General features: G+C 35.4%; 1 protein-coding gene across 1 annotated transcript; it reads right to left on the reverse strand.

Annotated features, from left to right (window-relative positions):
* Window positions 1–27,725: 27,725 nt before the first annotated feature.
* On the reverse strand, window positions 27,726–37,286 carry CENPW (centromere protein W). The gene is made up of 3 exons (XM_079148230.1): window positions 36,987–37,286; window positions 30,843–30,956; window positions 27,726–29,098 (listed from the first exon to the last, which is right to left on the reverse strand). The coding sequence occupies exons 1-3, from the start codon at window positions 37,110–37,112 to the stop codon at window positions 29,072–29,074; spliced, it is 267 nt and encodes an 88-aa protein (XP_079004356.1). The 5' UTR covers window positions 37,113–37,286; the 3' UTR covers window positions 27,726–29,071.
* Window positions 37,287–72,089: the final 34,803 nt, after the last annotated feature.

Below are 72,089 nucleotides of genomic sequence, written 5' to 3' on the forward strand. Positions count from 1 at the left end.
AAGGGTGAGGCTCCCAGGCCCAGGAGGTAGGGCCGGGCCCCTGGGAACTTTGCAGAGGAAGGCAGCCCAGCCCAGGCGGGTAGCTGTAAATTGACGGGAACCTCTAGGAGGGAACTGATCAGCGAGGACCTCCCCACCGGGTGAGTCTTCCCTGCCGGGTGAGGTTTTCCCCACAAGGGACAGTAAAACCAGAGACACAGGCCCCAAACAGGCCTTGCCTCAGCCCGCAGCCTAGTTCCCCTTTGGATGACCATTGGTCAACAAGAGGAGTCACCTCTGCCCACTAGCAGGGGAATATACCCCACCTGAAGGCCACCACTTCCTAGAGAGGCAGATTCCTTGTGGAGCACCACATTATCAACTTCCTCCAAGGACTTCAGCCTACTGAAGGCTAAGAGGGGATATATATGGAAATCTTCAGGGACCTTGTAAGTCAACAGAGGAAATCTGCAATATCTCAGCGGTCCACTGATACCTGAACCAATATGAGAAAACAAGGAAAGAAAATGCTGCAAACAAATCTAGATGTTACATCAATAAAACCCAATGACAGCATGGCAGAAGAAATGACAGAAAAGGAGTTCAGAATGTACATAATTAAAATGATCAGAGAAGCAACGATGAGATGAAGAAAGAGCAAATGCACGCACTGAATGATGAGATGTAAAGAGCAAATGCAGGCATTGAATGATCGCACCAATCGACAATTAAAAGAGCCAAATACAGGAAGCAAAAGATCATTTCAATAAAGAGTTAGAGATATTGAAAAAACGCCCAAACAGAAATCCTTGACATGAAGGAAACAATAACCACATTAAGAACTCCATAGAAGCATATCCAATAGGATAGAACACCTGGAAGGACAGAACCTCAGACATTGAAGACAAAATATTTAACCTGAAACAAAGTGAACAAACAGAGAAGATGGTACAGAAATCATGAACAGAATCTACAAGAACTATGGGATCATCATCAAAAGGCCAAATTTAAGAATTATTGGGATTGAGGAAGGCCTAGAGAAACAAGCCAAAGGAGATCGAACAATTTATTCAATGAATCAATATCAGAAATTTCCCAATCTCGAGAATGAAATAGAAAATCAAGTTCAAGAGGCTAACTAGGACTCAAATATACAAAATTACAACAGACCCCACACCAAGGCACCTATAATGAAAATACTCTAACATACAAAATAAAGACCGACTTTTAGAGGCGTGAGAGAAAAGAACCAAATGACATTCAGGGGGAAAACCAATACGGATAGCAGCAGATTTTTCAATCCAGACCCTAAAGCTAGAAGGGCCTGGAACAACATTTTTCAAGCCCTGAAAGAAAATGGATGCCACCCAGACATTATATACCCAGCAAAACTTACCTCAAATTTGACGATGAAATAAAATCCTTCCATAATAAACAAAAGCTAAACGAATTTACAAAAAGAAAGCCAGCATATCAGACATTCTCAGCAAAATATTCCATGAGGGAAAGATGAAAAACAAAGAAGCAAATCAGCAAAGGGAGGAATTATCCTAAAGGAATTGTCAAATAAAGGAGGAGCCAAGTTGTGTCAAACAAATAAATAAATACAAAATTTAAAAAATGAACCAATGACCGGGAAACCAAATCATATCTCTATAATACCCTGAATGTTAATGGCTGAATTCATCAATCAAAAGACATAGAGTAGCAGATTGGATTAAAAAGAAAGATCCAACAATATGTTTGCCTGCAAGAGACTCACCTCATATGAAAAAGATACCCATAGACTAAAGGTGAAAGGATGGGGAAAAACATACCATGCACATGGACTCAGCAAAAAAGCTGGAGTATCCATCTTCATTTCCGATAATGTGGACTTCAAGCCAAAGTTAGTCAAAAGGGATAAAGAAGGTCATTTCATACTGCTTAAGGGAAGCATAAATCAGCAAGACATAACATAGTAAATATCTATGCCCCAAACAGTGGCTCATCCATGTATGTCAAACAAATCCTTCTCAATTCAGAAACCAAATAGACGATAACACAATAATACTAGGTGATTTTAACACGCCTCTCTCACCACTGGACAGATCTTTCCAGAACAATAATTGAAAAAAGAAACCATAGATCTCAATACACAATCAATAATTTAGACTTAACAGACATTTATAGAATATAACCATCCATCCAAGAGGTGAATACCACTTTCTTCTCAGCAGCACATGGATCCTTCTCTAAAATAGACCATATATTATGCCACAAAGCTAATGTAGCAAATACAAGAAGATAGAGACACTACCATGTATTCTATCAGATCATAATGGATTGAAGTTAGAAACAAATGAAAGAGTAAACACAGAAACTATTCCACATCTGGAGATTAAATAATATGCTATTATATGAAGAATGGATAACAGAAGATATTAGGAAGGAAATACAAAATTCTTAGAGGTAAATGAGAACAAAGAAACATCATATCAAAATCTCTGGGACACTATGAAAGCAGTACTTAGAGGGAAATTTATTCATTGGAGTGCATTTAATAAAAGAAGTAAAACTCAAAAAATAAACAACCTAACACTACAAGCTCAAAGCCCTAGAAAAAAGAAGAACACACCAGCACCAAAAGTAGTAGAAGACAGGAAATAGTTAAACTCAGAGCTGAAATCAATGAAATGAAAAAAAGAAACAATACAAAAAATTGACAAAAATAAATAGTTGGTCTTTCGAAAAAATAAACAAAATTGATAAACCTTTAGCCACACTAAACAAAGAGAAGACGAGAGAAAACCCAATCACTAAAATTCGGAATGAACAAGGAAATATCACAACAGGACACGATTGAAATACAAAACATAATTAGAAGCTATTTTGAAAATCTATACTCCAACAAAACAGAAAACCCTCGAAGACATCAACAGGGTTTTCTAGAGACATATGAATTGCCTAAAGTGAAGGAGGAGGACATACACAATTTAAATAGACCAATTTCAAGTACTGAAATAGAAGAGTCATTCAAAAGCCTACCAACAAAGAAAAGTCGGGGACCAGATGGGTTCTCAGCCGAGTTCTACAAACCTTTAAAGAAGAGCTCATTCCAATACTTCTCAAAGTATTCCATGAAATAGAATAAGAGGGAACCCTCCCAACTCATTCTATGAGCCAATATCACCCTGATACCTAAACCAGACAGAGACTCATCAAGGAAAGAAAATTTCAGACCAATATCCTTAATGAACATTGACGCAAAAATTCTCAACAAAATTTTAGCAAATCGCATACAAAACCATATTAAAAAGATAGTGCACCATGATCAATTGGGTTCATCCCAGGGAATGCAAGGTTGGTTCAACATCAGGAAATCAATAAATGTCATTCACCATATCAATAGACTTAAAGTCAGAATCACATGATTATTTCAATAGATGCAGAAAAAGCATTTGATAAAATACAGCACCACTTCATGCTCAAAACACTAGAAAAAATAGGGATAGTGGGAACATTCCTTAACATTGTAAAGGCCATTTATGCTAAGCCCGTGGCTAATATCCTTCTAAATGGTGAAAAACTGAAAGAGCATTCCCCCTAAAACTGGAAAAAGGCAGATGCCCTCTTTCCCCACTTCTATTCAACATTGTTCTTGAGTCTCCAGCCAGAGCAATTAGACAAACCAAAGAAATTAAAGGGATACGAATTGGAAAAGAAGAACTCAACTATCCCTGTTCACTGATGACATGATTTATATTTAGAGGAACCTGGGAATTCCACCAGAAAACTCTTAGAACTCATAAGTGAATTCAGTAAAGTAAGCAGGTTACAAGCATCAATGCTCATTAAATCCAACCGCATTTTTATACATAAGATGATGAATCTTCAGAAAGAGAAATTAGGAAAACTACCCCTTCTCAATAGCCTCAAAAAAAGCTAAAATACTTGGGATCAATCTCACAAAGAGGTGAAAGACCTCTGCAATGAGAATTATACAACACTAAAGAAAGAAATTAAAGAAAACCTTAGATGGAAAGATGTTCCATGTTCTTGGATAGAAAGAATTAATATTGTCAAATGGCCATACTACCCTAAAGTGCTATACAATTCAATGCAATTCCAATTAAAATCCCAATGACGTAACCTTACAGAAATAGAGCAAGCAATTATGAAATTCATCTGGAAGTATAAGAAACCGAGAATAGCTAAAGCAATCCTTAGCAGGAATAGTGAAGCAGGGGGTATTGCCAATACCAGATCTTCAACTCTACTACAAAGCAATAGTAACAAAAACAGCATGGTATTGGTACCAAAATAGAAAGGTAGATCAATGGTACAGAATAGAGGACACGGACACAAACCCAAATAAATACAATTTTCTCATACTAGACAAAGGGGCCAAAATATGCAATGGAGAAAAGATAGCCTACTTCAACAAATGGTGCTGGGAGAATTGGAAATCCATATTGCAACAGAATGAACTAAACCCGTATCTCTCACCATGCACGAAACTAAACTCAAAATGGATTAAGGACCTCGGAATCAGACCAGCAGACCCTGCAGATTATAGAAGAAAAAGTAGGTCCAGATCTTCAACATGTCGGCTTAGGACCAGACTTCCTAACAGGACTCCCATAGCACAAGAAATAAAAGCAAGAATCAATAACTGGGATAGATTCAAACTAAAAGCTTTCTCTCAGCAAAGGAATTACTATCAGCAATGGGAAGAAAGAGCCTACAGAGTGGGAGAATATCTTTGCCAATCATTACTTCAGATAGAAACACTAATCTCCAGAATCTATAAGAACTCAAAAAACTCTACTCCAAGAATTCAAATAATCCAGTCGACAAATGGGCTAAGGAAATGAATAGACACTTCACAGAAGATCTACAAGCAATCAACAAACATATGGAAAAATGTTCAACATCTCATGGAATAAGAGAAATGCAAATCAAAACCACCCTAAGATTCCATCTCACCCCAATTAGAATGGCGATTATCAAGAATACGAGCAACAATAGGTTGTTGGCCAGGATGTGGGGAAAAAGGTACACTCATACATTGCTGGTGGGACTGCAAATTAGTGCAGCCACTCTGGAAAGCAGTGTGGAGATTCCTTAGAAAACTTGGAATGGACCCTCCATTTGACCCAGCTATCCCACTCCTTGGCCTATACCCAAAGGACTTAAAAACAGCCACATCAATGTTCATAGCTGCTCAATTCACAATAGCCAGACTGTGGAACCAACCTAGATGCCCTTCAATTGATGAGTGGATAAAGAAGCTGTGGTTATATATATACAATGGAATATTACTCAGCCATAAAGAATGATAAAATTATGGCATTTGCAGGCAAATGGATGAAATTGGAGAATATCATGCTAAGTGAGATAAGCCAATCTCAAAAAGCCAAAGGAAGAATGATGGGGGGAGGGAAGGGTTAGTGTTAGGGTTAGAGTTAGGGTTAGGGAGGGGGGCATGTATGGAGGAAGGAAGGTCTGTATAGAGGGAAAAGAGGGGTGGGAGGGGTGGGGGGAAGGGAAAACATAACAATGAATCAAACAACATTACTCTATGTAAATTTATGATTACACATATGGTATGCCTTTACGCCATGTACAGAGAAACAACATGTATCCCATTTGTTTACAATAAAATAAAATTTTTAAAAAAGTGCAGAATGCCATTTTTAATTATGTTGCTTTCCTATGCTACTTTTTTTATAAACAACCATAGTACTTATCCTTATCGAGAGGGCTATAATCACTATAACCATACTATGAATTCTTCTAGTATCAAAGTCATATCTTATTTGTCTTTGTGCTCCTAGTATCTAGCTGGAAGAAACTGACTAGAAAATAAAAGAAAAAAAGAATGTTGCAGGGCACACCTGTAATCCCAGTAGCTTGGGAGGCTGAGGCAAAAGCGCGGTGCTAAGAACTCAGTGAGACCCTGTCACTAAATAAAATACAAAATAGGACGGTGGATGTGGCTCAGTGATTGAGTGACCCTGAGATCAAGCCCTGGTACCACAACCACCACCACCCCAGAAACAGAGTGTTAAGTGAAAGACGTCTCTTCAAAAACAAAAGGAAAACTCAGTCAATTTGGAAATTATTTCTCTAGTGTACACTGACGATTTCATCTCTTTAAAGAAATAAGCCCTAATCTGTCCCTATTTGTAAAATGAACCCATTTAAGTGGCAGAATACAGAGTATACAGAAAAAATTATAATAATTAATCCAAAAAGCAGTGGAAATTGACTAATGGAACTTATGACCCTGGTGTAATCAAATAGTTCTCACATGTTTAATAGGGCATTTTGCTGACAGCTCCGCCACTCTTAGTTTGGGGAGAGGATGGGACATAGAAGCCTGTTGACAACAAATTTCCCTCACAGATTTCTTTCCATTGATATTCATGGGAGTTTGTTTTATAACTAAGAGAGAAGTGAAAGAGACTGATTAAGGAAGATGACATTTGTTTTCCACCTGACCATGTCAACTGAATTTGAGTTCTTGAATGGTACAAGGCTAAACAAACATTAATTGGACTTAATGTAGATCATGTGCATATTTAAAAAAAAAAAAAAACAATTTGTACCAAACAGTTCAAAATGATAAATAATTCCCTCCAATTCTGAATCTCATTTCCAGGAAGAGTCACTTTTACCTTTAATAAAATTTTGTATTTCAAAAGAATGCATTTATGCTATTTATAAATTGTAGGCATTATCAACTGAATTCTGGTTATAAAAAAGTTTAGCTTACTTACAGAACTCTAATCTCTTCTACTCTTTCCCAAAATGAATAAGCAATATTTAGTCCTTTAGTAAATTTTAAGTAAGATACTTCATTTATTTTTTTTTGTATCAACTAAAAGATACTACCTCTTACATTCCAGCATTATAATATGTTATCTCCCCTAAATTACTACTCACCTCTCCTTTTCCTGCACCTCCAAATATCAGTCATACAGACTTGTCAAGCTTGGAAACATTTTTTAAGGTTAATTAAATCTTGCATGGCCTGTAATATGATTCTAAAAGTTCAAAATAAAAAGTTTTATTATATCATTATCACTATGTGAATATTATGCACTACAGAAGCAATAGTATAATATGATTTTTATTTCTTTTCTTGTGTATCATTTCTACTTTTCATGGCACCCCCAACAGCCATTTTCTTACACTATCATCTCTCCTTTACTTATCATTTTCCAAATGCTCAATTCAGTTTATTATTTTGCTTTCTCCTGGGCTATATTTATAATCCCAGTGGTATCTATAAAATATAGTTTAAAAATATCCAGATATGGTAGTGTACCTCAATTTCAGTGGCTCAGAAGGCTGAGGCAAGTTCAAAGTCAGCCTCAGCAACTTAGCAAGGCCCTAAGCAACTTGGCAAGACCCTGTCCCAAAATAAAATATTTTTAAAAAGGGGGGGCTGGAGATATGATAGCTCAGTGGCTAAGTACCCCAAGATTCAATCCCCAGTATCAAAAAAATACATAAAGAAATAATAAATATTCACAAACATTGGCCTGAATAAACAAATGTACATATAGAATGATACATTCTGTTTGAAAGTTTGTAAAAAAATAAAAATACATGAAAATATACACATTATAATGTGATTTCCTATAAATTAAAAATTGCATATAATGTATATATCATAGGGGTTGAATTTTATTTTATTTGTGAAAAGCAATACATTTAAAAATATCATATATTTTGGAGTCATGCCTCCTGGGATCAAGTCCCAATTCACCTCTTACTCCAGATCTCTGTGTATAAGTTTCCTTATTTGTGAAATGGAGGTATAAATAACATTTATTTCAAAAGGCTGCTGTGAAAATAAATTTAAACAATGAATATACAGAAGGCACTTAGAATGTACCTGGAAGTATTAAGTGCTATTTTGATTTTCTAAATGATCTGTAATTAATATATATTATGCTTATGGTCAGAAACAAAAACTTTAAAACCTGTAAAAGCAATCATATTAGTTGTGGTAAATGGAGAATGAATATCATAATCATAATTATACTAAAAATACTATCAATTTTAAAATCTTTATCTAAATCCTTAAATAATGTCAAATAATCAGATTTTTTTTCTTTTAGATAAGCAAGATCCCAGGACAGGATAGAATACACAGAAGCATTAACCTGTTTTGAGGGTGGGCACCTCCATGAATATCCTGAGTGGGGTCAAGAGAGAAGCAGGAAGCCAGGTAGTGGGTACAATGGTTCCTGGAGTTGAGAAAGGATGGAGCAAGAAGGTGGAGGAGCATGTACTAAGTTGTATCAAATGCAGCAGCTTGAGAGAACACCAAATAGAAAACTTGGCCAGCTGCCCAGACATCATCAATAAAAAGGACAAATCAAAAGAAAAGACCCTCAAACAAAGAATGCAACAGAGCTTGAGACAAAAGAAAAGATTAGAAATAAAGGGAATGGGGTACAAAGATGGATGCAGTTTCTGCACCAATAATAACTCGTTGACAACTCTAACAGTTGGTAACCATCAAAAAACTAAAGTCAGCTTTTGAAATAGTTTTGTTTAAATCATTTCAATTTTGTAACAATTTGAGTAAAATAAATGTTGGAAACATTGTAAAGTTTATTTTCTATTAACCAGCCATCCGGGTGAACCCTAATATTTGGGAGTCCTAGAACAAGAATACAAATGAAGGCATACTATATTCTATATATTTAAATGTTAACAAATAGAGGCAGGCTGGGGATATAGCTCAGTTGGTAGAGCGTTTGCCTTGCAGGCATAAGGCCCTGGGTTCAATCCCCAGCACTGCAAAAAAAAAAAAAAAAAAAAAAAAAAAAAAAAAAAAAAAACAAATAGAGGCAATTTTCAAGTGAAATAAATTCTATTTTTCTAGTTTGACAAATACAATTTCACAACAGAAACATAAAATGTGTAAAGCTGTGCTTTTCTATATATGACTGAATCAAAATATCAGACAATTAAATTTAATAAGTATTATACTGCTATAATGGTCAGCAAAATCACATATTAAATTGCTTATCAAGATTTGCAGTCTGCTATTAAAAAGCAATTTAAGAATTTAAAATAAAATATAATCATAAATACATATCAACTATGAATATATTTTTAAAACACTTTTTAAAATATAGTACTGGTTATTGTATCCAGGGACCTTCTACCACCAAGCTACATCATCAGTCCTTTATTTCTTAAGACAGGGTCTCACTAAATTGCAGAAGCTGGCCTTGAATTTACAATCCTTCTGCCACAGCCTCCTTAGTTTCTGAGATTATAGGCATGTGCCACCATGCCAGGCTTCAAAAACATTTTCTTATAATATATTCAGAATTAATCCTTGGAAATTAAGGGCAAGAAACAAATTATAATTCATATAATTTTTTACTGTAATTTAAACAGCACTCAATTTTTTATTTTATTTTTTGAAAATTTAATGGCTATATTAACTATTTTAATAAAAAATAAAATAATCAGAACTTCTAACATTCAGCATCCATCTAATTATCAACTAATATCATGTTTTAGGTATATTTCATGCATACCTACACACGTAAAAATTGAAATGAAATATGAATCCTAAATATCCCAAAATATTCTTCAGGTTCTGCATGCACATATTATAAATGCTATGATAACTTATGAGTACTTTCAGAATCAGAAATTAGAATAAGTTAAAAAAGTTAGGCAATCTAACAAATGAAACTTAACCATTTTACTGCACTCATGCTAAGAAATATTTAACAAATTAATTTTATTACCCAAAGACTTCTCCCACTGGAATGTTTCCCACAACTTAAACAGTATCATTTCTAAAGAATGACAACAAAATTCACAATTCTCCATATTCAGATAGTGCTGCTGTGTTTCAAGAACACAGGGCCAAAAAAAAAGTGTAAAAGTATTACCCTGTGGCCTGACCTCATCATGTTAGTCTAACAGTGGACGTTCAAGGTGTTTTAAGGTAAATGGTTGAACTATCAGTGTTAGAAATTAGATCATGAATAACAGAGATGCCCACATAACTAGATGTCTTAAGATGTGTGAGATTCAAAACTAAGGCCCCTATTTCCTAGTAAAAATGGTACTGCCAGCAAAAGAAGTGACTCAGATGCATTCTGGTTATAATGATCTAACAAGATTCTTACTGAAGACAAGCCAGAGTGATATCCAGGGAATGGTGAAAGATAAAAAAAACAGATTAGATAATACAATGTGATAAGTGTCAAGAAGCGAAGAGTTCTAGCCCAACTCACTTAGCAGAATTTTTTGCTAAAATTGAATTTTACAACCAAGTGCAAAGATGGACCTTGGAGATGATTCAGGAGCCTGGCTGAAGTTTGCTCAAGTAGAGAATCTTTGTCACAAATAACAACTCTTAAAGTTTCCTTTATTATTATTTTAAGACAAAATAAATAAGCAAAGTTAAATCAAAAGTTTTAAATTAAATTCAGCAAGCACTGAACTGCAAATTCCATGATGCAGGTATTATATCTCTGAAAGTCACCACTATATTCCTTGAATTTGTGGTGTACAACAGGATCTAATAACTATTTATGGAATAAATTAATGAATGAAATATTTTTATTGTGTCTATATGCATTATGTGATGACCTAGAAGTAAGACAGTGTGTGCTCCCCACCCATGGCCTCAGGATACCTGACACAAGATTCTCAAGCCAGAGTAGAAGTTAGCAACCTCTTCATAAGTTCTTTCCATGACTACCTGGGTCAGGTCAACCTGAAGCAGAGGAAGACCCTTCTGACCTGATCAGCATTAGAGAAAACAGCGGAGCCACTGCTAATCACTAAGCTCATAGGTGGGCTTCAGGGTTAACTCAGAATCAGATCTTTGGTCTCATTACTTTCTCCTAAATTCATAATATCAACAAAAGAAGAAATTATTTCCTGAGATTATGGAAACTTCATTGTGAGTTTCATGCACTTGGGTTCCTTGCCAACAGAAACTCCTATCTACATAGTATATGTTCCTCACAGAAAGGATGTGGTACAAGGCTGATGTTCCACCTCTGCTGTTGAATAGATTTATTCACATAACTGATTTGTTTTTAAACATTAACTTTTTAAACTTTTTAAATCTCAATAAATAAGAATTAACCTTTTTGTAACTGCCCTAAAAATGCCAGATACTGAAATGCCAATTGTTTATCTGCAAAAAGAAAGAAACAGAAAAAAATGTTAACTAAGGCATAGCAATATAACAGAAAATTGAAAGTTTATTTCTTCTACATGTAATACAAGGTTAAATTCTTTACTTCTCCATATACATGCATTTTCATTTACAAGGAAATGCTTCTATTTTATTCAGACTTATTTTCACATGAACTTTCTCCATAACGAATATGAGGTAAATTATCTTTTTTTCTAAAGAGTGCTGCCATAGGAATCGGGAGTAATATTTTCAAATTGTCATATAAATATGTCTGACATTCTTTGGATCTCATTGTGAGCACACAGTTCTTTTCTTCCTTCTCTGGACTTTGGGTTCATACCTTCGAAGTAAGGTTAATTGCATTCCCTGTTTTATATATCCAATGTGCTCTAGGCAATACATCACAGCAAGAATGAGTCCTGAAGCAGTATGATAAAATATCTCACCCTCATACCTTTACCTTATTCAGGGATGAAGTGTTTCATTGTGGGGCAGCACACTGTGTTTTGATTTGTTGCTATCTACAATGGCAGAAATGAAGTTAATACTAGAAAGAAACTCAAGGGACATTTTAACTTTAATAACCCTTACATGTGGGGTTAGAGCCAAGTATAAAACTACGAAAATGGGTTGCTGTGCCATGGTTTTATGGTTGTATACAACAATTATCTGGGAATTGCATCCATACTGTAAAACTCCACAAGTGATCAATCATGCTTTTTCAGCAGAAAAATAGCAAATGAATATACATAACTGCATCTATTCATGTATTCACTGGGAGCCAATTGACAGACATTTGAGTTGCAAAAAGCACAAGATAATCAGAAATATCAACTATTGTCTCTGCATACTCTCTCCTACTTTAATTCTACCAGGTCAATAATTAGATTTTTTTTTTTTTTTTTTTCTCGTGGTGCTGGGGATTGAACCCAGGGCCTTATACTTGCAAGGCAAGCACTCTACCAACTGAGCTATCTCCCCAGCCCAATAATTAGGTATTTTGATTGAAAAGCTAAGCTTTTATTTTCTTTAAACCAAAGGATAAGATAATTTGTAGCACTCAGACCCCGAGGACACTGGTAGTCAAGCTGTAGCTAATTTGAATTTTTAAGGATGGAAGAACATCCCCTGGTAATTTTATACCATTTCCCCTTTTGAAGGTGTTCTTAAACAAACATTTACCTTGTCATCATGTGTAACTTGGGCAATATGTTCTGAGCATTATGGGGTTATGTGCTCCACACTGTGAGTTATTCACAAAATTTCCCTCTAGTTGTTGTGCAAAGCAAGTACTGTGAAGGTTCTCCAAGGTTCTGGTTGACTTGAATTTGGAATAAGTCTTTTGTTGTTATTTGCTCTTTGACAGAGGGACTGGAAATTGTCTGGACTTTGGAACAGACTTTGTGATGTTTGGACAGTGCTCTCAAAGTAAGTGGTGTGTTAGCATGTGGTTTACTTATGCAAAACAAGTCAAAACATGGGTTAAAGTACATTTCTTTAAAAGTTTGAGTGTTTTTGAGAAAAGTCCTTAACAGCTCAATGCAGTACAACAGATTCGCTCTAGATAAAGCATCTAGCAAGATACTTAACTATGGCCTTGTGCAATCTGAATTTAGCAATGTTGCAAAAAATGGCTTCTTCCCTTCCCACACATATATATGGTATAATTTATTTCAGAACCACATCTTGAAAATTAATTAGTGATACCACCTGCCTACTACTACATTTTGCCAAGGTCTAAAATTAAGTTTTTGATCAGCAGTAACACAAATCCAACTCAATTCTATAGTGACTAACTCAACTTTTTATTTTATAATAGGATGTTGGGGAGTAGATAAGCTGCTAAAAAATTAGAGGATGCACATTTTCATAAAAGAAAACACACTTTTCCCTACATTATATTCCTGTAGCCATCTCTACAATTCTAGTTGGAGAACAGCAGTATAAACTTGATGCCTTTCAAAATAGGAGTCTGTGTCAAAGGGTCTTCTCCCCAGTACACATCCCCCAACTCTCCCTATACCACTAGGGGAAAGATACTGCATTATTTTATCCTAGCTCTCCCACTAAGTCCCAGAATCTAAAAATAAAATAAAATAAAATAAAATGTAATGATTTGATATGCTGCTGAGTTGCTTCACCTACAAAAATCGAATATTACCCTTACCTAAATATGTATATACATAGGCTGAACTGTGTACATAGGATAAATTTATTATATGCTGGCTGTCAAGTGTGAAATGCCATCTTAAACATGCTGGAGTACCAGGCTGACCCCAACAGCACAAGACACTTTGCATGCTCATCTCTTTTATCAACCAAAGGCACATTATTCATCATGCAGAACAGTTTTCTGTTACCAAATTCTATGATTAAGGGAAAGTATTGTGACCTTTGGTTTGTCCCTAGGGAAAATTTAAGTATTGTAATAATACAGCTAAAAAAATGATTTGTGTGACAAACTTAGCCACAGAAATCCTTACAAAAGTGTATTTCTAAGAAATACCCAGTTCCAGTTCCAGGACTTCAGTTGTAGCACTTGCCTGATTCGCCTCTCCTGGTTGTCCCTTACTCCTCACTGCCAACTCTATCATTGTTACTAGGGGATTTAGTTGACTCCTGAGTTGTACCTCTGAACATTAATGACTAGAATAACAAAAAAGGCTACTGCAACTAATGTAGCAATGTAAATTTTTTATTAGGCGTGTCTCCTTAACAGTACAAGACTAGAGGCAGTTGGAATACTAAGTCAGGAACATGTCTATCTTATGATGCTCATTCCAGTACAGGAGGATGTTAGGCTATCTGCCAAATTTTTCATCCAGGTCTCAAGCATCAATCTGAGATATGAAAGCTACCAGGAAAGCATAATTTTTTCAGCTATCCACACAGGGATAGAAGACTATCAGCTTGTGTGGACCAGAAAATTCTTATTCTGTAGCACCAAGTTTATATTTTCATTCATTCATTAACCTATTAATTCACTCTCAGCACCAAGCAAGACCCTAAACACAGTCAAATAAAAATTGGCTCATTGGTGGAACCCAGTAAATATCAGTTGAATGAATGAGGGTTATAAAAACTTTCACATGAAATTATAGAATTAATAGTTGAAGAATTGGGGGAGCGAAGAAGACTTGGGAAGCAACTGGGAATGCTTACAGATAACTAGGAGTATCTTCTAAGAATGAAATTTTTATTCATTTAGGGCACAAAAATGCCAGTGCATAGATTAGCAGGAACTTCCAGCCTAATAAAGAACTTTCAATGTTAGAACAGTTATACTTCATTGAATTTCCTCATATCAAGTTATTCATATAGCAAGTAATCAACAAAGTTGCTAGCAGAATAAATGAAATTATTTATTATTATATACCTGTACTGATTATTACTCAAATTTGAAAGTGGAGGAAGTTGTAATGGTTTGCTCTGTTCAGATCTCACTCTAAAGATTTTATTTTACACAACACTTATCCATCATAAGGTCAAGACTTGCTCACAGGAAATATGTATTTAACTCTTTAAGCTGTCAGGTCTCACCTCTGCTCATGTGCATGATCTCAGTTGCCAAGAACCTGCATTCTACGAAGCTTAATTATCTAGGAAGCAAGTCAAGTCATGTCTATGCCTATCTTTTCTTATTTTTCTGGTATTGAAACAAGCTGCATTGATTCAGCAATGTTCAACTACGAGAAAAAAAAAAATCCCAAATCTGATGAGAGCCAACAGAAAATTCTCCCAAATCAATTTTATAATCTTATTTCTAAGTCCATTATGGTACAATTTTACAGAGATACTGACTTCGCTATTGTTAGAGATCATGCTGATTTAGCATTGCATCAGCCTTTAGAAATATCTACTTTCTATCCACTTTCAGTTCTCCGTTCTACATTATTTGAAAGTAGCAGTACAAGCTCTGACAACTATTAGAGTCAAAATTTCATCATTACAATTGTTATGCCAATGACATTACCCTCCTACCTATACATTTTTGCATGTTATTCTTACAGAGAATCTGATAACTCCTTACCCCCTCCCCATTCCTGCTATCTACTCTACTTAGTCACTGTGACTCAGAAAATAACCCTTGATTTTTTTCGAAGACTACTTCTGTCACCTACATTCAGAGAATTCTCTATTCTTGGAATTCTCAAAGCAATTAAGGCCTGATTAGGAGTTCAGTGTGGTAGCTATTCTCCAAAGAGGGCCTCCAAAAATGCCTCCACTGCCATCTGCTGTTCTCCACATCAGGATGTGTAGCTTATTGCCCACCCACCCTCCTTGAATCAAGGTTGATCTTGTGCCTGCTTTGATCAATAGAATGTGGTAAAAGTGGATATTCTAGGATTTTGGACCCCAGGGCTTAAGAGCAATAAAAACCTTGACTTCCTCATTTTTTTAAAAATACCTTTATTTATTTTTAGTGGTGCTGAGGATCAAACCCAGTGCCTCACACATGCTAAGCAAGCACTTTACCACTAAGTCCCGACTTTCTCATATTTAGAGAGCTAAATCTTAGTTGAAGAAATCCGGCATGCCCCACTGGTAAGAGTCTGCATGAAGGAGTTCTGAACCATGATATGTCACTAGTAAAGTTGAGGCCACATGGAGGAGTCATGAGGTCTCATATAAGTGAAGTTATATTAGAATCTCAGACAAGTTATCATCTGACTGCAATGGCATGAGAGATTTCAAAGTGAAGCCGGCAGAAGAACTGCCCAGTGAAGCCCTAGCCAACCCAAAGAATCATGAGAAATTGCTACTGCCATAAGTCATTCAATTTAAGGTTAGTTCATTATGCAGCAATATAAAAACAAAATACGCAATTATATTAGAAACATATATTTATATAGTTGGAATGGCTTAAAATATCACTAAACTATCCTGTCTTACTTTCTCTATTATATTTTTAAATTATAAACTCCTTGAGGGTAAGAAATTTTTTATTTTTATGCCTTTCACTTTTAAGCACATAAGCACAGGGGACTATTTTAGTCGCTTTTCACCACTGTAACTAAAAGAACCAACCAGAACAATTGTAGAGGAGGAAAGGCTTATTAAGGGGCTTATGGTTTCAGAGGTCTCAGAGAATAAGTGGCTGGCTCCATTCCTCAGGGCTCAAGATGAGGCAGGACATCATTGAGGAAAAGGGTGGCAAAGGGAAGCAGCTCATATGATAAGGCAGCAGAAAGACTCCACTCTCCAGATACAAAACATGTAGCCTATAGCCACGCCCCCAATGAACCACTCCGCCAGCCACACCTCACCTGCCTTCAATTATCATTCAGCTAGTCCCATCAGGGATTAATTCACTGATTAGGTTAAGGCTGTAACCCAACCATTTCTCCTCCAAACCTTCTTGCATTGTCTCGCTTGTGAGCTTTTAAGGGATACCTCCATATCCAAACCATAACACATGCTAAAAGTATTCAGTTGTAAATATATATATATATTTATTTATTTATTTATTTTGTCCGTAGACTAAATACTTTACAGGCCCATCAAATTTCTTTTGGCTCTCAGAAGCTTTAGAATAAGGTCAATTTTTAAAAATTATTTATTTTTTTATATTTACAGACTGCATTTTGATTCATTGTACACAAATGGGGTACATCATTTTGTTTCTATGGTTATACATGATGTAGATTCATACCATTCATGTAATCACACATGTACATAGGGTAATGATGTCTGTCTCATTCCACCATTTTTCATACCTGCCTCCCTCTCATTTCCTTCTACATAATCTAAAGTTCCTCCATTCTTCTCTCCCTCCCCACTCCCCACACTCCCATTATATATCATTATCCAATCATCAGGGAAAACATTTGGCCTTTGGTTTTTTGAGATTGGCTTATAGAATAAGGCCAATTTTTAAAAATAATTTCCTTATATATGAAAAATCTTCAAGAACTACATTAAAAAGATTTCAGAATCTGAAACATTATTTTGATATCATTTTATCTTTTATCTTTATTATCTCTTATACATGAAAAAGCAGTTTCATAGTTATTCAACCGTAATAAAATGATAAGGAAATATAATTACTTTGAGGTCTCTCTTAGAAAGTCAACTAGAAAAATGACTTATCTGCACCTAGAAACAAAGTAACATTTAAAGACTAACATTTTATTTCATTATTCAACAGCACAGAATCTATATATTATTGGTCTATCCCAAAGCATTTTAGAAGACTTATGTGAGTAACAATAAAATGACTGCATTTCCAGAAAGAATGCTTAGCAACCTTATTACTGTTTCTTTCTGTACTTCAGTGATTCCATCTTTTGGCTAAACATGTTTAATTATTCTGCCTCAGCAGAGGCTTATTCAATAGATATTTCAAATAACTACACACCTTCAGGGTCTCATTATTAAAACTTTTAGGAATATGTCACAAATTCAAGGATCTCATTGGCTAAATCTTTGCTCTACAATTTTGCACCTGTATCACATACCATTTCTGGAACAAAATATACTAGGTATACCTGATATTCCTTCTGGCAACTTCTATTTCCCATTACAGAATTGTAAATATTATGGTCATTCAATTTGAGCAGTTACCTTCACCTCAGAGTACATGTTATTTTCATTCTACTTTGGTACTTAGCATATAGGGGTAACTAAGTAGATGTGCCCAATAAAATTAAGTATATAACATACATTTAAAAATTCAGAAACTATTCATAAGATGGCACTCATAAAGGTATTATTAGATCTCTAAAGGACCTACACAAGTGATTCATTAACAATTTAAGATTCACTGAACATCTGGTATGGTGGAACAGGCCTATTATCCCAGCAACTCAGGAGGCTGAGGCAGGAGGATCACAAGTTAGAGGCCAACCTCAGCAACTTGGCAAGATCCTGCCTCAAAATAAAACATTAAAAGGACTAAGGATGTAGTTCAGTGGTAAAGTATCAATCCCCTTTATATAAAAAAAAAATTCACCAGACCAAAAGTGTACATATTACTGGTTGTATATGTAAATGCTATATAACAATTTTTAAAATAGAAACTTTAATGGTTTAACTTACAATGAAAATTTGAGTACATTTCCTAAGATACATGAAAAAATGTAGCCTTGAAAATTGCCATTATTTTATTAACCAAACTTTTATGCAGAGGAGATAATTAAAGATAGGGGCTCTACTTATATTATGAGCAAGGTAATTTTTAAAAGATAACTACTGACTAAAATTTTATAAAATAAAATAATATTTTCAAGGTCTTTTCTAACTCAAACAATACAAATCAAATATAACTAGTTATATATGTTAGAGGCCAATGTTTTTTCCTGCATAATATAATGGAAATTATACAATCAATACTAACTTTAAATTTTGAATTATTTTTAGTAATTTCATTTTACAACTACAAAGCCTTAAAATTTAATGCCAATAGGGATAAAAACGAATGTCTTTTCATCTAAACCTTGCCAGTCTTAATTCTCAAATCTTAGAGATAAATTTTTATTTAAAAGCCCACTAAGAACAAACTGCTTAGTCAGATATCTGAACTTCATAATTAAGGAGTTTCATCATCCACAAAATGTGGGAGGAAAACTTATACCGTCATGAAACATCACAATGTTCATTTTCATTTAATGCTTACAGTTACAGAGAGAGAATAAAAGAGATGCTTCTCTTGCTTAACTAGTTACTGAAATTCTTAAACCAAAACTTTAGAATACCCACTTTGTTATAAACACATACATTTTAACACATTAAAACATCATTTTTCTTTACATTATGATATCATAATTATAATTTAATTTCAACTCACAAAATTCCTAAAAATCTATAATTAGGTCACAATTCATTCTAATGATTTCTAACCCCTAACTTTACAATATTCAACGTGATCTGAGTTCATCATGCCAATAGTCTAAAAACTTGAGAATTACCCACTATTTAACATCACCTAGATCTCAAGACTCACCAGGACTACTGTCTCCATCTTGTTTGTTTACATGAAAATTGGCTGGTAATTTTGAGCTATTAATTATGAGCTTCTCTTTGAATCTTAGTTTTCTTATTTGTGACTAAGCACATAATTGTTAATAATATATTTCTCACAGGATCAAATAACCTCAACCATGATACATATAGAGTGTTTTCTGAGATTATTACTCCAGCATGATCGCCTAGTGTTAATCATCTTTTCATCACGATGACAAAATACCTGAGAATAAACTTAAAAGGAAGAAAGTTTTATTTTGGTTCATGGTTTCATCCCAGGGTCACTAGGCCCTATTGCTTTGGGCCTGTGGTAGTATACTACCTCATGGCAGGAGCAAATATTAGAAGCCAGGAAGAAGAGTGGCCAGGGTCTTAACATCCCTTCAAGGTCATGCCCCCAATGACCTAACTTCCTTCTACTAGACCCCTGCCCCTAAATTTTCCACCCTCCCCCAACAGCTCCACAGGTGGAGAACAAGCCTCCAAAAACGTAGGCCTCTGGGAGACATTCAAGATCCAAACTGTAGCAGTCAGGAATTAATTTGCTTTACAGAGTCCACACTATTCCAGTAATTCTTCATAGTTCCCAATCCTGGTCAGGCAGATAAAAAAGAGAACAAGTAAAGAGACATAATTTCTTTCATTCATTTTCTCTGTACACATAATAAAATGGATAGTTTTATTTAATCATTCATAATAGGGCCATTTTACATGAGAAAAATAACTTTGATAGGAAACCATTACACTTAGAATGCATGGGAGGGTGGACACAACATGGAGTCATACACTGTCACATTAAGAATTCTGAAAGTTCAGCTCAGAGAAGGAAGAGAAAGAGGTACTAATCAAGGAGAAAAAAAATGGTAGTGACAGTTTTCTGGACAGAGTGGGAGAAGAAGAAATTTTTAGCAAATTTCATAAATAGAAAACTTTAGGAAAAGGGACATATCTGAAGAAAAATCTTAGAAGCTTTCTATGTAAAATGTAATGTAGAAAATCATAAACCAGAACTTTAGGAGAACCTAGAAGTACTACCTACATTCTTCTTCAAAACATTTGTACACAGATTTCTGTTCCTTTGAATATGACACAGAAGACTAGGTCAAAATAGGTTTGCATCATATCTATTCAACAAGTAAGTAACTGAGTGTTCCATTAATGAAGGCACAATAGTATGTTTGGCAGGGCACCATCCAGAATTCTGGACTTCAGGTCTAGTACTAGATGCTCTTAGAGTGCTATCACCCTAGATTTAGTTTGGATTTTGTTTGGATCTTGAATATCCCTCAAAGGTCCACCCTACCACTAAATCTAGAGAGTATTTTCAATATGCCTGTCAAACTCTTGGAGTTAAGAAGCAATGGAGTGAGAACAAAACAACTGTGTGCTATTATGATTCCTGGAACAGAACCCTAAAGGAGAAAAGACATTGTTAAGCAGAATTTGAGATGGTTTTGGTGCTGAGAATACAAAGAAAACAAATCCTATGTAACCTCATTATCTGTATACTAAAATCAGAAAGTTCAAGAAACTCTCTAAGAAAGTTACAAATTGGACATCAGGTTTTGTTTTGTTTTGTTTATAGCCAACTTATTTATTTATTTGGTACTGGAAATTAAATCAAGGGGCATTTAACCACTGAGCCACATCCCCAGTTCTTTCTATTAGTCCTTTCTAGTTTTTTTTTTTTTTTTTTAGAGACAAGGTCTCACTAAGTTTCTTACAGCCTTGCTAAGTTGCTGAGACTTGCCTTGAACTTGTGATCTTCCTGACTCAGCCTCCCACGTTGCTGGGATTACAGATGTGTGCCATCACACTTGCCCAGCCAACTAATTTTTGACAAGGGAACCAAAAGCCCACAATGCAGAAAGACTAGGTTTTTTTTGTTGTTTTTTGTTTGTTTGTTTGTTTGTTTTAATAAATAGTGCTAAGAAAACTGGGCATCCATATGCACAGAATGCAATTAGACCCCTATCACTTGATAGTTATAAATATTATCTCAAAACAGGTTATAGATATCAGTATAAGGCCTGAAATATCTATATCTATCTATCTATCTATATATATATATATATATATATATATATCTTCAAGAAACATAGGAAACAAAAACAAAAATTGACAAATGGGATAACAAACTAAAAAACTTCCTCAGAGCAAAATAATCAGCATAGCTAAGAGGAAAATGTAGAAAATGAGAGTAAATATTTTCAAACTCTAAATCTAAAAAGGGGTTGATAGTCAAAATTTAAGGAACTCAACTCAGTATTAGGAAAACGGTCTAATTTAAAAATATGCTAGATGTGAATAGACATATCTCAAAAGAAGACATATAACTCACAAACATGAAAAAATGCTCAATATCAATAACCTCAAGAAATGAATATCACAACCACAATAGTGTGCCTCCTCACCCCAGTTAGAATGGCTATTACCAAAGAGACAAAAAATAAATGCTGACAAGGATATGAAGAAAGAATTCACAAAGAACTGTCTGTGGGAAATGTAAATTAGTACAGACATTATGGAAAACATATGCAGCTTCCTGAAAAACTAAAAGGAGAATACCATGAAATCTAGCAACCCTGATACTCACAAAAGTAATGAAGTACCCATGATAAAGAGATACCTTCCTGGACATCAGTTTTAATCTAATCAGCATAGATACAGGAAATTTTACAAATATGAGTTCCTTTTGGATGAAGAGGTCAATGGGGGACATCCTTGAATGACTTCAATTTGCTCTGCTCCATCCCTGAGATGAAATTCTGTTAAGGGCCTATCTGCCGCAATTGGCATTGCACTGGACAAGTTCAGAATTAATGGTATATGCTAATTACTAACAGAAAGATGAGAAAATTTTAGAAAATATCATACAGATAGAACATAACTGCGTCATGGTCAGGGCATATCACTAAAATTGACCAAAAATCTCAAAAGACTAGATTTAAGTCTTCAAATGGATTGTGGACTCAAGTACCTAGAAAAGTGCTGTATTGAGTGAATTAAAGAATATATTTTCATCTAAAGGGAGAATTTTCTATTTAGATCCAATTCATTGTGGAGGTATTATGGAAGTCAGAAATTTGCATTTGAAAGTTAATTTTAAAATGCTCTCAACTAATTATAAAATGAAAATGTTATGTAGGCTAAATAAACTTTTATCTTCAGGTCAAACATAGTGCCTGGGCTGCCAGTTTATGATCCAACCCATGATAGATAGCCAGTAGATGAAATCCTTTCACAAATCGGAACAGAAAACACTTCCTAAGCTTATCTACTTGTGGTCCTGAACTCATTATACAAATCAGATTCTCTTCACTTGGCAGTATACAGTCTCTCTCTGGGCAGTGCTGCAGTTCACCAAAACAGAGATCTTGGTGGTTGTGAGTCCACAAAGAATTCTCAAACTGAGACTTAACAAACCTAGGTCATCTTTCTCTCAAAATACATTTCTATGTTACCTAGAAATATATATTTAAGATAAAATTTAAGTATACAAGCCAAAACTGTTCCAAAAACTCCACACAAGAAATATCTTTGAAAAAACTTCTATCTTCCAGCAGTTTGTCTCTGAATCTTCAATGAAAAATCTTGTTTTCAGTACGTTAATTTTTATAGGAAGTGATAGATCATGAGGGAAAATTAGAAGAGAGGAAGACACAGGAAAAAGAATTAAATGTAACAGATTTTAAAAGGTTTATCACAAAATGGCTTCTCTCCTCCAAATACAAATTTTAAAACACTAGGAACTCAGAAGTGTTTTAATCACTTGTGGTTCATGAACTTGGGATAATATGAGTTAGGGTTCTGACCCAAATAATAGAACATACTTTATGTTAGCTTTCTCAAAAGCCATTGTCTTTATTTTTTGAAGAGTTAGTTAATTTTATATAGAAAGTAAATGAAACCACTTTTTTGCTTGAGTGTAATTTGTGGCAGAATCAAAACATTCAGTATGCAGCAACATTCTTTCCTTTGGATTATATTTCTCCTCTCTAGAAGGTCATGAACACATACAGGTACATTACTACTGGGCATGTGTAACTGGATGAAGATGCTTCCTCTTCATCAAGCTCTGTCAGTTCAAACTCTAGTGGTTATTCTGGAAATTAAATGTAATTAATGCTATACAAAGGTTTCATTTCAGCCAAGACAATGGTAAACCACTGAAGGTTTTTCAATTGGGCATGATATGATTAGGTTTCATTCAAGAAAGATGACAGCATTGTAGACTTTGGACTATATAAAGGTAGGGTAGGGATGTAGTCATAAAGATTGCATAAGATACGGCAATAACCCAGGTGAGAGAAACATATATTCCCATCAACAATGAATAAGGGTTTCCTTTTCTTCACATCCTCACCATACTTCCACCTTTCTGATAATTATTCTAACGTGTAATATCTCATTTTCATTGTTTCTGAATTTTCCTGTGAGGATGGACACATTTTCATATACCTATTTGTCACATATATCTTCTTTGGAGACCTAATAAAATCCTTTACCCATTTTTTAATGGGGTTATTTTGGGGGTTATTTTAATGGGGTTATTATTGGGTTTGTGAGCTTATTTTTGTAGATACCAACTTCTGATATGTTTTGCAAGCGTTTTTTCCCCAATTTGTAGGATGCCTCTTCACTGTTTCCTTTGTTGTGCAGAAATTTTTGTTTGATGAAATTTTGTGTATTCTTGCTTCTGTTATCTATGCTTTTGGTGTCATATTCAGACCAAGGTCAAGAGTTTTCCTATAGGAGTTTTATAATTTCAAGTCTTTCTTTAAGTGTTTAATCCATTTTGAATTGATTACAGTATGAAATAAGTGTCCAATTTCATTCTTCTGTATTTGGGTAATTTTCCCAGCACAATTTATTGAAGAGACTACCCTTTCTTGGCTGCCTTGGCACAATTGTGGTATAACAATTTTCATGCAAAAATTGTTTTTATTACTGTAGTATTGCAATATATTTTTATGGCAGCACATGTAATACCTACAGTTTTGTTATTCTTACTCAAAATTGCTTTGAATATTTGGAATCTTTCTGTCCTCCATGTAAACTTTAGTATTATTTTCTCCTAAAAAGAATGCCATTGGAATTTTGATTATCATTGAATCTGTATATTGAGTAACCTGACATCCTAACACTATTCTAATCCATGAACATGTCTTTCCATTTATCCGTTTGTGAATTTCCTTCATCAATGTTATAGTCACATACAAGCCTTTCACTTCTTAGTTCAGATTTATTTGCTTTTTGGCTTTTGCTGTTGCTTGCTATTATAAATGGTACTGTTTCCTTAATTTCATCTTGAGTTATTTCATTGTATACAGAAACATGACTGATTTTCATATGATCATTAAGCCTTAAAGAATTCAGGTTTTGAGTATAGAAAATATCCTGCAATATGATCAAGTCAATTGAAAACAAAGATTTTACTGCTTCCTTTCAGACTTGGGTACTTTTTCTTTCTCTTATCCAATTGCTCCATAAGCTTTCCAATGCTATGCTGAAGTGTTAAGGGTAGATTGCTTTCTCCGGATTTTAGAGGCAATGCTTCCAGTTATCCCCATTAATATATTCACCTAGAGCATTCATATATGGTCTTCACTGTCTTAAGATACATTTCTTCCATACCTGTTTGGTGAAGTTTTATTTAAATAGATGTTAAACTTTATCGAATGCCTTTTCTGCATCCCAGATGATCAGGTGGCTCTTTCATTCAATAATGTGTTGTATTACTTGCATATGTTCACCATCTTAACATCACAAACCCAAATCCAAATCCATCTTGGTACTGGCATATGATCCTTTACTGTGCTGTTTGCTAGTATTTTATTACTTTTATATCTATGTTCATCAGGGGTATTGACCTGAATACAGTAGTGTTTGTGTCTGGTTTTTGGTATTAAAGTAGGTTGGTCTTGCAGAATGAGTTCCCTCTTCTAAGAAGTTGAACAAAGATTTGTATTATTTTGAAATTTTGGTAGAATTCACCCTTGAAGATATTCGGTGCTGCTTTTCTTATTAGATTTCCGATGACTAATTTTTGTTACTCATCATTGGTGTGATCAGATTTTCTACTTCATGATTCAGTCTCGATAGGTTGTAGGTTTCTAGGAATTTATCCACTCTTCTAGTTATCCAGTAATTGGCATATAATTGTTCAAAATAGTCCCTTATGATCCTTTTTACTTCTGAGGAATCAGTTGTAATGTCTCTTCTTCCATTCTAATTACTTTATTCCCTTTGCCTATTTGTTGATTTCTCTTTTATAAAGTTTTTTAAAACATAGTTGTTCAAGAGTGTGGTCAAGTTTCCAAATATTTGTTAATTTCCCAGTGTTGCTGATGTTTTTAGTTTCATTCCAATGTGGTTAGAAGATTCTTGGAATGATTTAAATCTCCTTAGATTTGTTGACTTGTTCTGTGGTATGTGGTCCATACTGGAAAATGATCCATTAGCATCTGAGAATTTGTATTCTACTGTTGGACAGAAATTTCTGTATATGTCTGTTAGAACCATGTGGTCTCTAATCTTGTTCATTTATTAATTTTTGTCTGGATGTCATATCCCTTGCTTTAACTAAAATATTTAAGTCCCAAACTAGTATTGTATTGCTGTTAATTTCTGTCACATCTGTCAATATCAGTTTTAAGTTCTCTAATGTTAAGTTCACTGGCCCTTTTATAATACTCTTTTATATCAACTTCTATAGTGGCTTGAGTTTTAACAGTTTAAACTGTATTTTTTCTATTTTTTCTATTTCTGCTTTCTTTTGGTTATCACTTGTGTATTTTTTCCATCCATTTACTTTCAATCTATGTGTCTTTAAAGAGAGTATCTTGTAGTCAATAAATCACCAATTTATTTAATCCTGTCTATGCTAATTAATTGAATTTAATCGATTTACATTTGATATAATTATAGTCAGCCCTCTGTATCCACAGGTTCTGCATCTGTGAATTCAACCAGATTGAACATGTTTTTTCTAAATTGCACATGTACTCAACATGTGAATTTTTTTTCTTAACATTAATCCCTATACAATCCAGCACAGTTATTTACACAACATTTGATATATTAGGTATTATAACTGCAAAAAGGTGTGTGCATTGACTAGAGCACTGGGACAGAGGCACGCTTGCTATAGCAGTGGCACTGGTATCAGAGATACAGGCTTTCAAAAAATGATCTCAGAGCTAGGGTTCTGAGTACAAGCATGCAGGAAGCAACCACAGGTTGAATGGATGTACCTATGACTGTGAGGAGACAGGAGGGCAGCAGGTCAGGGCCTTGGGTGGCACACCAATAGCTCTTCCTAGGGGGCTGAGGGCAGAGTTGCACAGCAGTGTGTACTGTGGGCAACTCCAGCAGCTGGGGTCAGCATTGTCAAAGACTGCAAAGTCCTTGGTGGTAAAAGTGGCAGATGTTCACTGTAGTGACAAGGGCTGCCAGGTCCTCCTGCTATTCTTTCCCTTGTAGAGAGAGGTCATGTATAAGGGATTCTTCTTGGTGATAAGTTATGCTGGGCTAGTGGATGGTAGGACACAAATAAGATCTTCTATACTATTTTAGCCATCCTTTTTTATGCTATGAAGTTGCTGCAAGTTCTTCACTATACAATGAAGTTCTCCCAAAGATATTTTCAACAATATTGTTTGTTATTTTTTATTCTGTGGGGGACAGATAAGCACTGAGACCTCCTAGTCCACCATCTTCCCAATGTCACTTTCTGGGAAATTATGTTGTAAGTACATCTCAAGAGTAGCAATTTCCTAACAGGATGTCTTAGAACTTTCATTTTGGTCCCAATGCATACTACACAATTATAATTAGGTAATTCCAAACAGCAAAATGAAATGTTTTTATTTAATATACCATCATTAAATAAAACTGCTTTATTCAACTTTTTTGTCATTGTGACCAAAATACTGGACAAAAAACATTAAGAGGAGGAAAAGTTTATTTGGGGTTCATGGTTTCAGAGATCTCAGTCCATAGACAGCTGACTCCAGTGCTCTGAGCCCAGGTGAGGCAGCACATCATGGGGGAAGAGATCATGTGGAAAAAAGCTACTCAGCTCATGGTAGGGTCAGCAAGCAGAGAAACAGGGAGAAGGGGCCCCAGCAAGAACAACCCTTTCAGGGTACAACCCTCACCTCGTCCACCCACAACCTACCTATCTTCAGTTAACAGTTCAATGAAACTAGGATGGACAGATCAGATTACAGCCCTCATAATTTAATCATCTGACCTCTGCATATTCCTGCATTAACAGGAGCTTTGGAGGGCGGGAGGAGAAACATCTCATCTAGATGATAATAAAAACTAATGGAGAACCAACATTATGTTGAGGACTTTTCAAAATATTTCAAAACTCTAAGGAAACCAGAACACAAGTGTTAAGCACTCTGACACACTGATCTCAGACTTCCAGCAATGAGAATGAGAAGTAAATATGTAGTTTATAAGCCACTCACTCTGTATACTTTGTTATAGCAGCCCAAACTAAAACTAGTATAAGCCATTACAAAACTGCAAATTAAAACTATAACTAAAATTTAAAAATTAACAACAGCAAATGTTTATGAGAACACAAACACTGTTAATAGAAATATAAAATGATACAGCTATTCTAAATAGTTTGGTGATTTATTTTTTTAAAAGTCAAACATATATTTACCATTGGACTTAGCAATCAAACTCCCTGGCACTGGCATTTATCAAAGAGAAATGAAAACTGATATATGTATAAAAACCTATACAATTGTTCATAATAATTTTATTTTCAATAGTCCCAAACTGGAAAAAAGACAAAATACCCTTCAATCCTTCAATAAATGAATGGTTACACAAATTGTGATACATTCACACCATGAAATATCACTTAGGCACACAAAGGAAATAACAAAATATGCAACAACTTGAATGAATCACTATACTAAGTTAAAAAAAAAAATCTCCAAAGGTCATCTCTTATGTGAAAATGACAAAACTGCAGAGATGAGAACAGTTACTACTTGCCAGGAGTTAGATATGTTGCCAGGGTATAAGACATGGTGGGTCAGGTGTAATTATAAAAGAACAGCATCAGGAAGATTTTGTGGTAATGAAATAGTTCTGTATATTGACTGTGACAGTAGTTATAGGAATCTACACATGATAAAATGGCATGGAATTACATACACACTACTTGAAACAAATTCCTGGTTGTGATATATTATACTACAATTATATAAGACATAACCATTGGGAAAACTGGGTATAGAGTACATGGGTCCTCCTCGTACTGTCTTTGCAGCTTGACGCTGCAATCTATAACGATCTCAAAAAGTAAAACACTCTTGGGTGATAAGCAATAAACTTCTAAATCCACACAAATTTGAAGAAAATAACTCAATTTGATCCAGCATTTCTATTTTTTGGTTTGGAGATATTTAAAAAAAACTTGAGTGATGTTTATAATCCTTCAGATAATTATATTGTCACTACTGACATAACAAAAAAGGAGATTGTACAGCTTTGTGAAAGCATTGAAAAAAAAAAAAAAAAACACTTAAAATGCACCTAGATTTGACCACATATTACCTTCTGTAGGAATTGAATTTGTTACACAGTTAAATCTAAATATATAAACTTAATTCAATGAAGTGCATCTCTTCAAGCTACTTAACATAGTAAGATTTTGTGGTTGATATTTAAAACATTTATAATAACAAAACAAGTAAAAAGAACTAGAGTTCACTTAAAATAGATTTAAAAAAAAAATAGTCCTTTGTATTTGAGATATTTCAATGCCAGCAAAAAAATATACGAATAAAGACATTCCTTATCTAGTCGATATTTTAATAATCAGTACAAATTCATACATAAAAAGTGCTTTTATGACTTGTCACCACCTAAAATGGCACATCATATAATTTTCAAGAACACGTTCCTTAACTTCTAACCTCTGCTCTTCTTTAGAATTACCTGTGGAAGAGAAAAATGAAGATTCATATTACACCTACAGAAAACACAATTCCTCAGAGCCTTCTGGAAACAATATACAAGTCTTTTTTTCATTTTTAAAAGCCAATTTGGAAGGTAATTAGAGAATCATTTTGCTTTATGATAACAGTCTACTTCTTTTAATGAATGTGAATCAGGCCTAGATTCTCAAAACCTGGTCTTATGGTTACCTCTGGTTGTTACTCTCTTCAATCATCTTGCAAAAGGATGCAGATTAATGGTCTCAAACCTGAAATTTTTAGACAATTTGCTGATAGAAGGAGTTAGAGAATGCTCCAAACCTCAAAAAGCCTATTACAAATCAAGTATTTCACAACTATAAAGTAATAAAAATCTACTGCAACATAAAATTTATCACATTTGGGCTAGAATTATATCAACTGGAGACTAAGACTGACCATCTTTTATTGAACAGTTTATTAAGTAGACAATTTTCAAAACATTTCACCTGTGGCAGAAATAAGACAAAACAAGATCTGTACTGGTCTCCCAAGTTCTTTCAAAAAAAAAGAACTTGGATACTATTTTTGCTAAGTAAACATATGTAGTTTATTAATAAAAACAAACCTAAATTTAAAAATGTACATCTTCAAGAACTGAGTTCTTGGTTTCCTTTTAGGGAAAAAAAAAAAAAAATTATTTTGACTTTTAATAGTGGAATGTTGGTAACAGCAATAGAACATAAAAGCCCCTAAAAACTGATGGGTCATGCACACTCCTAGGCTTTCACAGAGGCCTCAAACAGGTCTACAATGTAGGCCAGCATTCCTTTGTTCTACACTAATAGGAATAGCACAAAAGAAAGTATTGTGTACTCTTATGAATTTACAAAATACTAAATATACTACGAACTTAAATAAATTTACAAAATGCTCAGTTGAGCAGAGTTCAGCAAGTTTCCTATTCCGTATATTTCTTATAACCTTTCATGGCTTTATATAACTATAGTTATATAAAAAGTTGGCATTTGTGGGAAATTGGTAAAGGGTACATAAACTGTTTTTGCACCTTCTTAGTGTATAATTACTTCAAAATAAAAATCTTTTAAAAGTCAACAAAAAGGTAGTTTGTCAAAACTAAGTCTCTCTTTTACACCATCCCATCAACTATAGTTGCCAGTTTCTGCAGATTCTTATAGAAAAAGCTCTACATATAAACAACACCGTGACTAATAAAAGAAGTTAGGTTATTAACACTTTTCTAAGCACAGAAGCTTATGAGGTAGGGCATCTATGAACATCTTTTGGAAAGAAGGTTCTAAGGAACATAACTGGAAAACTCCGTGCTAGGCATCATATTCTTACATTATATAGTTTATATAGTTATACCAATAAAATGCAACCTTCTCTGATTATAAGATTTAATTTGTAAATCAACCAAATCTCAAAACAAAACTAGAAAATAATTCAGGTAACTTAAAATAATCACAAAGAAAGTTGACAAATTACAAGGTTATAAAGATTACCAAACATTCATTTTTTACCATATAGTGATAAAACAGTGGCCATTAATCTTGCCATCAGAGGCCCATAATATACAAATTGTGTGTGTGTGTGTGTATACGCATATGGGAAACCAATCAACATGGAAAGTCAAACAACTCAAATCAACAAAGCTGAATAAGGTACCTTAATCAGGCAGAGGTAATGACCCAGGTGGTATTTTTAAAGTTAATTCTTGCTCAAGAAAAGAAATTAGATTTTACCTTTGCAGCAGCCAGCACATGATCCTTGTTAATGACTCCACATTTATTCTCAAAGGCATTTGTTCTGGACTCTTCTGCTAATCGATGAACAAACAGTAAACAGTTCAAATGAACCTTTAAAAGAAAATCCAAATCAATTTTTAAGCTCAAACACTGATATTCTGAAATAATGACTTTTAAAAATGGAATCTTCTCTAAAAGGTTTCATTTGTAAGTCATTCATATCTCAAAACAAAGTTAGAAATTTGTACATGCCAAGGTCAAGTTACTATCTGTGAATTATCATAAAATAATCATATCTACAATTAATTATCTTTAAACCTCATTTTTAAAAACTACTTGATAATATAAACAGTATAAAATTCAAAAGCCTAAAGGACTCTAATTGTATAAGATATTAGTATTGTAGAAAGGTGGGTAAAGGATACATAGGAACTCTACCATTTTTGCACCTTCTTGTCAGTCTGTAATTATTTCAAAATAACAATATAAAATAAACAAAAAAACTATAAAAGGATAGACTGTCAAAAATAAGTCATTCTCTCAAGTCATCCCCAACCAACCAGAGTAACCAATTTCTTACATATTCTTACCGAAATAAGATTTACATATAAGCAAAACACATGTCATCAGAGAATATATGTCATTTTCTTATATATGTCCTATATATATTAATGCTTATATTAGAAATGATATAACCTCACTATTTGAATATGCTCCTTAACATTTTACAATTTTACTCTAAATTGATAACTAAACGAAAAAAGTGCTACTAAATCTATATGCACAAACCTTGAAAACAGGTAAAATACACATAGCTCAAGCAAGAGAATAAAGGGTGAACTGAAGTCCTATCTCAATCCTCCCTCTAGGATCATATGTAATGTTCCTTTATATTATTGTTCACATCTTTCCCATTCTTAGCTTCAGCTAGGTGCCTGAGGACATGAGCAACTTAGATCCAGTTAGTATATTTTTAATTTTTTTAATAGTTCTTTTTAGTCATACATGACAGAATTGATTTTGATATAATTATACAAACATGGAATATATATTATTCTAATTAGAATCCCAGTCTTGTGAATGTATATGATGTTGAGATTCTCTGTGGTATATCCATATATGTACATAGAAAAGTTATGGCAGATTCATTCCTTGTCTTTCCTATTCCTATTCCTCCTCCCTTCCCTTCATTCAACCTTTGTCTGACACTGAACTTCTATTCTCCCCCAACCCCAACCCTTGTGGGTTAGCTTCCAAATATCAGCAAAAACATTTTGACATTTGAGTTTTAGGGATTGGCTGATTTCATTTAGCATGATAGTGTCCAGATTCATCTATTTACTGGCAAATGTCATAAAGTCATTCTTTACAGCTGAGTAATATTCCATTGTGCATATATGCCACAATTTCTTTTTCCATTATCTGTTGTTGGGCATCTAGCTTGGCTACTGTGAATTATGCTGCTATAAACATTGATGTGGTTGTGTCACTGTAGTGTTCTGATATTAAGTTCTTTGGATATGTGCTGAGGAGTGGGATCACTGGGTCAAATGATGGTTCCATTGCTAGTTTTTTGAGGAATTTCCATACTGCTTTCCAGAGTGGTTGTACTAATTTGTAGTCTAGATAGTACCTTCAACATATAATTGATATTGTTATTTACATCATAATACACAATCTCTGCAGTTAGAACAATTCATGTACAATACTCAGTGTTCATTATCTTGTATACTGCACACAAATGCTTCCTCAAAATTCACTAAATGTTAATTAGGTAATGTTTCAAATGCTTTATATTATGCAGATCTCTGAATTGTTATGTAGGTGTTTAAGAGTATTCTAGTGATAGATGAAGAAAAGAGGAGTTTGGAAATTTAAATTTAATAAAATGAAGAACCTATGGAAGATAATATTCTTTCTGTACTTAACACACTGTCTTCTTGATTTTCAAAGTACCCTGAGGCAAAACACTCCAATTCCAACTCTTACCATTTTACCATGACACTTAAATTTTTTAAACTTCCAATAATATTCCATTTTCCTTAATAGCAAAAATACTCCATAGGGCTTAGGATATAGCTCAGTTGTACAGCATGTGCACAGTATGTTTAAAGCCATGCATTCAATCTTTAAAAAACAAAAAACTCCCTAATACAGCACAATTTCATCTGTTAATCTTATTTTCCATGTTTAAAGATAAATAGCTTCCAGATGCCTCAGGATAAATTCTACATCCCTTAACACTCTACTCAACTTGGTCTTTCCAGTTTCATCTCTGATTTTTCTCAGCTCCCAGTTTTACACTAAGTCTTCCAAAATTCAGAATTCCATTGTATCTTTATCTCTAGAAATTCTTCTGTTGTATATTTCCCTGAAAGCCCAACTTCCATAATATGGACGGTTATACAAATCAATAACTGCATCCTTAACTTCCTATCACCACACACACCATATTATGCATAGATTTCTCACCTAAATGTCTTCTCCTTTTTCTTTTTTTTTTTTTTGGCAGTGCTAGGGATTGAACCCAGGGCCTTGTGCTTGCAAGGCAAGCACTCTACCAACTGAGCTATATCCCCAGCCCTTAACTGTCTTCTCTAACATACTATAAGTGCAAGGACTACTCCTGTCCTTATCAATATTATTTCCCAAGTGACCTTCAGTTCATTGCCCAATACAAAGTAAGTAGCAAAGGTAAAAGTAGCAAATTGTTATTACTCAACCAAAAGATCCCTCCACATCTCCCCAACTAAGACAAAAAGAAAAAAGAAAGGAAAAAAAAACAAAAACAAAAACCCTTAAGGAAAAAATTTTTAAGAAAAACCAAAACCCCAACTAAAAACTAAACCACATTGAGAATCAGATCATGCTACCATCCTTGATGGAATGTACTTTCCTCTTCCTCTTCGTGTCCATGAGCTAAACAAACCAGCATTCTTTTGTAGATATCGCAAAAAAAAAAAAAAAAAAAAAATTAAAGCAACCTATATCCATGAAATAAAAGTAATTTATGTAATTGATTAATAGCTATTAAAATGTTGAGTTAATAAAAGTTAATTTAGCAGGGCTTAATTTTAAAAATGGTCAGAAAAAAATAGTTTCATGGCATTTAGCTAGGTACTCAAATTTTAAAAAGACAAATTTTTACATCATTAATTTACTTTGGAAAAAAAATCAGCTTGCTGAAAAGGTAAATCAAAAGACAACTTACAAAAAATTCTCCAGTTCTTTACATTCTCAATTGACCAAAAGCCTCGGTCAGCCTGACTTCCTCCTCCCCTTATCGTAGTACTTTTCAATTTTATACAAGCCATAAGTCCCCAAATATTTGCATGGCATTCTTCTATGATAAATCTAAAAACTAACTGAACCATTAGAAAACTGAACAATTCATTTAAATTCATCAGATGTTAAATCTTTTACCAACACAAATCTTGGAGATAAACAAACACATAATACACACAAAATAACAAAAAGCCAGTGCAGAAAAACTGTAACAAAAAGAAATTTTGAGTAAAGTACTAAAATTTACATCAATACACATGTAGGTACTGTGCATTTCCCATACTATTAGTGCACTTGGCATGTTCAAGGCACTGTACTAAATGCTAGGAATACAAAAAGTTCTCAATTTGAGTTCCCAGATTAGTGGGTAAATCAAACCCATGAAAAAATTAGTGAAATGAATGACAGTAAATAATAAAAAGGAAGCTAAAACTGATCCCCTTTAAGGAGATTAAGATGGCATCACTGAAAATGTAGCATTTGAATTAATTTGAAAGAATTATAGTTTGCCAAGTGGAGTAGAGGGAAGACATCTTCAGGCAGATGTGTAAAATAAATAAATAAATATGTGTAAAAAGTCCCTAAAAGTAGAATAGTTTTGTGTTAAAAAAAAAATAAAGAAAGCAGAGAAGATATGGTTCTTTTCTCTCAAGACTGCATATTACACTAGGAGCCAACAACAACATATGAAATTTCTAAAGAACAGTGTTAAGCATCCCAATAGCTAAATTATACAACCTATACTCTGAATTGCTGCTCATATTCAGAAATGGGATCAAAACAGACTGCTTTAATTGTGTAAAATTTCATAGCTAATGTGGGACACCTGCTGGGTAAGATTATGAAGTGTCAATGGTGAGCAGAGACACATAAGCTAAGAAAGCAAGTTAATGCATGCCATATACAACACAGTGAAGGAGAACTGTTTAATGAAAGCCACAGAAAACATGCATACCACCTGGGAATAGCTAGTGGCCACAAGAATTTCCTTTTCCCACCACTGCACAGGCTTGGAATTTCCATTCCCCTTTCTCTTCCACACCACCTAAGTCCCACCCCATCATAGAGCCCATCTGTCCATGGATCACTCTGTGGCAGAAAGGGGTGGACATTGAGAAATTTCTCCAAACCATCTGCACCAGCTGGTAGGCTCCTGAATATCCTTGATGAGGTACATTTCCCTCCCTACCATTTAGAAGTCCCCATAAAAATCCAGAATAAACCACCTAAAATTGTATTGAAGGTCAATTTCATCTTAATTCAGCTCATTGGTACCATCTCTACTAACACCAAAGGGTAAGGGTAGAACACAACAGTATATATTGCCTTTTCCTATAGAATATAAAAAAGAAACAAAAAAAGAGGGTGCAAGATATTAGAAGCAGTACTTTTCTGGGGGGGGGGGGGGTGTTATGGTTTGGATGTGAGGTGTCCCCCAAAAGCTCACATGTGAGATAATGTAAGAAGGTTTAGAGGAGAAATGATCAGGTTATGAAAGCCTTAACGGAATCAGTGAACTAATCTCCTGATAGGATTAACTGTGTGGAGACTGTAGATGGGCTGGGTGTGGTTAGAGGAGGCAAGTCATTGGGGGCCTGCCTTTGGAATATATATTTTGCATCTGGAAACTGAAGTCTCTCTGTGCTTCCAGATCATCATGTGAGCTGCTTCCCTACCCCACACACTTCTGCCAGGATGTTCAGTCTCACCTAGAGCACGGTGGAATGGAGCCAACTTTTTCTCCCCTAAAATTGTTCTAGTCAAGACTTTTAGTCACAGCAGCAAAAAAGCTGATTAAAACAGGGAGACATGTTGCCTTTTGGCTTTGGAGACCAAACTAGGGGAAAATGGAGACAATGTTACAGTAGTTTAGAAAAAAAGAGAAAGAGACAATCTTCAAAAAGGCAACAGATGGGAAGCCAGTGGAGAACTTTGGGAGGCTAGAGAGAAGAGAGAGTTTAAAAAAAAAAAAGAAAAAAGTAGTTTAAAAACTGATGGAATTGTGCACACTGAAGGCTATCTATGCAGTATGCCCTTGTTATCCAGAAGTCTTTACCTTGATCTCCTGGACACTGAATGTCTACTTATGATGGCTCCTTTACTCAACAAGCTCTTTTTTCAAGCCACAGGAAGTGCCTCCTATGGGACACGTGGGGAGTGTTCATTCTGCTAGAGGAACACGTGTTCCAGGTATTCAACACAGAAACTTTACTTCAAGACAGAAACATTATTATACAGTGTTTTGTTTGGGAGTACTTATTAGGAAAATATCATGCTTCAGGTAATATGGGCTGGCTTAAAAACTGAACCAACAAGCATTCTATTAATTGTCTAGAAAAATGAACTCAGGAGCCCTTTGGATCAGAGTTCTTTAGTAAGCAGCCTAATGTAGAGGAAACAGGGCAGTGAGTTTGATTAACAACGTTAAAAAAAAGGAGGGAGCGAGGAGGCAGGGAAGTGGGAAGGAGCTTAAAAATGCTTCTCAAAATAATTACACGAAAATGACCCAGTCTGAATTCCAAAAGACATTTTTTAAAAGGGCGTCTCTTTCATACTCTTCTCAAGCACACAAACCACAACGCCAGATTGTACCTAAACATCGACAAACGATAGTTTTCTCCTTGAGCTGATGTTCCTGACAGGGTTCCTTTAAAAAGTTCCAGACATCCATATTCCGGAGAGTCCCGGTACAACCAAGCGTCAGGAGTAAGACCGGACATGCAGGCAGGGGCACTGCTGCCTCGTCACTGCTGGAAACGCCTGAAACATGGGCCTGGAGCGAGCAAACAATGGCTGAGGCCATTTTCCCTTACTGGCCCCTGCCCCACTCCCAGCTGAGAAAGAATGGAATCTCACCAGTAAATCTGCACACGTCTCCAGACGAAGATGAGGCTTTTGTCGCTTGAAGACGCGCTTCAGAAAGGCTCGGGGAGCCTTCCGCTTGATCTGCTTCCTCTGGGAGACTGTGGTCGAGAGCGCCATTCTCCCCCTCAGGCACCAGCCGCCTCAGCTTCCGAGGTCCTCTGGAGGACCACTCAAGCTCACCAGCACTGGGGCAGTGAGAACTCCAACGCTCTAACGCTGCCTCGCTCCCGGAGCCTGCGTTCCTCTGTTTGAATCAGCCGCCAACTGATCGCCCCGGCGCTCGACAGTGACGTCAGCTGCGCGCGCTCCTCTGCCGGAAGCGCCAGCGGTAAGTGGGAAACGCCCACGGGGGCGGGTCCCGGGTGTTCTGTGAAATCAGTAAAGGGCGGAGCTTGCTCGAATCCAGTTGTGTTTCCTAAGGGCTCCTCTTGGGTTCCCTGGAAATGATGGGAAATTAGGAAGAGGTAAATTAGTATGCCAGGCAGCTACCCTTGTTCTCTAAATTCTTCCTCTAAAACTAATCCTAGTACCAATGAACTAAAAAGTAAATGAACAGAAAAAAGCGATGTTTTTATCAGGATTCCTTAAAGAACAAATTCCTTCCTGGCAAGGCCTGATCTTCTAAAATTAACAGCTAATAATTATCACTTTTACATAATTTTGTTTGATCTGACCGTATCTCTTTTCATGTTTCCAGCTTTTTTTTTTTTTAAACAAATGCTGCTCCCTTTCATTTTAAGAACCCTCCCTACTGAGGCTTGCAGTAATTTTCAGGTGTAGTTTAAATGCTAATTTATTTCTTCTCCAAGAATCTAAAATCTTCAGCTTCTGAATTACCATAAAAGTAATTCTCAAGGTTAAAACTACATCAGAATTACCTAGAGGGCTTGTTAAAACACTGCATGGTCCCCCAAGTCCAGATTTTCAGGTTCATTACATGTGAATGCACTCAGTTATTTGTATTTCTTACAACTATTCAGGAGGTGTTGATACTGCTGGTCTGAGGTCCACAGTTTGAGAACCAACATGATTGTAATGACCTCTAACACTACTGCTATAATAATTATCATGTTCCAAATATCCACACAAGCTGATCCTTCCACTGTCTGGTCTCCCTTTTCTAGGACCTCCTCTCTACTTATGATCTTTTCTAACCCTCTATAAGCAACTCATGCCTGTGGTCATACACTAATGCTTGTTATTACCAAATACTTTGTCCTTCTATATTCTCAATGCAATTATCTTATTCTTCAACCCCATCTCCTACCTTTAGAGCTTTCTTCAGACTCCCAACCATAATTCTTAGATACCTTTCATTGTCCTCTTTTCGGTTCTTCCCATACCTCTGTCCCTGTAATGCCCCAGTCCCACTTTATGCCTTCTCTTTCCTCCTGCAGTCTCTTGTGTGTCATTATGCTCCCTTTCATTTCTCCAGAACTCTCTTCATTCACCCATTTTCTCATACTCCCCTGACAAATCTCAACTCTGCCTAAGTTAAATTCTCAGTCCATTCTAAGCATGCTTTGTGACTAATAATGACTTAAGAAGACCACATACACACTCCTGTGTCCTGTTTCAATTTAAATTCATGTCCACTAGTGTGGGCTCTAAGTAATGCTGCAATCCTTTGATATTTCTAAGGCATTTTGTTCACCCATCATCTTTAATAAGTGTCATGCATTTTCTCCTCAAACTTCTGTATACTTCTACCCTATCCCCGTTCTCAGTTGAGAGCATTGCTTCACTAAAAAATTCAAAAAACCATGGGGGTTTTTCCACCGGGCAATCTAAGATGGCGGACTAGAGGGGGACTGCATCTCCAGTCGCTCCAGAACCCAAGATTTAAGAAGGGGAGGCATTGAAAGACTTGGACTAAAATACAACCACGGGATGAGTCTCCCCCATCCGGTGAAGTTCGGCCCGGGTGGCAGGCCCGGATTCAGGTGGCTTATTACAGTAGGGCAGGACAGCTAGAGTCTCCCCCAGGCAGCCCAGCACACTCCAGCGGTGGGCTCCTCCCACAGGGCCAGATTCTCCAGCTTCCCAGCGCAGTGAGAGTCTTTCCCCCCAGTGAGAGCCTTTCTGCACAGAACCAGCTCCAAGTCCCTGAAACAGCACTCGACCAGCTCCAGCCCACCCCCAGGTTGCTTCAGAGACCAGGACAGGGCAGCCAGGGACTTCCTCAAGCAGCCCGGGTCCCTCCAGGGCTCCCTCCGGCGGGAAGCACCTTTTAACCAAGTTAAAAACTCCATAGAAAGCATAACCAATAGGATAGAACACCTGGAAGACAGAACATCAGATATTGAAGACAAAATACTTAATCTTGAAAACAAAGTTGACCAAACAGAAAAGATGGTAAGAAATCATGAACAGAATCTACAAGAATTATGGGATATCATGAAAAGGCCAAATTTAAGAATTATTGGGATTGAGGAAGGCTTACAGAAACAAACCAAAGGAAAGAACAATCTATTCAATGAAATAATATCAGAAATTTTCCCAAATCTGAAGAATGAAATGGAAAACCAAGTACAAGAGGCTTATAGGACCCCAAATATACGAAATTACAACAGACCCACACCAAGGCACATTATTATGAAAATAACTAACATACAAAATAAAGACAGAATTTTAAAGGCCGCGAGAGAAAATCAAATTACATTCAGGGGGGAACCAATAAGAATATCAACAGATTTTTCAATCCAGACCCTAAAAGCTAGAAGGGCCTGGAACAACATTTACCAAGCCCTGAAAGAAAATGGATGCCAACCAAGAATCTTATACCCAGCAAAACTTACTTTCAGATTTGACAATGAGATAAGATCCTTCCATGATAAACAAAAGCTAAAAGAATTCACAAAAAGAAAGCTGGCATTACAGAACATTCTCAGCAAAATATTCCATGAGGAAGAGATGAAAAACAACGATGCAAATCAGCAACAGGAGGAACTACCCTAAAGGAATAGCCAATAAAGGAGAAACCAAATCATGTCAAAAAACAAAAATGAGGGCTAGGGAGATAGCTCAGCTGGTAAAGTGCTTGCCTTGCAAGCACTAGGCCCTGAGTTTGATCCCCAGTACCACAAAAAAAAAAAAAAAAAAAAGAGTCAAATGACTGGGAATACAAATCATATCACAATAATAACCCTGAATATTAATGGCCTGAACTCATCAATCAAAAGACATAGACTAGCAGATTGGTTTAAAAAGAAAAATCCAACAATATGCTGCCTGCAAGAGATTCATCTCATAGAAAGAGATACCCATAGACTAAAGGTGAAACGATGGGAAAAAACCATACCGTGCACACGGACACAGCAAAAAAGCTGGAGTATCCATCCTCATTTCAGATAATATGGACATCAAGCCAAAACTAGTCAGAAGGGATAAAGAGGGACATTACATACTGCTTAAGGGAAGCAGAAATCAGCAAGACATAACAATCATAAATATCTATGCCAACATTGGCTCATCCATGTACGTCAAACAAATCCTTCTCAATTCCAGATATCAAATAGACCACAACACAATAATACTAGGCGATTTTAACACACCTCTCTCACCGCTGGATAGATCATCCAAACAAAAATTGAATAAAGAAACCATAGATCTCAATAACACAATCAACAATTTAGACTTAACCGACATATATAGAATATACCATCCAACAAAGAACGAATACACTCTCTTCTCAGCAGCACATGGATCCTTCTCTAAAATAGACCATGTTTTATGCCACAAAGCTACTGTCAACAAATACAAGAAGATAGAGATACTACCTTGTACTCTATCACATCATAATGGATTGAAATTAGAAATAAATGACAGAATAAAAACCAGAAACTTCTCCAATACCTGGAGATTAAATAATACACTATTATATGATGAATGGATAACAGAAGACATCAGGAGGGAAATAATAAAATTCTTAGAAGTAAACGAGAACAAAGACACATCATATCAAAATCTCTGGGACACTAGGAAAGCAGTACTTAGAGGAAGATTTATTTCATGGGGCGCAGTCAACAAAAGAAGTAGAAATCAACGAATAAGCGACTTAACACTACAGCTCAAAGCCCTAGAAAAAGTAGAGTAGACCAACACCAAAAGTAGTAGAAGACAGGAAATAGTTAAAATCAGAGCTGAAATCAAGGAAATTGAAACAAAAGAAATAATCAGAAAAATTAACAAAATAAATAGTTGGTTCTTTGAAAAAATAAACAAAATTGATGAACCCTTAGCCACACTAACAAAGAGAAAGAGGGAGAAAACTCAAATTACTAAAATTCGGAATGAACAAGGAAATATCACAACAGACATGATTGAAATACAAAACATAATTAGAAGCTATTATGAAAATCTATACTCCAACAAAACAGAAAACCTTGAAGACATCAACAAGTTTCTAGAGATATATGAATTACCTAAACTGAATGAGGAGGACATACACAACTTAAATAAATCAATTTTAAGCAATGAAATAGAAGAGGTCATCAAAAGCCTACCAACAAAGAAAAGTCCGGGACCAGATGGGTTCTCAGCCGAGTTCTACAAAACCTTTAAAGAAGAGCTCCTTCCAATACTCCTCAAAGTATTCCATGAAATAGAAGAGGGGGGAACCCTCCCAAACTCATTCTATGAAGCCAATATCACCCTGATACCAAAACCAGGCAGAGACACATCGAGGAAAGAAAATGTCAGAACAATATGCTTAATGAACATCGACGCAAAAATTCTCAACAAAATTTTAGCAAGTCGCATACAAAAATATATTAAAAAGATAGTGCACCACGATCAAGTGGGTTTTATCCCAGGGATGCAAGGTTGGTTCAACATTCGGAAATCAATAAATGTCATTCACCATATCAACAGACTAAAAGTTAAGAATCACATGATTATTTCAATAGATGCAGAAAAAGCATTTGATAAAATACAGCACCCCTTCATGCTCAAAACACTAGAAAAAATCGGGGTAGTGGGAACATTCCTTAACATTGTAAAGGCCATCTATGCTAAGCCCATGGCCAATATCATTCTGAATGGTGAAAAACTGAAAGCATTCCCCCTAAAAACTGGAACAAGGCAGGGATGCCCTCTGCCCTCTTTCACCATTTCTATTCAACATTGTTCTTGAGACTCTAGCCAGAGCAATTAGACAAACCAAAGAAACTAAAGGGATACGAATTGGAAAAGAAGAACTCAAACTATCCCTGTTCACTGATGAAATGATTATATATTTAGAGGAACCTGCAAATTCCACCAGAAAACTCTTAGAACTCATAAGTGAATTCAGTAAAGTAGCAGGTTACAAGATCAATACTCATAAATCCAATGCATTTTTATACATAAGTGATGAATCTTCAGAAAGAGAAGTTAGGAAAACTACCCCATTCACAATAGCATCGAAAAAAATAAAATATTTGGGAATCAATCTCACGAAAGAGGTGAAAGACTTCTACAATGAGAACTACAGAACACTAAAGAAAGAAATTAAAGAAAACCTTTGAAGATGGAAAGATCTCCCATGTTCTTGGATAGGCAGAATTAATATTGTCAAAATGGCCATACTACCTAAAGTGCTATACAGATTCAACGCAATTCCAATTAAAATCCCAATGACGTACCTTACAGAAATAGAGCAAGCAATTATGAAATTCATCTGGAAGAATAAGAAACCCAGAATAGCTAAAGCAATCCTCAGTAGAAAGAGCAAAGCAGGGAGTATCGCAATACCAGATCTTCAACTCTATTACAAAGCAATAGTAACAAATACGGCATGGTATTGGTACCAAAATAGACAGGTAGATCAATGGTACAGAATAGAGGACACGGACACAAACCCAAATAAATACAATTTTCTCATACTAGACAAAGGTGCCAAAAATATGCAATGGAGAAAAGATAGCCTCTTCAATAAATGGTGCTGGGAAAACTGGAAAACCATATGCAACAGAATGAAATTAAACCCCTATCTCTCACCCTGCACAAAACTCAACTCACAATGGATCAAGGACCTCGGACTCAGACCAGAGACCCTGCATTGTATAGAAGAAAAAGTAGGTCCAAACCTTCAACTTGTTGGCTTAGGAGCAGACTTCCTCAACAGGACTCCCATAGCACAAGAAATAAAAGCAAGAATCAACAACTGGGATAGATTCCAACTAAAAAGCTTTCTCTCAGCAAAGGAAACTATCAGTAATATGAAGAGAGAGCCTACAGAGTGGGAGAATATCTTTCCCACTCATACTTCAGATAGAGCGCTAATATCCAGAATCTATAAAGAACTCAAAAAACTCTACACCAAGAATACAAATAATCCAATCAACAAATGGGCTAAGGAAATGAACAGACACTTCACAGAAGATGTACAAGCAATCAACAAACATATGAAAAAATGTTCAACATCTCTAGTAATAAGAGAAATGCAAATCAAAACTACCCCAAGATTTCATCTCACCCCAATTGAATGGCGATTATCAAGAACACAAGCAACAATAGGTGTTGGCGAGGATGTGGGGAAAAAGGTACACTCATACATTGCTGGTGGGGTTGCAAATTAGTGCAGCCACTCTGGAAAGCAGTATGGAGATTCCTCAGAAAGCTTGAAATGGAACCACCATTTGACCCAGCTCTCCCACTCCTTGGCCTATACCCAAAGGACTTAAAATCAGCATACTGCAGAGATACAGCCACATCAATGTTCATAGCTGCTCAATTCACCATAGCCAGACTGTGGAACCAACTTAGATGCCCTTCAGTTGATGAATGGATAAAGAAACTGTGGCATATATATACAATGGAATATTACTCTGCCATGAGGAATGATTAAATTATGACATTTGCAGGCAAATGGATGAAATTGGAGAATATCATGCTAAGTGAGATAAGCCAATCTCAAAAAACTGAAGGATGAATGATCTCGCTGATAAGCGGATGAGGACATATAATAGGGGGTAGGAGGGGTTAGCGTTAGGGTTAAGGTTAGGTTTAGGGTTAGGGATAAGGAGGGTGGTAAGAATGGAGGAAGGAAGGACTGTATAGAGGGAAAAGAGGGGTGGGATGGGTGGGGGGAAGGGAAAAATAACAGAATGAATCAAACAACATTGCCCTATGTAAATTTATGATTTTTAATTAAAAAAAATAAAATAAAAAACCATGGGGAATTCTACATGCTTTTATACCTAATCTCCATTTGTTCCTATGTATGAAATGCAACCCATTCCCCTTGTGCCCTAGATTCCAGTCTTCTCCCTTTTTAAAGGATATTTCCCTAGCGCTTTTCCCCTCTTTTCTGCTTCATGAGTTGTCCTTCTTTGATATACATGCTATATCTTCAGGCTTTTGAAAACTCTCAGTTGACTCTATGTTCAGCTATTAGTTTTTCACAGAAAAACTAGAAACAGTTTCTTAAATTTGATATCAGCAATTACATTTTCCCATTCTCTTTTTAAGCCAATGAAATCAGAGCCTTTTACATCTCTCCACCAAAATTGGTTTGATTAAAACGACTAATAATATAAAATATATATAAAATCCAGTGGTCAGTGTGTTTGTCAGCTTTTTGTCACTGTGACAAAAATACCTGAAAAGACAACTTAGAGGAAGTAAAGTTTATTTGGGGGCTCATGGTTTTATAGGTTTAATTCATGGTTGACCAACTGCATTGTTCTGGGGCTAAGGTGAAGGAGAATGTCATGGTGGAAACAGGTGGAACCAAGGAAACAGAGAGAGAATGGAAGGGGCCACAGGGAAGATGAACCCTTCCAACCCCCCAGCAACTCACATCCTCCAGCCATGCCCCAGCTGCCACAGTTCCCACCATTAGTCCATTCTCACTTGGAAGGAGTGATTAGCTTCTTTCACCTCTGCATATTTTTGAATTAACACAGGAGCTTTTGGGGGACACCTGATATCCAAACCATAATAGTCAGTTCCAAGACTAGACTTCAATTTATTTGACCAACCAGGGGTACTCATTGGGTTTTATGATTCTTTCCTTCAAGAAAATATTTTCTTTAATTGGATGTGATTCTCTTTGTGTTTTCTTCCTATCTGATAGTCAGTAGATCTCATTTTCTGGTTCCTTCTTGTCTCTTGAACTCTTAATCTTTGAGTACCCCTTGACTCAGTCTTCACATTTGTACTCTATCTGCTTTTATTCTCTAGGTGATCTCCTCCAGTATGGCTCTAAGATCAAAATTTACATCTTCTGATGATTTTTTCTCCTAAATTTCAGACATGCATACTCAATTCTTTACTGGACTAGAACTCTAAACATCATCTTAAATGTAATATGACCAAAATCAGCCCCTGATCTTCCCCTGAACATCAAAATTGTCCCTTCCACTATCATTTCTATTAGAACTGATGATTACTTCTATCCTTGTAATTACTCAAGTCAAAAATCTTGGAATCGGCTTGGACTCCCCCCTTCTCACTCCCCACATTCAATCTTTCAGCGAATATGTCAGCTCTACTTGATACTATCTGCTCATATCTCACTATGTCCACTACCACTGTTGGCCAAGCCACCATAGTCTCTCACTTGATGCTTAGATTATTGCAACCCATCCTCCTAACCGAGTCTCAGCCTCTTCCTATTTATCTTCAACAAAAGAGCCATATTTAGCTCAGATTGTATCACTCTTTACCTCAAACCTCTCTCGTGACTTTCTATCCATCTCAAAAAAAAAAAAAAAGAAGTGCCTACAATGACCAATGTGAACCAAGAAATCATAAACCATGTGAAAATAAAAGCATAGACAATTTTTATTTGGATTGCAAATCAGGAGTCACAGGTTCAATTAGAAACCTAACAAGTTTTCTTTATGTCAAGGGGAAGGAGGAGATTTTTAAAGGGAAAAATTAAAATAATGAGGTAAAGAGAAATAATTTGTTCTGAACAATTTTCCATTGGCTGTTGCAGTTACACAAATTGTTTTGAACAAATTTAGATTGGTGCTGAGGATCTGTATAGGAATTAAGCTGTAAATGAATGTTTACCAGGAAGTGATCAATAAGCAATAATTCTCTTGAAACAGACAGCAATTCAGCTGAAGTGCCAGGACTGGAAATTGTTGGGGTCTTGAAGGGATGTTCTTTCCCAACAGCATTCTTCACATGAAAATTAAAAATTGAAGGACTTGTGTCTCTGAAGAAAGTGTTCCCAAATTTGATTTCTGAGGCTCACAGAGAAGTTCTGCTCTTTCTCCTGACTACGTTTCAGTCATCTTAATTTTTATTTCCACACTAGACCTTACCCACCCCCTCAAGTTCACATACATACAATGATTTCTCTGACCTTGTTTGTTAGATGGAAATTGATCATGATATAAATATTTATAACATAGAATCTGCCAAATGCTACAAATCAGGCATTTTCATTGTTTTACTGAAAGCAAATCACCAACATAAACTGCACATAACCCTGTTGACCTGAATTTCCTGACCTTTCTGTGTTTTATTTTTCACCATCTAGTATTTGCTTCTGCATATGAAAAGTTCTTATTGCCATTTTATTTATAACAAAAAGAATTGGAGATAAATAATGTTAATTAAGAGGGTAATAGAAGTAGCAATTTTCATGAGTATTCATTTTCTATTGCTAATGTTACTAAATTACTAATGCTAAATTACTGCAAATGTAATGTCTCAAACCAAAGCAAACTTATTATTCTGTTCTGAAAGTCATGAGTCCTAAAGTCATGGCAACAGCAGGCTGCATTCCTTCTGGAGGCTCTAGGGGAGAATTCGTTTTCTTGCTTTTTTTCCACAACCTCTAGAAGCCACCTGCATTCTTTGGCTCATGGTTTCTTCCTCCATCTTCAAAGAATCTTACTCTAATTTGTTTCCATCATTAATTCTCCTTTTTTGACTCTGACCATCTTGCCTTCCCTTCTAGGAATCCATGTTATTTATTGCATTGGGCCCCCTCTGGATAATCCAAGATAATCTTCCCATCTCAAGATCCTTAGCTTAATAACATCTGCAAAGTCATTTTTTAAATGTAAGGTAGCATTTTCAGATACTGAGGATTAGGACATAGATATTATGGGGAGACATTTTTCTGTCTACCATATGCTCTATTCCTGGACTTCACTGTAGAACAGTGTTATATATGAAAATTTCTTTAATGATGAATATCTTCTTTGCCCAATATAGTTGCAATATGGGGTTTCTCTTCAATAAAGAAGGGTGAACATTTGAAATATGACTTGTGTAACTAACAGTATTAATTTTATTTAATATAGTTCATGCACATGTACATTAAATACTCACACAGAGCTAGTGGCTGCCATATTTGACCATATGATCAGAGCAAACGAATAGGTGATCCTAACAAGTAATTTTCTCCCAAAAGTTCCGAGGCAGTTAGGAGACAGAGAACATAATTCAAAGAATATTTTCAATTTATCTGCATTTTTCATGCCTTTTACAGTGAAAATACACATGGATTTTTTAAATTTTTATTTACTTAAAAGAATATTTAATAGAGCATGAAAGTAATGATTTTACTTATTTCTATAATAAAAACAGACATTATTAAATTTGGTGTCTTTAAAAAAACTATGAAATTGGTAGAGCTGGAATTAATGCTGCAATTTCTATTCTACACAAAATGAAGTCGTCAGAGTGAAAATTCTAATGCATTAAACCAGATGTTCGGATTTACAAATATGTTGTACAGTAGTTAAGTATAGAGAGGCATCAAAATTCTGCTGAATTGTTTTTCTTAAAAACCTACACTTTTTATAGACTTCAACCCTCATTTATTGAAGAGTTACAGAGTAAAACATTGGAATATTGCATCACAATCTAAATTTTCAAAATGTTTTCATTTTATCATTTTTAACTAATTTAAGGTTTATGGTTCAAAGGGTCAAAAATCACAAAGTAACTATTGGAACTATAGCCCTTTCAGCCAAAATTGAAAGTGACTTAAGAACCTAACAGTCCTTAACTCCAAAGAAGAGAAAGGAGTCTGGATAGGTAGGGAAGGATCTGAATGGAAGCAGCCATGATTCTAGAGGAATAAATACTTCTCTTTCTTTATCCAATCCAGTTCTTCCCCTAATATAAATTTCGCCCTGATTTGCAAAGGGAGTGGCCCCTTTGATTGTGCTATTTACTGTGTAAATGTAAAAATTAAATCTGTTCAAGGAAAAGTATTGAAAGATTTCTTTTTCTCCTCTCACACTATTCTAAGAAGTTGGTGCTCATGAGAAACTATTTTAAGTTTACATTAAGCAATCAGTTCTTTAAAGTTTACATTAAGCTGTCAGACTTTATGCTTTTATTTCATGTCTGGCAAAATATTTTTAATAGTGCTGCTTTTATTTTTCAGAATCTACCCTAAAAGATTATCCTAAATACAAAATATTTTGTGTACAGATTTTAAAATAATTAAATATTTGAAAAAATATGTCTACTGTATAAATTTTGTGCATACATTAAATATTATTATGATCTAATTAAAATGATGTTTGAGTTAATACCCTAGTAAGAAATCCATATTAATGCCAAGGGAGAGAAAAATACCTTGTATACAAATAAATGTCATCTTAAGGATATGATTACCCATAATGCATGTACATGCATGCAGACATACAAGACTCAAAGGAAATGTATTAAAGTACGAAAATAATTTTTAGATAATGGAAATACATATAATTTTTAAAATTATCTTCATAGGTATTTATATCTTCTGTGATAAATATACTCTCAAGATGGTGAGACATTTCATAGTTTGGCTAATTGATGTTGTATATAGTTTACAATGTTTACTGAATACATTTAATTATAATATTTCTCTAAGAAAATTATTCACATTGAGAAATGAAAATATTATTAACACTTTCTGGTATTTGATACAATCGATATATAATGGGTTTTGCTTTTCCTAAGTTGTAGTAATAATGCTCACACATGGAATATGTTACCAGGTAATGTAGTTCTATGAACTAACATTTTTAATCATTTTAAATAAAATGAATGACTTGGAAGATTGTTTCTGACTTTTTAAAAAATATTTATTAGCCAAAATATCCCAAAAAGGGTTAATAATAATTAATACAATTTGGGTTGACTCATATTTTCCAGAGTTTTTGATTCACATTTTATTAGAGACTTAAAAATTATGTTGCTTATAACAATGGTTTTAATAAATGTATCAATCTGCCAGATGCAATATAGTTGCCAAATTTTTTCACAAGTTTATAATATCTCTACTATGGTTTCATTCCTCATTTGTGAGATAGAGAATTTTACAAAATTTTGGAACCTGTACTGCTTCCGTTTTCAGCAGTCCATTTGTAAAGACAAATTACTCCAGAAGCATAGGAAAATTTTACCTTACTTGTGTGGCCTCGTAGTTAATATTCATAATTCAAATTCTTTACTTCAGTTCTTCTTACCACCTTCCCCTCCCTAACTATTCCATTTTTTATAGTAAATATGAAGTGGTTACAGGGATACAAATCTGTTTTCTAGCATTGATGAAAGATACTGGCTTTGAAACAAATTGTCATTAAGAATGCCAAACTTGGGACTTTTTGAAGCATTTTTTTTTATCAAAAGTGTAGGTTTTAAAGACAGCACAATGTATTTTGACATATCATACATACACGGAATATAAATTCTCATTCTTGTGGTTGTACATGATGTGGAGTTACACTGGTCATATATTCATATATGAACATAGGAAAGTCATGTCCAATTCATTCTACCATCTTTCCCATTCCCATTCCCCTTTATTCTCCCCATACCCCCACCGTCCAATCCAGTGAACCTCCACTTCTCACCCCCACAACCCCATACATCCGCATCTGCATATCAGAAAGCGCATTTGGCCTTCGTTTTTTTTTTTTTTTTTTTTTTTTTTTTTTTTTTTTTATTGTAAACAAATGGGATACATGTTGTTTCTCTGTTTGTACATGGCGTAAAGGCATACCATTTGTGTAATCATAAATTTACATAGAGCAATGTTGTTTGATTCATTGTGTTATTTTTTTCCCTTCCCCCCACCCCTCCCACCCCTCTTTACCCTCTATACAGTAGTTCCTTCCTCTATACTTGCCCCCCTCCCTAACCCTAACTCTAACCCTTCCCTCCCCCCCATTATGTGTCAACCTCCACTTATTAGCGATATCATTCGTCCTTTGGCTTTTTGAGATTGGCTTATCTCACTTAGCATGATATTCTCCAATTTCATCCATTTGCCTGCAAATGTCATAATTTTATCATTCTTTATGGCTGAGTAATATTCCATAGTATATATATACCACAGTTTCTTTATCCACTCATCAATTGAAGGGCATCTAGGTTGGTTCCACAGTCTGGCTATTGTGAATTGAGCAGCTATGAACATTGATGTGGCTGTATTTCTGTAGTATGCAGATTTTAAGTCCTTTGGGTATAGGCCAAGGAGTGGGATAGCTGGGTCAAATGGTGGTTCCATTCCAAGTTTTCTAAGGAATCTCCACACTGCTTTCCATAGCGGCTGCACTAATTTGCAGCCCCACCAGCAGTGTATGAGTGTACCTTTCTCCCCACATCCTCGCCAACACCTGTTGTTGCTCGTATTCTTGATAATCGCCATTCTAATTGGGGTGAGATGGAACCTTAGGGTGGTTTTGATTTGCATTTCTCTTATTACTAGAGATGTTGAACATTTTTCCATATGTTTGTTGATTGCTTGTAGATCTTCTTCTGTGAAGTGTCTATTCATTTCCTTAGCCCATTTATTGACTGGACTGTTTGAATTCTTGGAGTAGAGTTTTTTGAGTTCTTTATAGATTCTGGAGATTAGTGCTCTATCTGAAGTATGATTGGCAAAGATATTCTCCCACTCTGTAGGCTCTTTCTTCGCATTGCTGATAGTTTCCTTTGCTGAGAGAAAGCTTTTTAGTTTGAATCTATCCCAGTGGTTGATTCTAGCTTTTATTTCTTGTGCTATGGGAGTCCTGTTAAGGAAGTCTGGTCCTAGACCAACAAGATGAAGATTTGGACCTACTTTTTCTTCTATAATCTGCAGGGTCTCTGGTCTGATTCCGAGGTCCTTAATCCATTTTGAGTTTAGTTTCGTGCATGGTGAGAGATATGGGTTTAGTTTCATTCTGTTGCATATGGATTTCCAATTCTCCCAGCACCATTTGTTGAAGAGGCTATCTTTTCTCCATTGCATATTTTTGGCCCCTTTGTCTAGTATGAGAAAATTGTATTTATTTGGGTTTGTGTCCGTGTCCTCTATTCTGTACCATTGATCTACCTTTCTATTTTGGTACCAATACCATGCCGTTTTTGTTACTATTGCTTTGTAGTAGAGTTGAAGATCTGGTATTGCAATACCCCCTGTTTCACTCTTCCTGCTAAGGATTGCTTTAGCTATTCTGGGTTTCTTATTCTTCCAGATGAATTTCATAATTGCCTGCTCTATTTCTGTAAGGTACGTCATTGGGATTTTAATTGGAATTGCATTGAATTTGTATAGCACTTTAGGTAGTATGGCCATTTTGACAATATTAATTCTTCCTATCCAAGAACATGGAAGATCTTTCCATCTTCTAAGGTGTTCTTTAATTTCTTTCTTTAGTGTTGTATAGTTCTCATTGTAGAGGTCTTTCACCTCTTTTGTGAGATTGATTCCCAAGTATTTTATTTTTTTCGAGGCTATTGTGAATGGGGTAGTTTTCCTAATTTCTCTTTCTGAAGATTCATCACTTATGTATAAAAATGCGTTGGATTTATGGGCATTGATCTTGTAACCTGCTACTTTACTGAAATCACTTATGAGTTCTAAGAGTTTTCTGGTGGAATTTCCAGGTTCCTCTAAATATATAATCATGTCATCAGTGAACAGGGATAGTTTGAGTTCTTCTTTTCCAATTCGTATCCCTTTAATTTCTTTGGTTTGTCTAATTGCTCTGGCCAGAGTCTCAAGAACGATGTTGAATAGAAGTGGTGAAAGAGGGCATCCCTGCCTTGTTCCAGTTTTTAGGGGGAATGCTTTCAGCTTTTCACCATTTAGAATGATATTAGCCATGGGCTTAGCATAAATGGCCTTTACAATATTAAGGAATGTTCCCACTATCCCTATTTGTTCTAGTGTTTTGAGCATGAAGGGGTGCTGTATTTTATCAAATGCTTTTTCTGCGTCTATTGAAATAATCATGTGATTCTTGACTTTAAGTCTATTAATATGGTGAATTACGTTTATTGATTTCCTGATGTTGAACCAACCTTGCATCCCTGGGATGAAACCCACTTGATCATGGTGCACTATCTTTTTAATATGTTTTTGTATGCGATTTGCTAAAATTTTGTTGAGAATTTTTGCGTCGATGTTCATTAAGGATATTGGTCTGAAATTTTCTTTCCTTGATGAGTCTCTGTCTGGTTTAGGTATCAGTGTGATATTGGCTTCATAGAATGAGTTTGGGAGGGTTCCCTCCTCTTCTATTTTATGGAATACTTTGAGAAGTATTGGAATGAGCTCTTCCTTAAAGGTTTTGTAGAACTCGGCTGAGAACCCATCTGGTCCCGGTCTTTTCTTTGTTGGTAGGCTTTTGATGACTTCTTCTATTTCAGTACTTGAAATTGGTCTATTTAAATTGTTTATGTCCTCCTCATTCAGTTTAGGCAATTCATATGTCTCTAGAAACCTGTTGATGTCTTCGAAATTTTCTATTTTGTTGGAGTATAGATTTTCAAAATAGCTTCTAATTATGTTTTGTATTTCCATCCTGTCTGTAGTGATATTTCCTTGTTCATTCCGAATTTTAGTGATTTGGGTTTTCTCTCGTCTTCTCTTTGTTAGTGTGGCTAAAGGTTTATCAATTTTGTTTATTTTTTCGAAGAACCAACTATTTATTTTGTCAATTTTTTGTATTGTTTCTTTTGTTTCAATTTCATTGATTTCAGCTCTGAGTTTAACAATTTCCTGTCTTCTACTACTTTTGGTGCTGTTCTGTTCTTCTTTTTCTAAGGCTTTGAGCTGTAGTGTTAGGTTGTTTATTTGTTGAGTTTTACTTCTTTTATTAAATGCGCTCCATGAAATAAATTTCCCTCTAAGTACTGCTTTCATAGTGTCCCAGAGGTTTTGATATGATGTTTCTTTGTTCTCATTTACCTCTAAGAATTTTTTAATTTCCTTCTTAATATCTTCTGTTATCCATTCATCATATAATAGCATATTGTTTAACCTCCAGATGTTGGAATAGTTTCTGTGTTTTACTCTTTCATTTGTTTCTAACTTCAATCCATTATGATCTGATAGAATACATGGTAGTGTCTCTATCTTCTTGTATTTGCTAACATTAGCTTTGTGGCATAATATATGGTCTATTTTAGAGAAGGATCCATGTGCTGCTGAGAAGAAAGTGTATTCACTCTTGGTTGGATGGAATATTCTATAAATGTCCGTTAAGTCTAAATTATTGATTGTGTTGTTGAGATCTATGGTTTCTTTGCTCAATTTTTGTCTGGAAGATCTGTCCAGTGGTGAGAGCGGCGTGTTAAAATCACCTAGTATTATTGTGTTGTGGTCTATTTGGTTTCTGAAATTGAGAAGGATTTGTTTGACATACATAGATGAGCCACTGTTTGGGGCATAGATGTTTATGATTGTTATATCTTGCTGATTTATGCTTCCCTTAAGCAGTATGAAATAACCTTCTTTATCCCTTCTGACTAACTTTGGCTTGAAGTCCACATTATCGGAAATGAGGATGGATACTCCAGCTTTTTTGCTGAGTCCATGTGCATGGTATGTTTTTCCCCATCCTTTCACCTTTAATCTATGGGTATCTTTTTCTATGAGGTGAGTCTCTTGCAGGCAACATATTGTTGGATCTTTCTTTTTAATCCAGTCTGCCAGTCTATGTCTTTTGATTGATGAATTCAGGCCATTAACGTTCAGGGTTATTATAGAGAAATGATTTGGTTTCCCGGTCATTTGGTTCATTTTTAAAATTTTGTTTATTTATTTGTTTGACACAACTTGTTTCCTCCTTTATTTGACAATTCCTTTAGGATAATTCCTCCCTTTGCTGATTTGCTTCTTTGTTTTTCATCTCTTCCTCATGGAATATTTTGTTGAGAATGTTCTGTAATGCTGGCTTTCTTTTTGTAAATTCTTTTAGCTTTTGTTTATCATGGAAGGATTTTATTTCATCGTCAAATTTGAAGGTAAGTTTTGCTGGGTATAAGATTCTTGGTTGGCATCCATTTTCTTTCAGGGCTTGAAAAATGTTGTTCCAGGACCTTCTAGCTTTTAGGGTCTGGATTGAAAAATCTGCTGATATGCGTATTGGTTTCCCCCTGAATGTAATTTGGTTCTTTTCTCTCACAGCCTTTAAAATTCTGTCTTTATTTTGTATGTTAGGTATTTTCATTATAATGTGCCTTGGTGTGGGTCTGTTGTAATTTTGTGTATTTGGAGTCCTGTAAGCCTCTTGAACTTGATTTTCCATTTCATTCTTCAGATTTGGGAAATTTTCTGATATTATTTCATTGAATAGGTTGTTCATTCCTTTGGCTTGTTTCTCTAGGCCTTCCTCAATCCCAATAATTCTTAAATTTGGCCTTTTCATGATATCCCATAGTTCTTGTAGATTCTGTTCATGATTTCTTACCATCTTCTCTGTTTGTTCAGCTTTGTTTTCAAGGTTAAATATTTTGTCTTCAATGTCTGAGGTTCTGTCTTCCAGGTGTTCTATCCTATTGGATATGCTTTCTATGGAGTTCTTAATTTGGTTTATTGTTTCCTTCATGTCAAGGATTTCTGTTTGGTTTTTTTTCAATATCTCTAACTCTTTATTGAAATGATCTTTTGCTTCCTGTATTTGCTCTTTTAACTGTCGATTGGTGCGATCAATCAATGCTTGCATTTGCTCTTTCATCTCATCATTCAATGCTTGCATTTGCTCTTTCATCTCCTCGTTTGCTTCTCTGATCATTTTAATTATGTACATTCTGAACTCCTTTTCTGTCATTTCTTCTGCCATGCTGTCATTGGGTTTTATTGATGTAACATCTAGATTTGTTTGCAGCATTTTCTTTCCTTGTTTTCTCATGTTGTTCAGATATCAGTGGACCGCTGAGATATTGCAGATTTCCTCTGTTGATTTACAATGACCCTGAAGATTTCTATATATATCCCCTCTTAGCCTTCAGTAGGCTGAAGTCTTGGAGGAGGTTGATAATGCGGTGCTCCACAAGGAAGCTGCCTCTCTAGGAGTGGTGGCCTTCAGGTGGGGTATATTCCCTGCTAGTGGGCAGAGGTGCCTCCACTTGTTGACCAATGGTCATCCAAAGGGGACCTAGGCTGTGGGCTGAGGCAAGGCCTGTTTGGGCCTGAGCCTCTGGTTTTACCGTCCTTGTGGGAAACCTCACCCAGCAGGGAAGACTCACCCGGTGGGGAGGTCTCGCTGGTCAGTTTCCTCCTAGAGGTTCCCCTCAATTTACATCTACTGCCTGGGCTGGGCTGCCTTCCTCTGCAAAGTTTCCAGGGGCCCGGCCCTACCTCCTGGGCCTGGGAGCCTCACCCTTCGCAGATGAATCTCCTTAGGCTGCCCCTCCTCAGAGAATTTGCCCATAGGCCTGGAACCTTCGCTCCGCCCTAAGCCTGTCTCTGTGCGGCTCTTCCACCCAGAAGCCTCCTAGATCCTGGGACCCTGTTCTGCACCTAATCTCCTGGCTGCGTGGCCCTTCCTCTGAGCAGCCACCTGTGGCCCCGAACAATCGCTCTGAGTCCCAGAGACCCGCCACAGGCCTCTTCCTCCAGACAGCTGCCCAGTATGCCGGTGCGGTCACTAGGAGTCCAAGAAACTCACTTCGTGCCTCCTCCTCCCACCAACCACCCGTAGCCCGGGGCAATCAATCACTCCGAGTCGAAGTGACCCTGCCCGTTCCTCCTCCTTCTCCAGATAACCCCCCGGGTGTTCAGGAGCAGTCCCTCTGAGTGGCTCTGAATCCACGTGACCCGCTGCACGGGTCCTCTGGGCCACCGCCCGGAGCTCTGGTGTGGTCCCTCAAGACCAAGCGTCCCACCACGCTTCTCCTCCAGGCAGCCCCCCTGTGTTCAGGAGCTGTCACTTTAAGACCAAATAACTCACCACTCGCCTTCTCCTCTGAGCAGCCGCCTGGAGCGCTAATGCAGTCACTGCGAGTCCAAAGGACCCGCGGCGCTCCTTCTCCTCCTTCTCCTACTCCTCCGGGCAGGCCCCGGGGTTCAGAAGTGGTCAGGGTCCAAACAGCTCGCCACGCAGCCCCTTCTCTGGCAACCGCCTGTAGTTCCCGTATAGTCGCCCGAATCCAAGCGGCTGCTCCTCTTCCTCCTCGTCCTCAGGGCAGGCCCCGGGGTTCAGAAGCGTTGTTCTGATTCCAAACAGCTCGCCGCGCGGCTTCTCCTCTGGCAACCGCCTGCAGCTCTGGCGCAGTCTCTCCGAATCCAAGTGGCCACGCTCCTCTCCTCCTCCTCAGGGCAGGCCCCTGAGTCCACACAGTTCTCCCCGCCTCTCCTCCCCCGGGCAGCCGCCGGAGCCCCAGTGGCTGTTCCGAGTCCCAGCGCTGTGCCGACCGGCCTCCTCTATGGCGCTCCAGCGGGGGGAGGGGCGTCTCGCCGGCAGTTCTACTTCACAAAGTTTCCTGCGTTCCGGGACCCCCGTCCCATCCGGGATGCCCCCCCAGGGGGTGAGAGTCACCCGGCTACTTTGAGTTGGTCCCAAGCGTCTCAATATCTCCTCTCTTGAATCCTGAGTTCTGGAGCAACACGTAATGCAGCCACCCTCTAGGCCGCCATCTTGAAAACCTGGCCTTCGTTTTTTTGAGATTGGCTTATTTCACGTAACATGATAGCTTGAGTTGCATCCATTTACGAACAAATGCTATAATTTCATTCTTCTTTATGGCTGAGTAATATTCCATTATGTATATGTACCACATTTTCTTTATCCATTCATCTGTCAAAGGGCACCTAGATTGGTTCCGTAGCTTAGATATTGTGAACTGAGATGCCATGAACATTAATGTGGCCACATCACTATAATATGCTGATTTTAAGTCCTTTGGGTATATGCCAAAGAGTGGAATAGCTTGGTCAAACGGTGGTTCCATTTCAAGTTTCTGAAATCTCCTTATTGCTTTCCAAAGTGCTTGCACCAAATTGCCCAGCAATGTATGAATGATTGTACCTTTTACCCACAGCCTCTCAACATTAATTGTTACTTGTATTCTTGATAATTGCCATTCTGAATGGAATGAAATGAGATATCACTGTAGTTTTAATTTGCATTTCTCTCATTGCTAGAGATGTTGAACATTTTTTCATATATTTGTTGACCATTCATATTTTAAAAGATGACTTTGAAATAGGATATGGTAATTCAAAAGAAGTAGATATTATTAAGAAGTATTAAGTAGAAATAAAAATTTAAAACATGGTAAAAACTATACTGTTGGTAATTTTCTATAAAATCATATTACCCATTTGTATAGTTTAAGAACATTGCTACTAAAATATTACTTTGAATAGGATAAGGCAAAAGAATAATAAAATATTACAATTTAAATTTTTTACTCTGTTGGTGATAAGACCATAAAAAACATGCTGAAATATTTAAATATGAAATAAAATAACCAAAATTTTAGTGACTCTAGGAAACTTTCAAACTGATGCTACTTTCCATTGACAAACTATTAAGAATTCCATAAGAAAACTGATTAACATCAATTGGTTAATAATCAAGAAAAGAAGAAACCAATCATTTCTTGCCCAGTGAAAAATTTTCTCTTCTATTCCTATAATGCCCACAATATTGTTTCAGGAAGGGGGAACAAGAATTTTTAAGCAAATGGGGAAAACTCCTAAATAAGTTATTATTCAGCAACTTTGATTAGGAAATAAGAGGAGAGGAAAACTAGGATGTAGTTGAGTAAGAAGTTCATCTCCCTTCTCCTTTGGTCAGGCACAAAGATAAGAAGAGAGAAACTTTGAATTGAGAGTTTGTAGTTTTAGTTATTTCTCTAAAGTGAACTGAACTGATGATATAATTACTAGACCTGAGTTTTTGTCAGTATATTAGAGGTATTATTAGTTTATTACTCCAGAGAGACCATAAAATTCTGAGATTGACATCAAAGAAGAAAAAAGAAAAAAGAAAGCTAATTCGTGCTTACAAAGCATCTTTTGACTTATTCAGTAAACTCAGGCTGTTATAAAAATTATTATTAAATAACTGGATATATTGTGTGTTTACCACATACCAGGAATTGCTCCAAATGGTAAACTCATGGCAGGAGTGTGCATCCATGCACAGCACACACACACATAACACATGCACATCTGCATGCATATGCATATAATTATAGCAGTAAGTACTATTACTCTCAGAATTTTTACAGGGAAGGAAGAAAAAGCCAGAAGTAACTTTCTAGAAATCACACATTAAGTATATAGCGAAGATGAGATTTATCACAAAAACCAGGACATAATAAAATGTTCAGTTGAATCAATGTAGTCTTTCCACAGAGTTCCATGTACTCACTTATAATAATGATTTTACTACACAGACAGAAATTTATAAAATATATTGCTTAATATGGTAAATTTAAAACTTGTGTTAATAACAAAATTTAGAGGAAATGGCTAGAAGAAAAATTACAATATGTAAATAAAAAATACTAAATTTAAGGGCAATTTTCTAATTTCCTGTTTATTTAATGTAGTAATGTTATTTATTTCTCAGTTGAAAAATAAGTTCATAATAAAATGGAGAAAAAATCCAGTTATGAATGTTTTAATCAAGCTTAGTCAAATGACGTATTTAAAAATTCATCTAAGTGTTTAATATTGAGAGACTAGTAATTGCAATAATAAAATTGTCTTATTCCTTACTGAGAACTACTTTTTGAAAAATGCTTGATCTTTTGCAAACACATCTCTGATCCAGTAAGCACAAAGAAGGAGGTAGAAATGAAGCACATGCCTCCTTTCTGTAAGGTTAATAGGTAGAAATTACATGCACCACATCATTTCTGTTCCTTTGGCTATAGCTCAACGTGTAAAGCAAAGTAGAAAATGATGTTAATATTCTAGGCTATCATGTACCTACCAAAAACATCAAGAAAAGTGCCACAGGAGACATTATGGAAGTCATCCTGGAATTCAGTATGAGTAGAGATTTTGTTGGAGTCAGAGTATAGTCCAGTCACTTATTGTCTGTGACTCCTGGGCAAGTGCCTTCAATCTGTGAACATAAGTTATATGATAGTAAAAGAGAGAAATACCTAATACTTCAATTATAGGTTATATTTCCTATACATTAGTTATGCAGAATATAAACCTCCTTCCTATTTTGGTAGCAAATAATCATTGTGTATTATAAAACTACCATGCTGTATATGAAACAGACATTTGTCTACTTATGTCAAATACTCCCATTGCGATTTGCTAAATGATGTTCTCTAAAATATTTTCCAACTAAAAATTAACATCAAATTTTATAATTAATTTTATAATCACAATCATACACCCAAATGTGAAGACATTTTTTAAAAGAAGAAAATCTTGCATTTGACTCACAGCCAATGATAATAACCTTGAATTATCCTCCCAAATTCTAGCTGCTAGTAGGCTCCCCACCCATATGCCTCTCTCCATAAACTTACAGTGCAAGAGTAGAGAAAATATAGAGAGACTAACCATTAGTATCAAGCACAAGAGAAATAACAGACATTTGAGACAGATTTACAAGAATGTAATAAAGAAAATAAATAATTGAATATAGAATACAAAATATTTTGTTTTTAAAATAAGAAAGTTTAAACTGTTAGTGCAAAAAAATGAAACCAGTCATATTTTTAAAAATTCAAGTGAAGCATCAATAAATTTAAAAAGTATTTGAAAGTAATTAATTAAACAAGACAGTAAAACACACAGAGTAGAGAAAATAAATTATAAATTGAAGAAATTATAAAGTGATGTAAAGTGTGAAAGAGACCTTAAAATATGGAAATAAATAATAGGACTTTAATGAGGAGAAAAGAAGTAGAATGAGAGAAAAAAAAATCAAATGGTTATGGATAGAATTTTCCAGAATTAAATTCTCACTTTCAAGAAGCAAAGTAAATATGAAAAAAAACTAAATATAGAAAACATGTTATGTAAAACATTATAAAAACTGCCAAATATTATTGACAAAGGAAAGACTATAAAAGAATCTAGAAAAAAATAAACTTAGAACATAATTCTCTAAGGTAACAAAAGAAGCCAAAAGACAATGGAATAAAACTTAAACTGCCAAAAATCTAATAATACTCAAACTATTATAACCAAACTATCATTCAGAAGTGATGGCAACATGGAACACATTTTCAGATAAACAATATCCTTCTCAGAATGTCTAAAGGAGGCCCCCCTACACGGAGGTCAGATGCCTCACTGAACCTGCTCCCCCACACCGAGGTCAGACCCAGTGCTGAGCCCACCCGCACCCCCCACACAGAGGTCAGGGCTGCAGCTGAGCCTGTCTGCCTGCCCCCTACTGCTGAGGGACACTGCACTTGCCCCTGTGCTGACTCAGGGCACCCTTGCTGAGGCTCCCCAGCTTCTTTGGAGTCTGGTGCAGGAATTTTGAATTATTCCTGAGGGCATGGTCATCATCATTGGAAGGGCGGCTCCCTTCCTGAGACCTACAGGACACTGGAGGCCCTTTGATAGGTACCTCTATTTACTCACTTACATCCTATACCCTTCCCCATTCTCTTGTTCACAACTAGAAAGACTGTTAATAGTAATTGAACTGATCCTGTTTATTTTAAAAATGTTAAAGTCTTTATAAGGGTTATCTGGTTCAGGGCTACATTTTCTTTGTATTGAGTGCTACTTATATTGATCTCCCCTTCAAAGAAGAGGTAGTGGAAAACTTCAGAGTTATAATAAGGATGCAGGGGGGGAACTTCAGTATCTCTGATCTTCACTGCTAGAGGGGAATATATAGAAACAATATGAAAAAACAGGGGAAGAAGGTGTCCCTAACAAGCCAAGATGCTATTGTGATAGACTCCAGTGACAGCATGGCAGTAGAAATGACAGAAAAAGAGTTTAGAATCTGCATACTTAAAATGGTTCCTGAAGCAAAAGACAAGATAAGAGTGCAAATTCAGGCAATGCATGACCATTCCAGTAGACAGTTAAAAGAGCAAATGCAAGAAGCAAAAGATCACTTCAATAAAGAGATAGAGATTCTGAAAAAAAAAAAAAAAAAAAAAAACAGAAATACTTGAAATGAAAGAAACAATAAACCAAATTTAAAAACTCAATAGAAAGCATCATCAACAGACTAGACTTCGTGGAAGACAGAATCTCACAAAATGAAGACAAAATATTTAATCTTGAAAATAAAGTTGAACAAACTGAGAAGATGTTAAGAAGTCATGAACGGAACCACCAAGAATTATGGGATATCATGTAAAGACCGAATTTAAGAATTATTGGGATTGAGGAAGGCACAGAGATACAAACCAAAGGAATGAACAACCTGCTCAACGAAATAATATCTGAAAATTTCCCAAACCTGAAAAATGAAATGGAAAATCAAATACAAGAGGCTTACAGAACACCAGGTGCAAAAAACGACAACAGATTCACACCAAGAAACATTCAAATGAAAATACCTCACATACAAAATAAAGATAGGATTTTAAAACTGCGAGAGAAAAGCATCAGATTACATATAAGGGAAACCAATATGGATATCAGCAGATTTCTCAGCCCAGAAACTAAAAGCAAGAAGGGCCTGGAACAATATATTTCAAGCTCTGAAAGAACATGGGTGCCAACCAAGAATACTATACCCAGTTAAACTACCTTCAGATTTCACAATGAAATAAAATCTTTCCACAAAAAAACAAAAGTTAAAAGAATTTACAAATAGAAAGCCTGCCCTACGGAACATTCTCAGCAAAATATTTCATGAGGAGGAAGTGAAAACAACAATACAAGTCAGCAAATGGAGGAACTACCCTAAAGGAAAAGCCAATCAAACAACAAGTTAAAAAAAAAAAAAAATAAGCCAAAATGGCCAGGAATACAAATCCTATCTCAATAATAACCTTGAATGTCGATGGCCTAAATTCAATAATCAAAAGACATAAACTAGCAGATTGGATTAAAAAGAAAGACCCAACAATATGCTGCCTTCAAGAGACTCATCTCATAGAAAAAGACATCCACAGACTAAAGGTGAAACGACGGGGAAAAACATACCATGCACATGGACCCAGTAAAAAAGCAGGGGTCTCCATCCTCATATCAGATAAAGTGGACTTCAAACCTAAGTTAGTCAGAAGGGATAAAGAAGAACATTTCATACTGCTTAAGAGAAGCATAAAACAGCAAGATATAATGATTTTAAATATTTATGCCCCAAACAATGGAGTATCTATGTATATCAAACAAACCGATCTCAATTTTAAGAATCAAATAGGCCAAAACACATTAATAGTGGGGGACGTTAACACACCATTCTCACCACTAGATAGATCCTCCAAACAAAAACTGAAGAAAGAAACTATAGAACTAAATAATACAATCAATGATATAGACTTAGTGGATATTTACAGATATTTCATCCATCATTGAGCAAATATACTTTCTTCTCAGCAGCTCATGGATCCTTCTCCAAAATAGACCATATGCTATGCCACAAAAAAGCCATTAGTAAATACAAAAAAAAAATAGAGATCCTACCCTGTATCCTATCAGACCATAATGGAATGCAATTAGAAATGAACAATAAAATAAAAAACAAAAAGTACTCATATATCTGGAGACTAAATAATATGCTATTGAATGATGCAATGGTAACAGAAGACATCAGGGAAGAAATAAAAAAAAATTCTTAGAGGTAAATGAGAACAATGATACATATATCAAAATCTCTGGGACACTATGAAAGCAGAACTAACTAAGAGGAAAGTTCATTGCATTGAGCTCATACATTAAAAAAACAAAAAGTCAACAACTAAATGACCTAACATTACATCTCAAAGCCCTAAAAATAGAAGAACAGATTAACACCAAAAATAGTAGAAGACAGGAAATAATTCAAATCAGAGCTGAAATCAGTGAAATTGAAACAAGAGAAACAATTCAAAAAATTGACAAAACAAAAAGTTGGTTCCTTGAAAAAGTAAACAAAATTGATAAACCCCTAGCCACATTAACGAAGAGAAGGAGAGAGAAAACTCAAATTACTAGAATTCGTGATGAAAAAGGAAAGATCACAATAGACACCATTGAAATACATTACATAATTAGAAGCTACTTTGAAAATCTATACTTCAACAAAATAGAAAATATTGAAGACATTGACAAATTTTTAGAGACACATGATCCTCCCAAACTGAATCAGGAAAGTGTACACAATCTAAACAGATCAATTTCAACCACCGAAATGGAAGAAGCCATTAAAAGCCTACCAACCAAGAAAAGCCCAGGACCAAATGGATTCTCAGCCAAATTCTATAAGACCTTTAAAGAAGAAATGATACCAATATTCCTCAAAGTATTTCAGGAAATAGAAAAGGAAGGAACCCTTGTCTGGTTTTGGTATCAGCGTGATCCTAGCCCACTCCTTGGTTTATACCTGAAGGACTTAAAATCAGCAAACTACAGCAACACAGCCACATCAATGTTTATAGCAGCTCAGTTCACAATAGCTAGATTGTGGAACCAACCTAGATGCCCTTCAACAGATGAATAGATAAAGAAATTCTGGTATATATACACAATGGAATACTATTCAGCCATAAAGAAGAATAATATTATGGCATTTGCAAATAAATGGATGGAATTGGAGAATATCATGCTAAGTGAAATAAGCCAAGCCCAAAAAACCAAAGGCCAAATGTTTACCCTGATAAGTGGAGAATGATATATAAAGGGGAAGAGGAGGTGGGGAATGAGAGAATAATGGAAGAACTTTAGAATATGTAGAAGGAAATGAGAGTGAGGGGTATGAAAAATGGTGGAATGAGACAGACACCATTACCCTATGTACATGTATGATTACATGAATGGTATGAATCTACATTGTGTACAACCATAAAAATGAAATGATGTACCCCATTTGTGCACAATGAGTCAAAATGCAGTCTGTAAAAAATTAAAAGCTAAATAAATAAAAATTAAAAAAAGAATGTCTAAAGGACGTCTTCCACCAAGAAAGAAATTAACACCAGAAATAAGAAACTGAATTCAAAGACTTGTACATAGTGAATAAATCTAAACAAACTTTGATTCTATAAAATAATAATAATCAACTTGAGGGAATTTGGAAGTTGTTAAATCCTGGAAAATAGTGGCATATGAGAGAATAGAAAAGATAATCATAATGAAAATAGTCATACGTTCTTTTAGTTTGGAGAAATAAAGTAGAATATTGAAAAACTACATTTTATTGAGTATATATATTGAAATATGAAAAGAATTTTAAAAGAGGAACAGAAGATATAACTCACAATTTAAAAATCAAGAAAAAAGTAGAATTAGCCCATCAGAAGGTTTAGCAAAATGATATACACCAAAATAATTGAACAAAAATCTGAAGAATTGAAAGATCAGCATTTTGAAAATGATTGAATGTAATGAAAGTTAAAGAAAATTATTGAACTGGAAACAGATTTAAGGAAATTATCTAGAATGTAGAACAAAGATTCAAAAACCTTGGAAACTACTAAAGAGAAATTGAGGCATTGAGAATAACTGAGAATTTGCAAAATAAATTGAAGGTGGGTTTCAAATGGAGGGAAGGGTGAATATGAGAGGCTATTCTTTTTAAAATGGCTTAAAATTTTCCAGAGTTGATAGAAGCTATGAAATCTCGGATTCCTAAAGTACAATCAGAATAAATGAAATTAATTATAGAAAAACTGCAGAAAACACAAGAAGTTGGGAAGATCTTAAGAGAAGCAAGATGAAAGGTGTTACTTAAATCTTTTATGAAAATAATACAGGATTAACATAAAAGCACAGGAGCAATTAAAGACAAAAATTATATGTGGATCTTATTTACCAATTAGATAGAAAACCCTAAATAAAAATATTAGCAAAAGAAATTAGCACTATATTAAGAAATAAATTTTACCCAGTAATATAAGGGTGATTAACTTTGGAATGGTTATTGAGATAATTCAACACAATAACACACTAAAAGAGGAAAACATCATATGAATATTTCAATAGAAATAAAACATTTGCATAAAATTCATCACACATTCGTATTTTAATTCAACAATAGGCAAACTAGGATTACAGTCACCTCCAAAGTGGGAGTTAATTTATCAAAATTCACTGCAGACATCAAACTCAATTTTGAAATATTATAAGCAGTCCCTTAGAATTCAGAAGAAAGTAGAGATGTAGACATTCACTGCTTCTAGTCAACATTATGTTAGAAGACTTTTCCAGTGATATAAGGCAAAAGAGAGTTATTAAAGATTAGAAATAAGAGAAAGAAAATTTTGGAAATAAAGAAAAAAGTCACTATTTGTAGAAAAAAGTATTGTGAGACCCCACAGATAAATAATTTCAGTAGGTAAAAAAAGATTAGAAAGTTTGATATGAGCTCAAAATCAAGAGTGGTCCCTATACTTTACAATAAACAGAAAAATGTGCTTTTAAAAAATTATCATCTATGATAGTAACAAAACCATAAATTTCCTGAGAATAAATTTAATATGATATAGAACTTATATCAAGACATTATCAAAAGCATACAAAAGTATTAAATATAGTTGTATGGCATTTTTATGAATAATAATCATAAATAACAAATATAACAATTTTTCAAGGATTAATCCTTAAAATCAATGTAATTTCAATCCACATGGTTTTTGTGGAACCTGACAAACATCCAAAAATTTGTGTGGTATAGTTAAGGGATAAAAGTAGAAACTGGATTGGAAAAAATAAGCATATAAAAACATGCCCAAAATCATGGTAATATCAGTTTAAGTAAAAAATCAGGTACAATTTGTGATGGGCTGACAGCTCCAGCTCCATGAGAATGTGATAGGCCAGACTCTAAGAGAAATGACTAAACAGACTCCATTTTGCTCTGAGACTCCATGTTATGTAGGAAATAAGCTTCTCCGTGGGAACACCCTGCCTCTATACCCATCATCAGTTACTTGGTGTGACATGTTTAACAACACAGAATGACAATTCCTATGTAAAGAAACATTGCTCTCTTTTGATCCCTATTGCTCCTAAACAATGTACCATGTGAACAGTGATTGGGTGGATGTTAGTAACCATTCTTCAGAGTGTACCTAGGTAAGGGTCATTTTGACCCACTTCCCCCTCTGTTGATAATCTCATGATGTTAGTTTGTAATTTCGAATCATAGCAACAGACACTTATGATTGATGTGATTTTTGGTATAAGAACCCCAACAAACTTATGGTCGGGGCTATTCTCCCAATAGCCATTTTTTGGGGGCATTTTGTGAGATAGTCAGCAGCCAGCTTAATAAAGACTCTCAAATTTGGACTTCTCAGTAGTGATCAGTCTGTTCTTAAGTTGCGCGCCATGATACAATTCAAAACTTATTTTCATAAATTATTAGGTCAGATAATGGCTAATTTTTGTGACGTCCAAGGAAAAGCAAATTCTTGGAGAGGTTGTAAAAAAGGTAGAACAAGATGCACATGCTCTAGCAAACCAAAATTATTCTCATAGATTTCTGTCCTTAAACTTTCACATACATGCACAAAGAAATAGGGGCAAGTTGTCATTCGAACATTCTTTGCAACAGAAAAACTTTGCAAAAATAGAACCACTTCCCACTAACTGTCTTGCAGTAGGATAATGCTATGTAGCTGCTAAGATGATTGAAATAAGTCTACATGCATTAATACAGATAAAGCACAAAAACATAAAGTCTGATAAAATGGAATTTGCTGAAACTTATGGGCAATATGATAACACTGATTTCAAATATGAACTGTCAAAGTGTTAAAACAGCAATATAGTTTTGCATAGATAATAATCATATACAGCACACAGGAGCAACACAAACGTCAGAAAAATGGGTACCTCTGGAAAGGAAGGGACTACACATACCAACTTCAGAGTAGTGGGTGCCTCTGGAAAGGAGGGAAAAATAGATGATAGGGCTCTAGCTGCTCCTGTTTCTTAAAACCAACAAATAAGATATTCACAGAAATTGAAGACAAATGTGATAAAATATAAAGAGCTACATAATCTCAGTAATAATGACATATTTTTGTATGTTTAAAATGCTTTATAATTTATATATTAAGATGTGCATAAAGCCGTATGCATATAAATTTTTATTGCACATTGATTGTAGTTGCAAAAAAGAAGGAACTTGTATATTCATAAGTAAGGATGTAATAAGTTATAGTGCAAAATACACACCCAGGAATGCTATAAAAGATCAATATATGAAAACTTGTTCCACTGATTTTATGGATGCCTCCATTTCTTTATCCCTCCAATCAAAGAGAAAGCATTCAGTCCCACACTTTGACATTGGACCTGACTACATGACTTGCTTCACCTGATGGAATATTATCAAATGTGCCCAGGTAGAGGCTTGAGAAGTCCCTAGGCGTTGGGACTTGTTCTCTTGCTGTTCTTGCTATTTTGCCATGACTAAGAGGACTTGCCTGGGCTAGCTTGGTAGGGAATATCAGAAACATCTGGAGGAGAGCTGAGTTGTCACTATCTTGACCATCCTACAACAATCAGCCCTCTCAGAGCATCCAGTTGACTGTAGATAGACCTGAGAGAGTCCAGCTACCATCAGTCAAGCTAAACTCAGATCAACAAAAACACCTAGTCAATCATGTACTTGTGGGACAAAAATTATTTGTTTCAGTCCTTTTACCAAAACAATATAATTTACCAGAGAGAGAATTCTGATTGGAAAATGACTGTTGTAGAATGTTTACAATGCAACTTTCCAATCTGAATTCTTCAAAAAATTTGTCTTTTGGGTAAAAGATCTAAAACAACACTTCTTACAATTATTTTCCCTTAAACGTTTCCTTCCTTATCTGGCTCTAACAAGAATTAAACTTGTATCCAATACTCCAGTACCATTAGCATGTAGAAACATACCTTTGTTAAGAGTACTAAGTTAGAAAAACCTCAGTTCATATCAGAAACAAATTTCTAGAATCAGTTGCTTCCAAAGCATAACTTTTTAACTAGTGGCTAAGAGAATTGAATCAGGGATTTTAAGTCTAAAAGCAGTTTCTTCACATCAAAAATGTAAATAAAGTTTATTATTGTATACAAATAATATTGGAAGAATCCAAAGAGATGCTTGATTCTAACCTTGGTAAACAACTAAAAGTTTAACAATAGGTTAATATGTGTATTTCTTATTTATCACAGCTCTCTATTTTATAAAACGCCATGCTATCTAGAATAACTGGAGTCAGGATTAGTTTGCCAAATTTCTGCACCGCAGGTACTTCCAGCAAACAAATAGCAGGCATGCTTTTCTGTTTAGGTAAATGTTAATAACCACAGCTGCTTTGGTAATTCAGTTATTCGGCAAAGACATTGTAAACTACTTGAAAAGAAACCATCTGGTTTGCAGTTGTAAAACTGAAACCAATTAAAACATTTAAATGACATTTTGTTTTTCATTTTAATCTGTAAAAATATATTTTGCAAGTTCCAATTAGTGGTTGACTTTTTCTATTGCTTTTATAATATGAGTCTGACTCTAATAATTTTTAAGTTCAAAAAGCTGTTCCTATAATTGATATTATATTGAGACACCAGATCAATTAAACAATAAAGAATATAACATATATATACATTGATACACATAGACATGAACAGTAGAATACACAAAATTTCTATGTATCGGACTAATAAAGTAAGACAAATTGCCTACTACTTCATAAGAATCAGTTAGTTAGATATACCCTAAGAACATGATTACTGTTTCTTTTATTTAGCAGTATGAGCTCTTCCTTTTGATTCTGGAATAAAGCATAGGTAGGTTTATATTATTATTCTCACTTTTATTATTTATTTGTGTGTGTGTGTGTGTGTGTGTGTGTGTGGTGTTAGGGACTGAACCTAGGGGTGCTCTACCACTGAACTACATCCCCAGTCCTTTTTTTTTTTTTTTTTTTTTTTTAATTTTTAGACAAGTTCTTGCTAACGAGCCCAGGCTGGTCTCAAATATGTGATCCTCCTACCTCGGCCTCCCAAGTAACTGGGATGACTGGTGTATGCCACCATAGAAAGCTCTTCTCACTTTTAGATAACAAAAAGCACTGTAATAACTCCAGTTTTCAAAGTTTTGAATGTCAAGACATGTAAATCAATGTATCCAACTCCATTCAAAATTAGAGCTACTTCCCAGGTGGAGCTTATAGGTATTCTGAGGAAGGAAGCCAATAAAGGGGAGAGGGGAACTCTTGTTCTTTTTCTCTTTCTTCCTCCTCAGCTTCTCTTGCATCTTCTATATTCCCAACCATGGTGTGAATCAAATCTTCCCTTCAGAGACAATGTGAGAACAGGAGAGACAGATGAGCTGGGGCAGGAAAGTTCTTACCAAGTTGACTGTTTTAAGCTGCTTTCTGTCTTTCCCAGACCTGCAAATGCTGAAAGTTAACACTGTCTCCTGAAGAACTTTCATATATTTTTTGGAAGTCAAACCCTATTCACCTGTCATCCCAGGTGGTTTCTAGCCTGCAGTCCACTTGAATGTACTGTATTTCAATGATAGCTTACTTCTTCCTCTACCACAAAGGATATATACACATATATGCATATATATGTGTGTACAGACACATATAGATGTGAATTTATATTTAATGTTATTATAAATGTAATGTTATATATTATATAATATGATAGTTATTACATATATATAACATATTATATGTATTATCCACCTCTCACCCCTCCTCTTAAGGCCTGTTTGCTCTCCTGTTGACCTGCCTACACAGTATCTAATAAAGCAACTATGCCAAATCTCACTTTTGATCACATAAGATACCCAGGACACTCTCAGGCATCCTTGACCCCACAGCAGCCAGGCTAGTAGGACAGTCTCAACACAGGAGCTTTATTTTATGCCCATTGCAATTAACCATTACCTCACCTTCTATATTCTTCCTAACTGTGTGGCAGTAGCTCAGCCTTTCTGATTGATCCTAGTAGAAATATCTGTCTTGACTTGAAATACCGAGGAAATCACAATTTATTTTTTAAAAAGTCACCTTTTCAAATCTCCCTTCATGCTTTCTCCTATTTACTCTTTCTACTCCAAATGAGAGTAAGAGCATTTTATAGTCAAGAAAACCATTCTTATACATTTCCTTTGAAAAAAGTTTCATCTTGGTCTGGCATCTCATTTTACAATTTCATAACCAATTACATTCTAATATTTCAATTAAATGTTCACTTTTACAACAGGCCTTAATAATTTTGGGGATTTTTTTATAATAATACCTGGATAGAGCAATTATTGAAATGCTGTGCAGAGAAAATATTTTCACCTTTAAATAAGAGTAGCATCACAAATATTCCTGGTGTAAATCATCCGTCTTTCTAGATCCTCTATAATGTTACAGAAGGGGACACAAAAAGTTAATAAGACAATTTTCATTGTAATGGTTATTGACATTTTTAGCTGGGTACTCTTGTCACCCTCCTCTGGAAAATAGTTCTACCTGTTGACCACTGGTACATTCATGTACCCAGGTTAAACCACTTATGATTTGCTTTAGTTCTTGCCACAGGATTGGTCCAGAGATGACCAATATATATGAGTGAAGGTGAATCAGAGTACTATCCTAGGACTTTTCTACTAGACATGTTGTAACTCTCTCTTTCATCCCTGAGCATGTAACCATGTCCTGACTCTCAGAAACTAGAAGCAGTCTCTAAAGCAGTTGTAGTGGTCCACTCCAGCATCATCTTTTTTTATAATCTTCTTTTTTACTTAAGTTAGTTTGAGAGCTATTTCTATCACATTTTTTCAAATATGAATGGGCTTTTGATTACTTAATGTACCAAAGTACATGTAGTATTTGGGAATTTTAATATGTTTTAAACCCAGATAAACAAAAAATAAACTCAACTGTAATGGTAACTATAGTACCACTAATACTAGACTAGAAGTGACTGCAATCATTTTAAAGGCATGGGCAAAGAATAAAAGAAGCTATTTCACTATTTAACATTCAAGGGAATGAACTGGTAGTAGTAACAGAAAAAATAAGCATATCTTTTAGATTTTGTGATTTTGTGACAATTAAGTAGGTGATTTCTGGTCCTGTTTCTTTTAAGTGCTACAGAGAGAAGAAAGACCAATGTAACAAGTTAAAATTAATTATAGTTAATGAGAATATTGGTTTAAATTATAAAGTATACAAAATAGGAAAATGAAAATGTAAATGTCCTTTCTCAAAACCAAAACATGTGAGGAATGGTGCCACACACATGTAAGCCCAGTGACTTGGGAGGCTAAGGCAGGAGGATTACAAGTTTGAGGCCAGCCTCAGCAATTTAGTGAAGCCCCAAGCAACTTAACAAGACCCTGTCTCAAAATAAAACATAAAAATGGCTGGCAACGTGGGTCAGGGGTTAAGCCCTTCAATCTCCAAGACCAAAAAATAAAGAAAGAAAAACATAAGAAAGCATGTAGATTATTAATTCTAAAAGAATATATTACTTAAAGTGGGAGGAAAATTAATACATCATAAAATTTTTACTTACATCCAAATATGTACATGTACATATGTATATATATATGTATATTTTTCTCTTGTCTTTCAAAATTTACTTAAATGAACAAGAGAGCATTTAGATTCCATATTCAACAATTTGAATTGCACATTCAAGACGTTGCCAGAATACTTAAGATACACTGTGCTTGTAGGATCACCTCATGGATAATTTCTCCATCGTTTTTGCTATAAGATTTTTTTCATAGAAAGCATAAAGGTGAAATTCATTTAATTCCCTCAGAATTCAGAAACAGCTATAATATAAGCATTAAAGTTCAGACTTAAATAACAAGCTGATCCAAATTA

This window comes from Sciurus vulgaris (genome assembly GCF_902686455.1).
Source record: "Sciurus vulgaris genome assembly, chromosome: 7".
NCBI classification, from domain to species: domain Eukaryota; kingdom Metazoa; phylum Chordata; class Mammalia; order Rodentia; family Sciuridae; genus Sciurus; species Sciurus vulgaris.

What these genes read in the sequence shown, in the direction of transcription:
- CENPW (XM_079148230.1), bottom strand. Translation starts at nt 37,112, where the DNA reads ATGGCGCTCTCGACCACAGTCTCCCAGAGGAAGCAGATCAAGCGGAAG. An exon ending in AGACGTGTGCAGATTTACTG is followed by an intron (nt 30,957 to 36,986) that starts GTGAGATTCCAT and finishes TTTCTTTTAAAG; the next exon opens with GTTCATTTGAACTGTTTACT. An exon ending in ATGTGCTGGCTGCTGCAAAG is followed by an intron (nt 29,099 to 30,842) that starts GTAAAATCTAAT and finishes TCTCTTCCACAG; the next exon opens with GTAATTCTAAAGAAGAGCAG.